This window comes from Balaenoptera musculus, chromosome 1 (assembly GCF_009873245.2).
Source record: "Balaenoptera musculus isolate JJ_BM4_2016_0621 chromosome 1, mBalMus1.pri.v3, whole genome shotgun sequence".
Lineage (NCBI taxonomy): Eukaryota > Metazoa > Chordata > Mammalia > Artiodactyla > Balaenopteridae > Balaenoptera > Balaenoptera musculus.
The window spans coordinates 175,041,472-175,113,560 of NC_045785.1; positions in this window are offsets into that span (position 1 = coordinate 175,041,472).

Consider the following 72,089-nt stretch of genomic DNA (forward strand, 5'->3'; position numbering starts at 1 on the left):
GGTAAGAAATAGTATCAACATTACAAAAATTCCTGCTGAGGAACTCCTCTAAGAGGAAACACTTTCCAACTCATTTTAGGAGAACCATATCAATATCAAAGATATCAAAGGCTAATAAAGACACTAGCAAGAAAATTAAATTATAATCCAATATAGCTCTTAAAATTAGAAATAAAAATCCTTCCATAGTAATAGCAAAACAAATCCAGCAACATATTAAAAGTACAATATGTATAACCAAGTGGACATAATCCCAGGAATACAGTTAGTGTAACAGCATCAATCAGTGTAATTTAGCAATTACTGTAATTGAATTAAGAGAAAAAAATGTATGATTATTTGAGTAGAGTCAAAAAGGTGACAAAATTCAGTAACTAACCACTTATGTTATAAATAAAAATAAAAGTATGATCAAGTTAGATGTAAAAGGGAATTCTGTTAATCTGATAAATGGCACCCGTGAAAACCTAGAGTTAACATCATACTTAAAGATGATATAATAAATGTTCACGCCTTCAGATGAGAAGGCAAGGAAATTCTCTCTCAGCATTTATATTCATCATCATACTGGAAATCTTAGCAAAGACAATAAGGCAGGAAAATAAAATCAAAAGAAAAATATTGGAAAGAAAGATGCAAAGCTGTCACTATTCATAGCAGACATTAATGTCTATAAAGAAAATCCTAATAAGTCCTAATAAGTGAATTTAGAAAAGGTTACAAGGTACAACTTCAGTACACTGTAAGGGTTCAGGCTGGTGGATTATTTTGAGCTAAAGGCAGCTGAGTCCCTGCAGGCTCAAGAGAAACTATTGCCCCTCTCTTAATTATCTAGAAGATTTTAAATTGGGGATTTTTCCCAAAGAGTTACTACCCAAGATAAATTTTATCTAAGAAGTGCAAATTTCTAATAACCCAACATCTGTTCTTCTTCTTACTATCCTATGAATTACCCTCCTGTCCCTAAGAGCCCCAGGTCCCAACCCATCCCTTAGCTCAGAATGGCATATACAGCTAATTTTACCTTTCTATCTTTGAACCTCTCATGTATGTGGGATTCTCATATGTACAAAATAAAATTTGATTTTCTCCTGTAAATCTGTCTCATGTCAATTTGATTACCAGACCAGCTAAAAGAACCTCTGAAAAAGGTAGAGGAAAATTCTTTATCTCCAACAACATAAATATCAGTTACATACTCTAGCACTTAAACAGTGGAAAATAAAACACCATTTACAACAGAATCAACAATAATACATAAGAATAAATTTAACCAAAGATGTTTAATACTTCTAAACTAATAACAACAATGATTTACTGAGAAAAGTATAAAATAAAGACATAAAGAAGTGGAAAGATATATTTAGTTCATGGGTGAGAAGACTGAATATTTTTAAGACCTGGATTCTACCTATGATTGAGCTATAAATTCCACTTAATTCTTTAAAATCCCATTTTTCAAAAAATTGACAAGCTGATTTTGAAGTTTATACAGACATCTTAAGCACAAAGAATAGCCAAAACAATCTTTAAAATGAAGCAAATTGAAGGACGTGTCCCTATTTCAAAACTTACTATAAAGCTACAATAATCAGAGTGATTTGAAACAAAAATGACCAAGATCTGTAGAACACATTGTAGGGTGGAGAAACAGACCCAACTGATTTTTGACAAAGCCACAAGACTACTTATTGGTGGATATAAAATGTTGCGCTTTTTTTCAATGAATAGTGGTAATGTAACAGGGCAAACACATGAGAAAAATATCCTTGACCTGAGAGCATACACAAATAATTAATTTCGGATAATTCATGGACCTAAACAGAAAAATGTAAAATATATATAAATTATATTTTTTACTTTGGGGTACGCACATTTTTCTTAGAGAAAATAGAAAAATAATAAATGGAAAAATTAGATAATTTTTACTTCATCAAAATTAAATACTTGTTTGTCACAACACCATAAAGAAAATGAAAACAAAATAAAACAGAGACATTGAGAAGATGTTTTCTATCATCTATTTATATACTATCTGACAATGACTTGTATCTAGAATACATGAATAATTTCTACATATCAATAACAACCTAATAAAAAATTAGGCAAGACTTAAAAACATTCTTACCAGCATCAACAATAAAGATATACAAATTGCCAATAAACTCATGAGAAGATGCTAACATCATTAGTAATCAGGGAAATGCAAATCAAATCAAAGTGTGGAAGCACTTAATGTTGTTATAATATATAAAGATAAAATGACTGTCAACATTAAATATTGGCAAGCATGTAGGAATGTAAAACAGTACAACTATTTTGGAAACTTTCAGTGGTTTCTTATATGGTTAATATGCAATATCCCCATGACTCATCAATTCCACTCCTAAGTATTTACTTAAGAAAAATAAAACATTTCTTCACAAAAGGAATTGTTCAAGAATATTTGTAGCAACATTATTTCTAATAGTCTCAAACTACAAACAACTCAAATTGTTGAAAGGAGAATGCATAACAAATTGTGGTATACCCATAGAGCAGAATACAACTCAGCCAAAAATATAAACAATGAACCAAGCATATGCAACAATATGAATGAATCTGAAAAACATTATTTTGAATGAAAGAAGCCAGATGTAAAATGTACATACTACATGATACCGTTATATAAAGTACAAAAATAGGAAAAACTCATCTATGGTTACAGAGATCAGAAAGTGGTTGCCTATGAAATATGTATATTGTCTGGAACATGTTTTTATATACTATTTGAGATGACAAAAATATGCTATATCTTTATTGAAGTGTTGATTAAATGGATGTATGATTTGTCAATACTTACTGAATTATATCTTGAGATCTGAATATTTTACTGAATGAAATTTTACCTCAATTTAAATAATATTTTCTATCAAGATTGATTACAATTGATTTAGTCTTGTTACTTACCTGTGAGTAGTAGAAATTTTGAATAAATAGTGTATTTCCCACACCCACAATGACATATTGCCAGAATTCATTTATGATATTACTCCAGTTATTTTACAACCTTTCAGGAAATGTAAAAAGTACCTTCTCTGAAAAAAAAAAATGTTGTTAAATAAGAGTGCGTGTGTGTGTGTTCTGGCTGGGATTCAAAGAGCTACCCAATTTTCTTTCCATATTCTTCAGAGTTATGTTATGGTATTCATTGCAGTGTCTGGAAATACTAGGCATTCAACAATAAACAGAAATAATCAATAGCATTTTTCACAGAACTAGAACAACAAAAAAAATTAAAATGTGTATGGAAACACAGAAGACCCCAAATAGCCAAAGAAATCTTGAGAAAGAAAAACAGAGCTGGAGTAATCAGGCTCCCTGACCTCAGACTATACTACAAAGCTACAGTAATCAAGACAGTATAGTACTGGCACAAAAACAGACATAGAGGTCAATGCAACAGGGTAAAAAGCCCAGAAATAAATCCATGTACCTATGGTCAATGAATCTATGACAAAGGAGGCAAGAATATACAATGGAGAGAAGACAGTCTTTTCAATAAGTGGTGCTGGGAAAACCAGACAGCTACATGTAAAAGAATGAAATCAGAACATTCTCTAATACCATACACAAAAATAAACTCAAAATGGATTAAAGACCTAAATATAAGACCAAATACTATAAAACTCTTAGAGGAAAACACAGGCAAAACACTCTGACATAAATCACAGCAGGACCTTTTTGGATCCATCTCCTAGACTAATCAAAATAAAAATAGACAAGTGGGACCTAATTAAACTTAAAACCTTTTGCACAGCAAAGGAAACCATTAAAATGAAAAGACAGCCTACTGAATGGGAGAAAACATTTGCAAACGATGTGACTAACAAGGGCCTAATTTCCAAAATATACAAACAGCTCATACAGCTCAATATCAAAGAATCAAATAACCTAGTCAAAAAATGGGTAGAAGATCTAAATAGACATTTCTCCAAAAAAAGACAGACAGATGACCAACAGGCACATGAAAAAATGCTCAACATCGCTAATTATTAGAGAAATGCAAAACAAAACTATGAGGTATCATCTTGCACCAGTAAGAATGGCCATCATCAGAAAGTCTACAAATAATAAATGCTGGAGAGGGTGTGGAGAAAAAGAAACCCTTCTCCAGTGTTGGTGGGAATGTAAATTGGTGCAGCCACTATGGAAAACAGTATGGAGGTTCCCCAAAACACTAAAAATAGAGTTGCCATAGATCCAGCAATCCCACTCCTGGGCATATATCCAGGGAAAACTATAATTCGAAAAGATACATGCACCCCAATATTCATAGCAGCATTATTTACAATAGCCAAGACATGGAAACAACTTAAATGTCCATCAATAGATAAATGGATAAAGAAGATGTGGTATATATACACAATGGAATACTACTCAGCCATTAAAAAAAGAATGAAATAATGCCACTTGCAACAAGTTCAGATTCCCATAGGGAAAAAATGTAACCACCATCTATACTCAAGAATGTGGATTCTGAGAGGCAGCATGTAGACCGGACAAACTCATGGAAAAGAAGAGTTTACTTTTCCTGGAAATGGTTATAAAACTTTGGCTCTGGATGATGCTGGGATTAAAAAGCACAATACACATGTTCAGAAAAATAAAACTACTTACATATCAGTAACACAAACTAAAAATTCAGTATTAATCTTATGAAATATTGGAGAAATCTCAGGCCATTTCTACAACCTGGGATTCAGCCACTTGCTCTGCTGTTTTTCTCAACCCCATCTCATCCATTTAGAAGGGACCACGTGCGGGAGCATGCACAGACATGGTGCCCTCACAGGACCCTCTACTTCTCCCTCCTCCCCCCTCCTCTCTCCTTTTTTCTCTCTCCCTCTCAATGTTGAATTGAATTACTCAGCCCCTTATTCTGAGGCTAAATGATAGGACTCTGGGGAAACTTTAAAATAACGTTTCTGTGCTGCAGTTCTTTTAAAAGATTACCTTTATCCCTGGAGGGGAAGAGGGACAGCAGTTTTGAATTTCCAGTTACATTCATTTACAGCTTGTCTCTGCCCTGCCACCAACACCCTCCCCAGGCTCAAATTCTGTTCTAATTATAAGCCCCCTGAAGGCAAGAACAATGTTTTATTTATCTAGAGCTAGATCTAGGTAATGAGCCAGTTCATATAATGGCTTAATAACAACACCAAGAATAATTTTTCAGATGAATATACAGCAACTGTGAGGAATTAAGTTTTGTTTTTTTTTTAATATCATACTGTCAACATGTTGTTAAGCTGGTATTTGAACCAAGGCGATGTGATTCCAGAGCTTGTTCATGCGTTCTTTGTGCATTTTGCCTCCAGTTAATGATTCTCCATCCCAATAAATATTGATACCTTCTCCTTTCCTCTCAACCCATCCAAATCTTCTCTCTTGAAGTCTTCATTTTAGAGCATTCTCTTCCAGCTCATGATTTCCTCCCTTGCTGATCTCCCATATTTACTGCCTTTATACACAATTCTGTCATTTTATTGCCATCTATATTATATTTGGCCTCTACTGATTTCTAAAGATAACGGTAAAACATGTTTATACAGTACTTAGGAAATTTTCTAATATCTATACACATAATTACACTGATATTCCAACTAAATTATAATATTAAAAATACATATATTGTTTTATATATCCTGTAGCATGTAGCAGGATTGAGATACATAGAAATGACTAAATATTTCTAAAGTAAAATGTGAAAAACTGTCAAAAATTACTTCAAATAATGATTTATTTGAACCAATTATGTAGAGTATAAAACATGTAAATCTTTTACTTCCAACTTTACATAAACAACCAATATTTAAAACTGGGCATATTGCCAACATTTACTACTTTAGAATTTACAGTTATAATAAATCTAAGAGGAAAACACTTTTTGGTTACAAGAGCAAGCCGACCAACTCATGATATTTTTCTTCATTCCATCTACGTGCTTTGCTGCATAAGCAAAAAATGGCCTATTTGGATGTCAGAGAGAGAACATGAATAGAAAGCCGTTAGCTATAGCTCTTCCAAATGTATAATAGGCTGGGATTATGAAACCAACAAAACATCTGTTTTTCCTGTAAGGTTCTGACAACTTAAACTCTAGTTGTGGTAGTCTGCTATTAGCTACCATTAAAGCCTGTACTGACTGCACACGCCATCTGTTCTCATGAAGCTGCATTAACTCATCATTTAATTCCATGCCCTTTCAAACCATGCCCTTTAATGTTAACTTCACAAAATTGTTCTAACACTTTTTAAAATACTGTGTGTCCTCTACATTTATCATGTAACAATGAGATGTATTCATTTGAGGGGGAAAAAAAAGTATTTTCTATATGTGGAATAAATGTAGCTTCTCTACTGACTCTCCCTTTCCCTCTTGTCTTCTCCACCTTCACCAAAAGATAGAAAAATATGGACTTGCTCTAAGAATCTAATCACAAAATAATTATTTACATGCTCATTCCTAAGAGAAGTGCATTTACCTCCCAATCTATGCAGTGTCTGTTTGATTACACCATGTGTGCATTAATTTCCTCCTTTCCTTCTTAAATTTCCACCTTTCCTTCTTATCATGACACATCCTATTGATTTATGCAGTTAAAACACAATTCCTTTTAGTGTAGATGTTTGTGAATTTCAAGTTTTGTTTCTACATGGAAACATATGCCACTTGAAGTCAGTGGCCATCTTTCCATGAGTCAAACATACCGCCTTGTTCTAAGTATATGATGAATATGGTGAAAGAGTGATTTACAGAAAAAAGCAATTAATCCTAGGTAACTATAATAGCATAGTTATAGAAACATATCTTATGGCAAATGATAAACGAATGTAAAGAAAGACTAACAGCATAGCAATTTACAAGAACACAGATTTTCTGAATAGCATTTCACAGTGGAATGCTCCCTCTGAATTACTTTTGTAAGTAAACTCTGTTCTAACAGTATTGTGAGATTCTAGATGAATATTTGTGATACTTGAAAGGGCTCTTAAAAAGGCAAGAATGCCAATGAATGACAGAATGGATGTCAGCTGATATTCTGCATCTTAAATTTACTGAAAACTTCACTGCTTTAGTGATGTACAGAATTAACACTAGATTTAAGTCACTGTAACTGGCTATGTTGTATACTAAAAATAGTGGGAGGTAAATTTATGTTGTTTTCATAGCATGCCAGATACAAATGTTTACAGCATTTTATTCATGAAATTATGTGACTGACACATAAAGATATTTGTTGAAGAAAATGTGTGAAATAGTTGGCAGTACTGAGAGCTAGTGATTTTACATGATTTAGCATATGTCACATCTTGAGCTAAATAATGGCATTCTACCTCCTCTAAGTAGAACTCTTTCCTGAAGTGGATAGTTTATATTTTTATAAACATACCACCTTCATCTTTATTGTTGAAAACACTATCAAGCTAATACAGTAAGTCCCTTACATACGAATGAGTTCCATTCCGAGAGTGCATTCGTAAGTCCAATTTGTTTGTAAGTCCAACAAAGTTAGCCTAGGTACCCAACTAACACAATCGGCTATATATATAGTACTGTACCACAATAGGTTTATAATACTTTTCACACAAATAATACATAAAAACAAACACACAAAAAATAAAGAAAACATTTTTAATCTTACAGTACAGTACTTTGAAAAGTACAGTAGTACAACAGCTGGCATACAGGGGCTGGCATTGAGTGAACAGGCAAGAGAGTTACTGACCGGAGGAGGGAGAGGAGGTGGGAGATGGTAGAGGTGAAGGATCCTCAGCAATGGGAGACGGAGGGCAAGCTGCAATTTCACTCACGCCTGACATTGATGGTACAGGTTCTGGTTCCTTGCTGGATTCAATTCTATCTACCATCTTGAAAAAACGATCCAGCGATGTCTGGGTAGTAGCTCTTTTTTCCTCGTCATAGATGACACGGTAGCACTGGATTGCATTCTGAACGGCTGCTGCAACCTTTGTGTACTGTTCTACGTTTGTGTCCTGTGCCTCAAAAACTAACAGTGCCTCCTCAAATAAAGAAAATCCCCTTGCCATTTCCTGTAACGTGAATCTCTTCAGTTTTTCAGTTACTTCTTCTTCCTCTTGTTTCTCTTCCTTTCTCTGGGCCTCCAATTCCATTGTCATCACTTGGCGCTTCTTAGCAGTACCAGTTACATCACCACTGCTTTTACGCTTGCTTCCAGACATCCTGGGCTTGAAATAAAGATACTGTACTACTGTACTCTATACAGTACTGTACAGTAAACTAAACAAAAGCACAACCACTTGAGAGGATGCACACAGGTGACAATGTACGCCAGACACGTGAACTTATGTGACTGGACATGTGAACACACGTGCGCATCTTTGAAAGTTCACAACTTGAAGGTTCATATGTAGGGGACTTACTATATTTTAAGTAATTATACATTTCAACTGTTAATTGTTTTCTATTAAAAGTTTTCTGCTTTCGACCTGCTAGAGAATGGACTTGAGGACACGGGGAGGGGGAAGGGTAAGCTGGGACAAAGTGAGAGAGTGGCATGGACTTGTATACACTACCAAATGTAAAATAGATAGCTAGAGGGAAGCAGTCGCATAGCACAGGGAGATCAGCTTGCTTCTTTGTGACCACCTAGGTGGGATAGGGAGGGTCGGAGGGAGGGAGACGCAGGAGGGAGGAGATATGGGGATATGTGTATATGTATAGCTGATTCACTTTGTTATAAAGCAGAAACTAACACACCGTTGTAAAGCAATTATACTCCAATAAAAATGTTAAAAAAAAAAGTTTTCTGCTTTCTATTATTTCCATTAAGTAACTATTGTTTTAACTGGTTAATCAAATCAATGAGGCATTGGACATCAATCCAAAATGTCAAAAATAATGCTTTGACAGAATTTAGATATTAAAATTAGCACATATATTCTCTTCCTATCAATAATATCCCTTGCTATTAAAATTAGTATATTATTAAGTTGTTTGAAAACATCTACATAAAGAAAGAGTTACAATGACCTTCAATCTATTATCACAATTGGTGAGCCTTAAACTGAAGAATTGATTTGATGATGTATTTCCCGGAGATTTAAAAAATTAATGGCATGTACTTAAAATGAACAATAATGTAATTTACAGTTATTGGCAATTTTCATGGTTTCTAAATTTAAATATTAATAAAAACAATGCTCAATTTATTTGGTTCTAAGACCCCTGGAAGTCTCTCTGGTTTTCAAAATTAAAATTGCATTAATATAAGACAATAGATAAAGAGAACATAGTCAAGTGATGTAGATAGTATCTCCAACTTAAAAATGACTTCTGAGAACTTAGATATGCGTTCTTCTTTTATATTTTACCAACTTCTTTACAACTCATCTTTCCTGTATGGGAGCTTGATTTATTCTTCACTTATTTCATCTTTATTAGTTAATAAATATTTAATTTCACTCTTATTTCCAGGCTAAGACATTTCTGTGTCTCCCTGACTTTCGGCTCTAAATAAAAATAAAGGCAAACAAACAAGCCCCTCCCTGCACGCCACATACACAAAGCCACATACAGCCCAACACCATGTATATACAAAACAAAATGTGAAGATGACATTGTATGACAACTTTCAGAATACTGTCTACCGCTATTTCAAATGTAAGACATACATAAGTTGAGAAAGATATTCTTTAAAAACACCTGCACTTTTACACAGAGGAACTTAATTCCACAATAAAGAAATTACTTACCACATTATTACTTATTACCTTGCCTCATCGTCATATAACTTGGGTAGATTTGGTTACTTGATTTATGAACATAAAATTAAACAAGACTGTTTAGTAATTGAGCAAAAAATAAAACCCACCTCTTAAAATGGATAGTGTTTTTCTAACCTAACTATGTACATCACTATGTTTTCAAGAGCAATTTCCAAAACTTGGTTTCTTCATTAAACATTGATTCACTTATTTTTCTTTTTGTTCTTTGAGAACCCACGTTTCTCATCATGAAAATATATATTTGCGTGTATGTACATATACACCCACAATATTTAATTTTATTGACATTTTCCCTTGTATTATTATATACACATAATTTGGGTTTTTTAAACTCCTTATATAATAAAGGAAAAATATTTATTCAAAACTGTAAAATTATTTTTTAAGTTTATTGCCAACTCTATATGTAATTACATGTAATCTTTCAGCATTTAGGAATTTTGAGTTCACAGTTAATAAATATATAATTATAATAATGTAATATATATAAAATTTCACAAAATCCTTGTAAATAGAAATTACTATCATCACAACAGCTTTTTTATATGGTAAAAGAATCTCAAAAACATATACACTAATTACTGCTTGCCTAATACCTTTATTGAACCAAATACATCAGACAGGGAATATTGGAAGAAATGGATAAAATCTCTTATGCTCTTTCAATAGACCAGAAAGGATATATAACTAAAATCATTTGCCACATGCCATTCAAAACAGTTTCAATGTATGTTACACTGATCCTAATAAATATATTTAGCCTTACAGATTTACAAAATGATTAAATTTCACCTTTCCAATTTAGAGAAAAAAATTACTTCAGAATTTATTATGCTATCTTCCTTATTTGCCATAATGAAACAAGTCAATACTGACCACTTTTTAAAATGTGTAAATAAAATAGTGTGTCAATGTAGGATACAGATTAGTTACCAGAGATCAGAACTGATGGGGGGAAGTCAGTCATTTCATATCTTCTTTCCTGTAAGTGATTTTAGATTATACCTACTTCCTGATACGGTTCCAAGATAGTATCACTGGGGAAAAGTGAATTTCTATAATTACAAATTAAGATAAAAATAATTTTATAATCAAACACTTTTATTTGAAGCTCACTGTTATATGACATTAAATTAAAACTGAGTTCAACTTCAGTTCAACACTCAAACTTTAGGGGGAAAATAATGGCTTAAATCTTACCTCATAAAGGAAATTTCATTTGTGAACCATCTAATGTCATACCTAAAATAAGGCTCCAATTGTCTGATAATTAATATTAAAAACTCATACCTCTGTAATTACTTTCAGCCTAGCAATTGCAAGGATATTCTCATAATACCAGAAGTACCAGAAGTAGAATTTACCCTACAGGCATTTGGGAAAATGCCAAGTGACTAGACTGGACTGTTACATAATTGTTCCTGAGATTGAAGATGGACAAGCTCTAAATATATGTCTTATCATTGTTTCTGTATTTCCCAATAACCTTCCTCATCAGCATGTTAAGAGAAAACTTCACTCACCATGTGGTTCAAAAGACAAATAAATTACATTCTTTGGGAACCTCTCTCCAGATTTGCTAACTTTCTGAGAGTGACAATAAATTTAAAAGATTCAAATTAAAAAAAAAAAAAACTTAAGCCAGCCTTGGTCAAAATAAAATGACACCTTTAAAATGACACTGTACCAAAAGTGCAAGCAACAACAAAAAAATAAACAGGACATCAGCACAATTAAAACTATTGTGTGTTAAAAAATACCATGAGGATAGTGAAAAGATAATGCATAGAATGGGAGAAAATTGTTGTAAATCATGTATCTGATAAGGGACTTGTATCTAGGACATATAAAGAGTCATTACAACTTAATAAAAAAATTAAAATTGTCAAGGGATCTAAATAGGCATTTATGCAAAGAAGATACACAAATGATAATAAGCACATGAAAAGTTCAGTAACTTTGGTAGAGTGTGGGAATTTCTCAAATGGTTGAACACAGAGTTAGCCATAGGACACAACAATTCTCCTCCTACGTTTATACCCAAGAGAAATGAAAACATATTCACACGAAAATCTGTATACCAATGTTCACAGCAACATTGTTCATAATAACCAAATTGTAGAAACAACCCAAATGCCTATCAACTTATGAATGGTTAAATAACATGTCATATCTATATAATGAATTATTACACAGCAGTAAAAAAAAGGAATCAAGTACTGATACATGTTACAATGTAAAAGAACCTTGAAACCATTATGCTAAGTAAAAGAAGCCATTAAGTTGTACCCTTTAAATGAGTGAATGGTATGATCTTTAAACTATCTCTCAATAAAGCTATTTAAAATATATGTATTCATATATACTTCATATTTGTGTTGCTGTTTTAAATGGCACTTCACTTTGAATTATGAGTATATTTGTGCTCGTTTATAAAATGCATGCGTACTTTGTATATTCATTATATCCAGATTGTATCATGATTTGAATTTTTATTGTAATGATATACTTAGTGAGTGCTTTAATATTGGAATAAGAGGTTTTACAATACGTAAATATTTCTTAGCTTGTATCCTTTGTTTCACAATTTTGATGCATCTGAGAAAAATTTTAAGTTCAAATTGCTTAGAGCAAAATTTCCACTTAACTATAGACCACTGTAAAGAGGAGGCCCTTGACATCCTTCCTTCCTATCTAATATTTCACCACCTTGCCATTATGTGCCTCAAGATTCCCAAAACACATCTCATAGTTGCCTATCATCCTATAAATGGTGGCCACTCCAAAAGACCACTAACTCTGTGCCCATCCTTCCCCTTCAGCAGTCCACCCCCATGGAGTTCAGGCTCCTAATTGTGTCTCTTTATCTCACTAGCTTCCAAGTCCAGAAAATCACTCATGGTTATCTATCAGCAAAATGTCTATCCTTACTCTACTCTGAACTTTCCATTTATGTTTAGTTTATCTCCAACTCGAATCTCCCTTGAATCTTTTCTGTTTTTTTCCCCATAGTAGTGTATCTGGAGATGAGGAAGCACTGTCCCTTTACATTACAATCATTTGCAGACCCACACATCACTCCTTTCAAGTTGCTTGAAAGTTTGACCTCCTGGGTCACTGCCACTCCAGCATTACTCATATTTTAATTTTTGGTCATTGAAATATTCTCTATATGATCCTTACAACACTCTGGCTTCTCAATCTTTTGAAACTCATTCCTCCAATAAACTTGCCTTTCTCTCTGCCTCAACTACTCAAGCTTCTGTTCATTCCCTGTCTTATCATCATAAATACAAACCTTCCTTTAACACAATTGCAAGCACCTCACGCTGAGCACCATCCCTCATCCTTCATGCTACCCCCATCTAGTACTCCACCTCCATCAACCCCTCTACCTTGACATAACTTCCCACCAATTTAACTGAATTGTCCCTCACCCTCCTCTGGTTTTTATTTCCCTATCCTCAGTTGTCCTTTTGTGTATATCTTAACTCCTTGCCCTTTCTTTATCTTACTTCCTTGACTAGGTTTCTTTAACTTAAAGATAACACCTAACAGAAACATTTTCTTCGTAAAGAAAGAATTTCCTGAGGCTAAGATATCCAGATATCAAACAACTCGAGACAAGCTTTAGAGATTTATATAATGTCTCCCCCATCTGACTGCAACACTCTTCAAAGATAAGGGGATACGTAAGTCACTCACTTCCCCAGATCGTGACCTTTGCCTGAGCAGTTCAGTTTTTGGCCCACTGAATTCCAAGTGAATCTCACAATGTCTAATTCTCCATTCATTCAAGTGATATGTATTGATGCCTTTCATTTAACCAAGCCCTCATTTAGGTGCTAGAAATACAACAATATAGAAAACCAGTATGTTTCGATGTCTTCTGAAGTTTAAGTCTTACCACAAGGAGAAAATTAAAATTAAATATATTAAATAGTAAGATAGTTTAAGATGGTGATAAATACTATGAAGAAAAAAAAATCAAGGCAATGTGAATGAGAGAACGGGTTGGTAATTGGAGCAGACAGAAGAGTCAGGAAAAACTTTTCTGAGCAGTTCAGATTTTAGTTGACACTCAAAAGACGTGAGGGAGCTAGACATACAGGTTTTGCCAGGAGTGCTCCTGGGTAGGGAACAGTATTACTGGGACTGGGGAAAAATCCACATGCTCAACGGCCAGAAAGAAGACCAGCCTGACTGCAGCAGGATAAAACCAGAGGAAAATGACAATGGTCATAAGCCTGTATGTTGCCATTATTACTATGTGAGGTAAAGCCAGAGAGAAAGATATTTCTCAAGATATACACATACATCTATGATTTTCTTTTCAAATGAGACTTGTCTTTCTATTCAAACCTGAGCTGTAATTGTTTCCACTGAGAAAACTAATAAAATATCTGACTCCCTTCACTTTAAGCAATTTACCAAGCTCTTTGCCTGGTTTTCAAGTTCCTGTATGAACTTTTATTATTCTCCTGAGATTATATAGGGGTTATTCCCAGATACTGACAATATTCTTTCAACTTATTTTCCTTTGATTAAAGTTTCTCTTTACACTTCTAATGGAGTTCTACCATTTCAAATACTGAATCTTTCTAACAAGCTTAATCTGTTATTACTTTTTCCTAGGAAATACCATATAATTCGTATTTTTTCATGGCACTTTATTTGGAAGTACTGGCTCAAATATGATAGAAAGTATCATTTCATCCGTCTTGTAAATCCAGGAATTTGTTTTCTCGATATGTTTTTGTTATTGAAAGTAATCTTTTCTCTTCATTGTACAAGTGAGCTATTATAATGTGAAAAGAAATTCAAGCAATACAGAGAAATATAACAAAGAAAGTAAACATCATCCTAAATCACATTACTATATAGTAGGAAGATTTTCACTGGGTATGTGTATTTACAAAATGAGAACATACTTCGCATGAGGTATTTTCATTCAACATATATAACAGGCATCTTTCCAAATCATTAAATATAGAGTTCCATAACCATTTTAACAGCTATAAACTGCAGCTGTGATAACTAAACTCCATGTATATGATATATTGTGTATATAATCATTCTAAGTTCCTAGAAGTTCTTTGGTTTCATCAAAACTGACTACTAATACTTAAGGTGCACATTCACCTGCAATGGCTACCAGAATATATGGATTAATTTGCACCCCAGCGACAGTACCTAGAATCTATCTGAACTTTCTTTTCGAAATTTGGCTATTTAAAGTCCTTAAGTACTTGTATTACTTGCCAATTTATAACATACAAACTGTGTGTTAATTTTGTTAGGCATGCGTTTGATTACTAACGAAGTTGAGTAACTTTCCATGAATTTATCATATATATTTTTATTTTTTAATATAAATGCTTAATATCTTTGCCTTTTTTCAGTTTTAATATTTTTTATTTTTATACATTCTTTTATGTTGGGAGTAGGATTTTTCTCATATCTGATGCAAGTATTTTGCTAGTTTTTAATGTGGCTTATCAATTTTTTATTAATTTTTTATGTTTTAACTTTTAATATTTGTGTTTAATCAAAACTAGTTTTGTCACATACATTGTTATAGAATTTTGAAATTTAAATATAATAAAAATGATAACTTTGTCAACATTTTGTCTAATAAATTGCTTTAGTTTTTGCATCCACTTGGTAGTAAAATGAACCAAGACTTATTTTGACAAAAATAAAAATAAAATAAAGATGTGTGGTACAACTAGAAGTGGGGGAGACTATGGATTAAGTTTCTCAGAAAATAGGAGTCTTCCCCTTACTTTAGTAATTAAAGTTTTGTTCTTTATTTCAAGTTGTTTTAGTTCAACTTGATTGTGAGGACAACAGAAGGATGCCTGTAAATGTACTTTTACAAAATCATCTGTCTTAACAGTCCTTATGTACAGGATGATATATCACACTCTTCACAATTTTTAATAAGCCATAATCAGTCAAAACAAATGCTGGCTGGCCTGGAGGAAGAGTCTTGGAGAACCACTGCTGGGAAAGGTCTCAATTCTTTAATGTTTGATGGTGGAAAGATCCTAGGGAGCTCACAGGAAAAACTGCATGACTAGGGTGGTCCAAAGTCGGGAAGAGGGAAGCCCTCATGGGGTCAGTGTGAGAGTATTTCAATATTTTACAAAGCACTAAAGATATCAGATATACTGAAACATACTTGCTGAATAACATATTTGTTTCTTCTCAATTTTCAAATTTCACAGAGATATAAAGCTAAAGTACTGCATTTTGTTTAAATTTGGAGTTCAGCCCTCCTTTTCATATCAAATACATGATTCATGTGTTCCTATTCTGTTGCTAAATAATGACTACCTGATTTGTCTACTTTATTTTTAAGGATATTAAGTAATCAGTTCAAAGTGCTAACTTACCATTTATGAAAATGAAGAGTTACTAACATCCTTTTATTTTTCCCACATGTAAATATTAGTAACTTCTTTTACAAAAGAAAATCAGACTACAAGCCCTAGTAAGCAAACCACTGAGCTTGGCAAAATAACAAATGATTTAATTTTTAAAAACGCTCAGTAGCTAAATAATATTCAGACATGTAAACCACAATAATCTAGTTTATTTCAAAGATTATGTGAATTAGTCAATAATAAATATACAACTTTGCTTAACATTTTGTGTGACTGATATGTTTAAATATAGCATAACTTAATTAAATTAATAGTCATTAAATATATCTAATATAGGTGCCTATTTTGTAACCAGGAACATAGAGTGTTTGTCTCAACAACAGAGCCAAGCATACAGAAATATTTTCTTTCAATCAAATTATTTCTAATTATTGGGAAGAAACAAAAATTCACCTTTTTTAAGCTCAAAATTTTGTCTAAGTCACTAAGAATAATTTTTTAAAATATTTGTGCTAATACCTAAAATAAAAAAATGAATTCTCTTTAAGTAATTACAGTTCTCTTTATATTTTTCCATCTAATATAAAATTTGATCTTCAAAACAATCCTCTTGGGTAAGTACCACAGTTTTATTATCATCAATTTTGAAATCAAAAGCATCTCCTAAGGTCAAACCTGGAAAATGACAGATAAAGAGCTGAATATATTCCATCTTCTTTCCCTGTGTTCTGTTAAATTCTCCTTTTATTTTAAGATATGCCTAATCTAAATAGTAAAAGTGGAAATCAGCTCAGTTTTTAAGAGAAATTCATTTCTTAATATCTAATTCTGACATTTTTCTTCATATTTTACATAATCTATAATTGAATCCAAATCAGCTACATATAGATTATGGGTTCAAGTAAAGCTCAATAATCTTTGTAAGTTTCATTCTATTGATTTATAAGACAGTGATCATTATTATTACCTTACATGTCACTAAATGGTTACTTGTGTAAGTTTACCTTATTAAACCTATGCAAAGTTTTAAAAATTGGACCTAGTACAAATTTCTTTATGTAACCTCAAAAAAATGCTTCCAGTAAGAATGGCTTTCAAAATAACAATTATGTAACTTTAAGAATCTGTTGATCACAGAGTTAAAATATTACATCTGGCAGGTACCTGTAACATTTGTCAGTTGTAACACCTGCTCAAATTGCTATTACATAGGTATCACTTTAAATTCAGAGTTTGAAACTGCCAGGTCAGTTTTTCAACCTTTAAATCCTAAACTTTGATGGCCACTTTTCTTAAGGAAAAAAAATTACATAAGTTCATTGAACGTAAGGCAGCCTGTAAATGAGTCAGGGTTATTCCATACAACTTTTCTTCGATTTGATTTCACTTGTCGACTTTTCCCTCTTATCCTCCTTCTGGCATTCCTCTTAATAGTACAGACCGGTGATTTCTACTCTTAAATCTTAGCTGTCAACTTTTGACATAGCAAGTAGTTTAATTAGGAAAATAAAAGGAATAAATATATCTGGAGCTTGCAACAAATATGGTTAATATCAAGAGGGTTTGGTCCGCTCCTTTTTTTCAAAAACAGAGCAATTTATTTCAATAGCCTTGAATGAAATTTATGTCCTAATGTCCCATCTATGATTAAAGTATGATAATTATCTACACTGCTTATGAATTTGTATTTAGCCTAGTATTAGCTAAAATAAATGAACTTTGCCTGCATTCATGAAATATTTCTATGATGATCTCACTCCGTTGGCAGACAACCCTCGGAGTAAGTGGATTTTGATCCCCGTGACCTCTACGATTGCCTGCAAGCCTGCCGAACCCAGTCTGGAGGTGAGGTAAGACATACTCGACAGATATCCATGCAACTACTAGAAACTGCAGCAAGGCACCTCCTCCAAAAACAGAAAGTCTTAAACAGAAAACAGGAAGGTGATAGCACAATAAAACAAAGCATCATTTGGCTGTCAGCTACTAGACACTGAGCAAAACCCATTAAGAAAGTAAGTAAATGGATCATTCCTCATTCAGCTGGCCCCGACTGGTAACAACTCCAGCTATTTGCCTATGTTCTCTCAGGACTCATTTCTGCTCCTCTGTGATCTGTTTTGTTTTAGGGAGGCTGGTATCCCAAAACCATATTTCCAAAGCTCTCTGGCCAGCGGCCTTTGGGCTGTGAATGGGAGGCACTGGTAGAAGCAAACGCAGAGAGAAATGGCTCTTCCGTTGCTTCTGTTGGTTGCTAATCTAACTGGATGCAGACTTCTACAGTGACAGAGTTTTCTGTCCATTTAACACATTAAAACTCTTTTCCCTTGTCTCTGGCCTCCTTCATTTCTGCTGAGAAGTCATCCACTGCTCTTATAACTGTGCTATGGTATGTCACATGACTATTTTTTCTGGTTACTTTTAATGGGTTTTTGTTTGTTTGTTTGTTTTCAGCTGTTTAAACATGATGTGTTCAGATTTTTTTTTTTTTTTTTTTGCATTTATCCTGCTTCAGGTTTCATTGAGTTTCTTGGATGAGTAAGTTGAAGTTTTCACCAGTTTTCAAAAATTCTCAGCCAGTATCACTTCAGATAATTTTTTCCTACCTCACTCACTGCCTCCTCTCCTTTTGGGACTCCAATTACTCTTACTAAGACTAGTTGATATTATCCTACAGGTGCCAAATGCTCTTCCATTTCATTTCATTTATTTTTCCTATCTGTGATTCAATTTGGATCATTTCTACTGACCTTTCATCACATTCATTGATTCTTTTGAGATTGCTTTTAGTGTATCCAGTGAATTCTTCATTTCTGATATTGTATTTTTCACTTTTAGCATTTCCTTCTGTTTTTTTTAATAATTTCCATCTCTCTCTAATGAAATTTCCTATGTGCTAACGGCTGCCCACTTTTTCAACTAGGTCAGAGTTTTTTTCAAGGTCTCTGTCTCAGAGGGGGAAAAAAAAGAAACAGCATCTGGACTTTCTGGAGCTTTTCTTGGTCTCCTGATACACTTTTATTTATCATTTCCCATCTTTATCAAGTGTCACATGTCGTGATTCCCAGCATATCCTATAATATTTTAAAATTTTATACCAGACATAATATTTTAACAGAGTATAGACCAGTGGCTGGGAAACTTTTTCTGTAAAGCATCAAATAGTAAATAGGCTTTACAGGTCATGTAGTTTCTATATTATTGTACTAATTAACTTTACTATTACAGCCCAAAAACAACCACAGATAGTATGCAAATGAATGAGTGGCTAGATCTGAATAACTCTTTCTAGACACAGATTTGAATTTTATTTTTCAGGTCTCATAAAACATTTTTTTAATATATAATTATGTAAAAACACTTCTTAGCCAACAGGCGATACTAAAATTTTGCACACAAGCCATAGTTTATTGATCCCTGGTACAGATTAATAAAAATAGTATTTACCCACTCAAGAAGACACGTTCTTTCTTCCCTCAGGCTGCTCATGTGGGAGCTGAATCAATCCAGTATTTGAAGTGGATCTTGACTTTGCTGCAACTTTTGTAAGACTACAAGGACACTAAAGGTTTCAAATACTTTGAAGATGGGATCAAGATTTTCCCTTAAGGAATCTGGAATTCTAATATAAGGAAGACTGCAGCAATTCCTTGTTTTTCAGCCTACCTGTAGCTTTCCAATCTGTGGGACATTTTCTTTTCTTTATAGTGTGACTGCAGGTCTTTGGGTTGTTGGGGATTTCTCCGTGCTCCCCATTTCCCTGTACCACAAACCTACTCGCAGACTATGGAGGGCCACTGCAGTGCACTTGCTGGAGGCCCAGAGCGCCATGAAGGGAGTTCTTTCATTTCTCCTGAACCAACTCCAGCTTCTGGATTTACTATCCCTCTCCACTCAGCAAAGGCCTGTGGGAAAGTGTTGATAGCAAGCACTGCAGATTGACTCTGAGGGTGGAGGTCTTTGGTGTTCTAATGCATCATACAAGGCCATGGGCATCTGTAAAAGCTTATTAAAATTACTGTTAGTTTCTGCTTAACTCCATCTAGGGTGTTTGCTCCTATTCTCCCATTCTGCCAGGATGAAAGCAGTTACAGATCTCTTCTCTTCTGAGAAGTCTTGTTAATTACTAGAATTTTGTTATTTTAAGTTTCTAAATCTAATATATTTTTTAAAACTATGATTTTCCCTCCCTCCCTTCCTTCCTTCATTCCTTCCTTCTTTTTACCCAGCTTCTTCTCTTGTATAGAGTGGGCGTGATAATCTTTTGCAACTTTCTACATCTCAACAATAAGCGAAAGTCCACATTTACTGGTTTTAATCAGAGTGTAAATCAGACATACATTTTTAGTCAGTACTGGTTGAAGTATGAGCAAATGCATAAGGAGGCACTGGATTTAACAGAGAACACTAAGATGTGATCCAAAGTTGCAGCAAGAAGGATGAAGAGAAGTATGTGGATCAAAGACATATTTATAATTCCTCAATTCCTGCTACACAATACATCATGTTCTTTTTTCAACAAAAAAATTACAAAGCATGTTAGAAGAAGAAAAAAAACCATCTTATGAGACAAAGGAAGCATAGGTACCAGATTCACAAATGACACAGATCTTGGAATTACCAGATAGGGAATTTTACATTACTATGGTTAAGATGTTAAAGAATCTAATGAAAAATAAGACGATACTCAAGAAGAGATAGTTAATATAAGTGAGAAGATGGAAACTCTAAGAGGGAATCAAAAGGAAATTAGAAATCAAAAACACTGTAACATACATGAAGAATGCCTTTGGGACTTCCCTGGTGGTCCACTGGTTAAGACTGTGCTTCCACTGCCGGGGGCGAGGGTTCCATTCCTGGTCAGGGAACTAAGATCCCAAGTGCCGCAGGGTGTGGCCAAAAGTTAAAAAAAAAAAAAAAAAAAAAAAGAATGCCTTTGATTGGGCTTATCAATAGACTGGACATGGCCAAGAGAAGAATCACAGCTTAGAGACAGGTGACTAGAAACTTCCAAATTTGAAATGCAAAGGGAAAAGGAATGAAAAACTGGAGCAGGATATCAAGAACCGTGAGACAATTACAGAAGATGTAACATACGCATAATGCACATATCAAAAGGAAAAAAAAAAGGAGAAGAAATATTTGAAGTAATAATAGCCAAGAATTTAAAATAATAATAATGGACACCTAGCAGGATAAACACCAAAAACTACAGGTAGGCATATTATATTTAAACTACAGAAAACTAAAGACAAAGAATTTTTTTTTCCTTTAGATTTTTTTTTAGCATCTTTATTGGAGTATAATTGCTTTACAATGGTGTGTTAGCTTCTGCTGTATAACAAAGTGAATCAGCTATACATATACTTATATCCCCATATCTCCTCCCTCTTGCATCTCCCCCTCCCACCCTCCCTATCCCACCCCTCTAGGTGGTCACAAAGCACCAAGCTGATCTCCCTGTGCTATGCAGCTGCTTCCCACTAGCTATCTATTTTACATTTGGTAGTGTAGATATGTCAATGCTACTCTCTCACTTCATCCCAGCTTACCCTTCCCCCTCCCCATGTCCTCAGGTCCATTCTCTACATCTGCGTCTTTATTCCTGCCCTGCCCTTACGTTCTTCAGAACCTTTTTTTTTTTTAGATTCCATATATACGTGTTAGCATACGGTATTTATTTCTCTTGCTGACTTACTTCACTGTATGACAAGCTCTAGGTCCATCCACCTCACTACAAATAGCTCAATTTCATTTCTTTTTAGGGCTGAGTAATATTCCATTGTATATATGTGCCACAGCTTCTTTATCCATTCATCTGTCGATGGACACCTAGGTTGCTTCCATGTCCTGGCTATTGTAAATAGTGCTGCAATGAATGTCGTGGTACATGACTCTTTTTTTTTTTTTTTTTTTAAATTTTTATTTATTTCTTTATTTTTGGCTGTGTTGGGTCTTCGTTTCTGTGCGAGGGCTTTCTCTACTTGTGGCAAGCGGGGGCCACTCTTCATCGCGGTGCGCGGGCCTCTCACTATCGCGGCCTCTCTTGTTGCGGAGCACAGGCTCCAGACGCACAGGCTCAGCAGTTGTGGCTCACGGGCCTAGTTGCTCCGCGGCATGTGGGATCTTCCCAGACCAGGGCTCGAACCCGTGTCCGCTGCATTGGCAGGCAGACTCTCAACCACTGCGCCACCAGGGAAGCCCGACATGACTCTTTTTGAATTATGGTTTTCTCAGGGTATATGCCCAGTAGTGGGATTGCTCGGTCATATGGTAGTTCTATTTTTAGTTTTTTAAGGAATCTCCATACTGTTCTCCATAGTGGCTGTATCAATTTACACTTCCACCAACAGTGCAAGAGGGTTCCCTTTTCTCTACACCCTCTCCAGCATTTAAAATTGTTTGTAGATTTTTTGATGATGGCTATTCTGACCAGTGTGAGGTGATACCTCATTGTAGTTTTGATTTGCATTTCTGTAATGATTAGTGATGTTGAGCATCCTTTCATGTGTTTGTTGGCAATCTGCGTATCTTCTTTGGAGAAATGTCTATTTAGAAGACAAAGAATCTTGAAAGAAGCCAGAGGGAAGCCACTAATGGCTTGAAAGAAGCCATTAGTGAGGGGGGCATGGCAGGGGGGAAAACACTTACAGGGAAACAAAACTAAGAATTACATCAGACTTCTCATCAGAAACCATGCAAGCAGGAATAAAGTGGAGTGAAATATTTAATGTGTTGAATGAAAAAAATCTCACCAACCTAGAATTCTGTATCTAGTAAAAATAACCTTCAAAAATGAAGAAATAAAGAATTTATCAGACAAACAAAAGCTCTACAGATTTGTCACCAGTAGCCCTGCCTTACAAGGAATATTAAAAGAAGTTCTTCAACGAGAAGGAAAATGATACAGTTCAGAAACTCAGATAATTCATTCATATGAAATTCCAGAAAAGGCAATATTTTAGGGATAGAGAACAAATCAGTGGCTTCTAGTAGCTGAATGCCAAGAAGGTAAGAATGGGATTGATGACAAAGGGGCCTTAGAGAACTTTTGGGGAAGATTACTCTGTGCACTGACTGCTGTCATGGTTACATGACTGCAGGCATTTATCAGAATGTGTATAATGTGTAAAAAGGTTGAATATTGCATGTCTGTAAATATTATCTCAATAAACCTTATTTTAACACGGGTTTTTTACTCTGATACTAAACTTGTAAGTGTTCTAATATTTTGAAATAACTAATTATCTAAATATTAGGTAGTATAATAGAATAACTCCAAAATAAAAACTTAAATTATGTCCAAATGTATCCAAATCTATGGTTAAAACTTGTTTGTGGATAATACTTGTACTCCTCAAGAATCAAATACAGGGAGTTAAAATTTCTTTTCCAGAAACCTAGATATTTTAACATTTAAGAGTGAGATTGATTTTAAACAAGTTTTAAACTTATTTGTGAAATTGTCTTTTAAAACCCACTTTAAAGCTTGTTTGGAAATATTTACAATCAAGTAGTAATGTGTCATACCACATTTTCCCCTAAAAGACATTAAATTGTAATGCTCTATGTCTTAATGCTTCACAAACATTATTGATTTTTTTCTGAATCTTTAGGTTTAGCTTGAGTCAGGCCTTAAAAGACCAATATCCTTATTTTTAAGCATATTTATTAAACTGAAATGATTCTTGCAATGGGAGAGGGGGAATTTACATTTCTTACTTCAAAATATTAAATATTTGGTCTAATATCTTAAGTCATTAATTCCAAATAGCTCAATAAATTGATGACACTAAACACTAAAAAGAAAAAATATTAGTTATATTTTTTTCCTAAATACCAAGTGTTTATGTTATGGATTATTAAAGATTTTAGTTAATTTAGCTTCTAAACACCTTCCACTTGATAGTCAACATTATAATTTAAAATTGTTTTATAAAGTTTTCTTAGCAGTTATTCAGAAAAACCCCAAGGCAAGTCAGACTTATTACTCCATTTTATGGATTAGGAAATTTACCACAAGCAGAAAAATGCCTTAATAGTGATTCAATGGTAGAATAAATTACTAAACTCAAGCCCTCAGGCATTGCTTATTTCATTATGCAGCAAAATCTCTATTTGCTTACATTTTGCATGGAATAAATTTAGATAATGTATCCTGCTAGGTATAAATTAGTTTAAGGAAACATTCATTATCAGAATAAACACTAATCACTGTTTAAAAAAATGAATAAATAAATCTCTATACTAAAATAGTTTATCAAGAGATAGATAGCTACAGGATTTGAGAAATTTTAGAGTTTCTCCCTTAATTTTAAGAGGGGGGGAAGCTACGTTACTCCAAATTAAAAGACAAAAACACTAGTAAACAGCAATGCCCAGATTGAAATCCCAAGAGAATCTCTAATACAGCAGTTAACATAATCTGCTTTAAGAATTACTATTTGGATTTTGTGGTAGATAAAAGTAATTTAACGTTTAGAATTATAGGGAAAGGTAGGTAATTAACATACCTATAACCTTGTCATAGACACTGCGAAAAAAATTTAAATCCATTTTTAAGTAAATATTTTTAAATGAGTAGAAAATAAGTAAAGTTATACAAAAGAAACCCAGATGCCAGTTCTTAAAGCTTATCTTTATCCACATACTGTTATATGTCTATAAAGTTAAAGAAAGACACAACTTATGTGCACTGGGGCCAAAATCAAGTCTCTGTTTGTAACTTTTGCAGGCTCTCAACATTCTTGAGCAATCTGGCTACTTTTCTTTAGTATCTCCCTTGTTGATTCTCCAGTCTTTTTAAAACTGTATTTCCATCATTCCTCAAGCCAAACCCTATCTCTCACCTCCTCTCACAGAAGATGAGAACGTCCACCTGATCTTCCTCATTGCCCAGACCAGAAAATCGAAGTATTAGCCATCAGAGCCTACAGTTATCTCCTGTTCTCCAGTCCAAAATGTCAATGCTACAAATCCACTGAAGGCTTAATTCTTCTACCAGTGCTTTCCACAGACCACTGCATCACCACAGGGAGTACAACTCTTCAGTATCCTCTGTTCTATGAGAACATGATTTCCAGTCGTAACTAAAAATAAAAATAAAATGTCCCACCACTCTACTTTCAGTATGTTATCATCATCTCTCTTTCCCTTAAACTTCCTGTAAGATTTGCTTCAGAAAATCAGAGTTTTTGATTGTAAGCAACAGAGATAAATTCTGGCTGTTTTATGCAAAATTAAGAAGTCCTGGAAAGAAATAGGGAAGCTTTCAGAATTGAGAAAAGGCGGAGGCCCTGTAAAGTAAGTAGCGGAAGTAATTTGTCCAGCACATCAGCTCTCCTCCTTGTGGCCACGCTGACTAGACCCCTCTCTTGGCCATGGGTGAAGGCTTCATTCCTCTTGGTAAAATGCATTTTTAAACACTCTTTCTTTGGTGTCATGTGCATCAGTTCCCTGAACAGGAACTTGTTCCTGTTATCTCTCTGTTTAAGATAATTTTATTTATTATCTCTGTTTAAGATAACGGTTTCCTTCTTTCTGGCTCTACTGTGAATGCACAAATAAATGTCCCCATAACTTCGAGCCCACAGTCCCATAATGGCTTTGTCACTAATCCCTTTCACTCCAGTCGTTTTTTTTAAAACCATATTCCATGTAGCTGCCAGTGCTCTTTTAAAACTGCACATCAGATGGAGTAAAACTTGTTTAAAACTTCTGAGAGGCTCCCTATTTACCTGCTGGGTGAAACAGCTATTTTCTAACTACAAGGACGCTCATCATCCGGATAGCATCTATTCCATGAAGCATCACTTCATGACACTCTTTCTTTTATAGTTAACCCTATGGTAAAATTAAGTTGAGACTAGATTTGTGCAAATACCCTGACACTCTCCTCTTATCTCCTAGACTTTATCAACTCCATCCCTACTCATCCCTTTAAGAGTTCTACCAGGATGCCTCCCCTGACCATGCCTGCCCCAGTCAGAGTTCCTCAATCGTCTCAAAGTGTCTGTGCGTATACCTATCATCCTGATTTATACTTTGTATTATAGATAATAACATTTACCTATTTGGGATCTCCCATAATCAGACTATCAAATCAGTCTTATTTATTTTTGTATTCTCACATACAAATTGATGACTCTCATACAGCCAATGAACAGTGTGTTTAACAATTAACCTGAATTAACAATACACTTTTTTAGGGTGTCCTGATGCTAAATCTACATGTTGCCCTTCATTTACCCTTTCAAGTTCCAAATCCTTATTTTCGGTTGCCTTAAAGGAATATTTATCAGTAATTCTCACCTCAAGGTCTGTGTTCTTACCATCACTAACCTCATAGAGTATTTTTCCCCAGGTACCCACAAAACTCCCTCACTTCCTTCCAAACTCTGCTCAACATTTTCTTCAGCACAGCGGCCTTCTTTGAGTCTCTACATAAAATACCATTCTTCACCTCTTTCTATCCCTTTTAAGTGCCCATTTTTTCTTCATAATAATCACCAACACTAATTATTTTTTGTTTATTTGTTTATTATCTCTCTCTTCTCAGAGTGTAAGCTCCATGTAAATAAGAATTTGTTTCTTTTGAGGGGGAATGTCATATATTCAGTTTTACTAACCGTGTTTGTGAAAACATACTCTTAAATATTAAAAGAAAGGAGGAGAAAGTGACAAGCCTTCCCTAATTGTCTTTTATGCTATACTCTATATAACACTTTCCATCAGGATTTTGAAATGAGATGTTGCATACTTGCCCAACATCTAACCCCCAGTACTGCTGAATGCATCCATCAGTGTGCCAAAGAGATCTCAAACATATGCAGGTCTGAAGTTTAACTACATTTGCTCCTCTCCTCACTTTCAAATGAACCTACCCCCCTCTTGCCACCCTTCTGTCTCTCTAGTGTCAACATTATTCTTCATGGCACCCAGATGGAAACCCTGGAGGATGTCCATGCTGGTTGTTTCTCATCACCATAGATGGACATTGTCTCTCAACAAAGCAATGCCACCCTCTAGTGATATGTGGCTGAAAGATGTTCTTCATGATCCTTTTGCCAAACAGCACTATTCTTTTACAAGTGTGAGAAGAGAAAGTACCTATCCCCCTGCAAATAAATACAGTTTTTAATTCTCTTGTAATCCACTGGCCTTAATAGTTAAACTTCCGGTCAACCAATACATTGATCCCCTTCAGAGGAAGAGGCTGGCAGGTAACCCAAGTAGTCACTGGTTGCCCACCTTATAAGATGACCTTTATAACTGTCATTGTCCCTTTATTTTTTCTTCTGGGAGGGGTGAGGATTGCTATTGTGCTTTAGCTTTCGTAAGTCTCTGAAATAGAACAGGATATTAACTTTAAGGCCACGCTGCAACCTAGACCGAAAAAGAAAATGTCTTCTGTCTCTGCCAGATTATCTAATGACACTCATCAAAATGCCTACAATGAGTTCAAACTAAACAGAAAGGATGACCCAGATTTAAACACAAACACTTTCCCATTATATCCCCCAATGGAATTAATACTTAAAAATCCAAATATTTGCTCCTTTAAGTTCTTATTCAATTAACTCATAGCTAAATTATTCCCAGTCAGATGCCTGGCAAAAGGGGAAACTTTTTTCAGCAAATAAAGCATTTAGAACAGTAGCCAGCACATGGTAGATATTCAGTCATTATTAGGTCATATTAAGCACCTTATTAATAGTAGAAATTTTCCTTTTTCAAAGTTCTAAAAGTCACTAGGGAGCATAATAGAGTGCCATGATTGTATCAGTCAGAACGGGCCAGGTTAGACTGCAGTGATGAACACCCCCAGCATCTCAGTGACTGATACAAAGTATTATGTCTTACTCATTACATGTCCAAGCCCTGCAGCTCTTCCATGTTGTCTTAATATACTTTGCATGCAAAGAGTGAACTATTGTAAATAACACAATCTCTCATAGCTCTAACCATGAAAATTAGAAAATTCAAAAATTCACATATTTATGTTAAAAAGACAAAAATGGGGGAAAGGAACATCTCGTCATGGACCAGGATCAATGCTAGGTTTTCTATATTTTCATTTTTAATTTTCACACTGTGGAGTAGCTAATATTTATTTCCATCTTACAGATGAGAAAACTGAAGTCCAGTCATGCATTACAGACAGTTTTACAACCTTACATAGTATAAGATACTTAAACTGAATCTGAGTCGGCAAAGTGGTACCAACTAACTAAATACAGGTACCGTTCCAAACACGCCTATAAAAATCATAAATATCTGCAGATTCATATTTAGATCTACCAATATCCCAAGGTACAGTAAACACAATATTTAAGAATTTCAATGAGACATTTTACATGCTTAAAAAATCTGGTTATATCCTACTTCTCTTTTTCTCCTGTACCACTGCCTCCTCCTTTGGTTTCTCCTCAAAACACGCTGAACTAAATCGGAAGATTAGCAGAAACGCAGAATTTCTCCTTGTTAGCTGATGCACAGCACAGAAGACAGCCCGAGAAAGCATTAGGCAGGGGAGTGGTTTTCTAGGGTTTTAGGACACAGAGTTACTCTAAGAACAGGGAGCAAAGATTTCAGGAATGGAAACCACAAAGTTTCAGCCATTCTGACACACAGGTTTCAGCAAAACAGAATACTCATTGGTATCAGCCATGAGAGAAAGGCCCTCCCAGCAATCTCCTAGGAAAAATTCAAGTAGTTATTTTTCTGTATGTTAGCTTCGAATTTGGACTCAGGTGGGTTTTCCAGCAAAGGTAGACAACGTCTGCAAAACCCTGCAATAAGAACAGGAGGACTCTGCCCTGGATTCTCTCACATCTGACTTTCTGGTCTTCAAATATTTTCCTTAGAATTGTGAAAATTAAAAAAACTATTTGTTCAAAATACTTATTTTTGAAAAATGTGTATTTCAAACAAAGTATTAATTGGTTTTATTAGTTTTTTATGTATTCTATGTACACTGCCAAAGACTGTTAATCCAATTTGTGTAAATAAGGAAACTATCAAAGTCACAGTAATAGTGATGGAAAAATGAAGGTCAAGGTCACTGCTTAGAATTTAAGTTTATCTGACGCCCAATTCAGTTCCCTTTCCGATATATCCATTGAATCTTTTGATTTGGTTAAAAATCAAAACAACCTAAATAGCTGATTATTGGGCTTCCCTGGTGGCACAGTGGTTAAGAATCCACCTGCCAATGCAGGGGACACGGGTTCGAGCCCTGGTCCGGGAAGATCCCACATGCCGCAGAGCAACTAAGCCCGTGCGCCACAACTACTGAGCCTGCGCTCTAGAGCCTGAGAGCCACAACTATTGAAGCCCACGCGGTCTACAGCCTGTGCTCCACAACAAGAGAAGCCACCGCAATGAGAAGCCTGCGCACCGCAAGGAAGAGTAGCCCCCACTCGCGGCAACTATAGAAAGCCCACGCACAGCAACGAAGACACAACGCAGCCAAAAATAATTAAATAAATAGCTGATTATTATCTAAAGTTAAAGTTAGATATATGCTTACATGTTTTACAAAGCTTCTAAAAGATGAATAGCAATTGACTATTTTAATAAATGTCAACGAATTTCAAAGCTATAGATTTAGTCTGACATTTCTGAAAATATGCATACAGTTGTATAGTAAAATTTTTCATGATATTGTATATTATATTTTGCCCTCTACAATATCAGTGGGCTGACACAATCATGCTTTTGATAGAATTTCAATATCAGAGGACCAAAATCTGTTTACTGGTTGCTTGGTTTTACACAAGTGTGTTTCTTCTTTCCATATTCCATTAAGGATTTGTTTTTATTTTCTTAAAAGAGCAACTTTTCTGTCTGTGTTTGTTCTTGCTCTTTCTGTTGTTGCTTTTATGCCAGAGGTTGTCTTTTTTACCAGATTCCATAAAAGAATTACTTTCATTTTTATAAAGAGTTAGTTTTATTCTATAAACATGGCAGGGATGTTTTTGTTGTCGTCAATTCCATGGACTTTGAGTAGTACATCTGCTTTCATGCCATAAATCCTAAGACTAAATCGCAGTTTCCTCCCAAGTGAGATGAAATGGGTTTGAATTGGACCCTGGAAAAGAAAACTGCTGTGCTATTTGTTACAGCTGGCCAACTTTGCTCAATTGAAGCGACAGGGATGTGTTGAAAACCAGGCTGTTTCCATAAGGCCATTATAAAGCTCACTTGTGGAACTGCCAGCGGAAAATTTCAAAGAATCTGCCCATGGAGCGTGGATGTTTCAGTACAACTAAAGTAGCAATCATCTAGCCACAGCTAAGCGTAGCAAAATTTGTAATCTGAAAGAAATTTTCAGGATTTTGACATAAGTTATGTTGGTTATAAATTTTGAATAGTCTTCTTTTAATTCTATTGCTTACTGCCAGAGTAACACAGAGAGAACTTTATTTTTTTAAAACTTTACATTATAAGGAGGCAAATGTGTCTGCAAATAGGTTTATTTTTTGACAATCATTGGGAGGGAATAAGGGAAGCGGGAAACATGAGTCACTATAAAAAAAGAAACAATTAATTATTCAGAAATTCTTCTTGGAAAGCTTTCATTCTGTGGCACCAAAAAAATTAACATTTTCTCCATACTCATTGATATTTACTTTGTCCCAAACACTAAAATAATCAAAATGTAAGTTCACAATAAAAACAGTTTGGGAATTTATAGTAAAATAATAGGCTATTAATTTGGATGTGTCAATTCATAACCATTGTGTTTCACTGGAGGGACTTGAAAGTCTCCTTAACGGTAACATTCATTTAAATGCCTTTATTATTGACCGTTGTAGCTATATTCACAGTTAAGATACCATGAAGACCTAATCCTTGATCAAAAGGTCACATTTTTTTTTTTAATTAATTAATTTTATTTTATTTATTTTTGGCTGTGTTGGGTCTTCGTTTCTGTGCGAGGGCTTTCTCCAGTTGCGGCGAGCGGGGGCCACTCTTCATCGCGGTGCGCGGGCCTCTCACTATCGCGGCCTCTCTAGTTGCGGAGCACAGGCTCCAGACGCGTAGGCTCAGTAGTTGTGGCTCACGGGCCTTGTTGCTCCGCGGCATGTGGGATCTTCCCGGACCAGGGCTCGAACCCGTGTCCCCTGCATTGGCAGGCAGATTCTCAACCACTGCGCCACCAGGGAAGCCCAAAAGGTCACATTTTTGAGAAATAAAGTCAACAGGTGAATGTTTAAGAAATTACTGTCTATCATTAAATGAGCACTCTTTCACAAAGCTCTAACTACAAAATTACAAAGTTTTCTATGTTGCATCTACTTTACTGCTTTTTTATAAATCCCTCCCAGCACATTGTTCTTTGCCTTTTAGTTCACTGTTTATAGTAACTAAGCAAGCAGGAAAAAAAGGCAGCTAGTGCTGTGAGCAGACGGCTAGCACTGTCCCCTCCATGTGACTCCTGCTAACACTGAAGTCTGCTCACGACTACATGGTAAACAGTGTTTATGAGATGTGGGATCGTTAGCCCTTTAGCCCCTTCATTAGCTCTTTGACTCCCACGGTTCAGCATTAATAAAACCATAACTTCCCATTCCTGAGGCCTCGGTACTACTCCAGCGGTTCCCTAGTAATGGTGTGTGTGTTTCCTGCAGCTCCAGTACAGAGCTTTGTACTGCATGCCCCTAGCATCAACCTCACACAGTCTTCGACACACACTGCTAAAGTTCTGCAATGAGCTGTGCTTATTAGAGCCCACCAGGATGGCGAGCTTCTTAGAATAATTAGCTCCCCTGAGAACAATGGCAGTCTTCACAGCTGGAAAGCTAGAAGAAATTTATTCTGAAGTATGGGAGGCACTGAAAAGGCACATGTAATTAAATTTCTCTTTTACTTTCTTTCTTTCATTTGTGTCTATATTTTATTTTAGTTTTTTGTTTGTTTGTTTTTGTTTTACTTTTCATCTCCATCTTGATTAGCAAAGCGTAACTAAAAATTTGGTAATTACAAATACTACCTGGCTGAAGGTCCTGTCTTTAAGTGCTATATGACTTTAACCTTGCTTTTCTCTTTTAGGGCAAGCTCAGTAGATAAATATTATACACACACATACACAAGACTTGTGAAAAAGCAGAGTTGTTTAGAATCTTCACTACATAGACAAAATGCTTGAATGGACTCTGATTTTTACATAGGGCAACGCTCTGCCATTTCCACTGAAGCATGGTCTTGACTTTAGTATGAGGCCATTCTCCTGTTACCTCTCATTTCCCTGATATTTTCTTATTCTTCTCCTGTTTTTTTTCCCTCTATTATCCCACTCCAGCCCTCCTGTTGATAGCTGCCCGTCTGTTGACTGTTGTTATGAATATACCAATTATCATTTTAATGGTTTCCAACTTCTCTCAAGTGGTGTGCGAAACTGTGTAAGCAACACATTGCAGGTGGCAGCAACAGCATATTACTGCAGATGTGGATAACCACGACTCAGTTGACTTGATGGCCTCAGATTACATTTCACATTCATGTGGGAGAATGAGGTAGGGTCTTACACCATCCACTCTAATGTGCAAATATTTATCTAGTCAATGGCCATCTCTTGAGTCACAACACTGGTTTATATACGGAGCTGTGACTGTAACAAAGATCAAAGCAGTCCTTAATTCTTACGTCCAGACTTGGGAAAAGCATGTTTTGAAGGTCGCTGGGGAACAGAAACGCTAATAACTATGGTAATTAAAATTATCTTGCAGTTTCCAGAGTTCTTTATAAACATCTTAATGAGTCAACTATGAAAACAATACAAGACAGTCTGTTCAAATAGCTGACACTACAGCCTCAGAATCTCTGAATCTGGGATTTTAAAAAAGTCTACAATAAAGTCAAGATTTTTTACTCTCTAATTTTCCTGCTCTGAGGCTATATTTGCACAACACAATCAACCCTGCTGTTTCAATCAAGTCAGTGAGAAAAAAAAGTCAGGAGAACCAGATGTTTGGCATTTTGTATATGAAACAGCTGGTTGATTGAATTTTTCATTTTCAAACTAATCTTGCTGTCATGATATAGAAACATCCTGAAAACTGATTTCCTTTCTTGTGAAATGCAAATAGCTTCCTTTAGAGGCATGTTATCAGTTTAGCTACCTTAGAATTAATAGGAAATGGTTTAGATTGGGTGAAGTTGCAAGTATAGATAGTGGGGAAGAGAACACAATTGGCGTTCAAGGAAAATTAAATTGTTAAAATTTACAGCAGTGCTATTGAAGCTTATCTTAAATTCTATTCAGCTGCAGTATCATTACTGCAACAGATAAAGAATCAACTACTAATTGTTTTGATTTTCAAAAGGAGATTTTAAAAGATCTTTCCAGTTATGGAATTAACCATTATTTGAACGTGTGATTTTGCCACATTAAAATTTGAGTTTAATTTTATAAGTATCTATCCCTTTACTACTACAATTTTGTATTAACACAGAATTTTATATTTCTCAAGGAAAATAATTTTTTTAAAGCATTGTTCATTTAGCCTCTTAAATAAAGAAATTCCACCACAGAGGAAGTCTTACATTGGCAAATTTCAACACTATAAACACAAATATGTGCATGACAAAGACACAATAAGGTTAAGTAAATGTTATCACCAGTTTTTCTAACAGACTTTTTGTCGGTCTATAAACACACAATGCATTCTAATTTTTGAGTCTTTAATTATTAGGTTTATGTTCACCCATCCAGTATGTACCTGTAGCAAGTGATATAGTGAAATGAAACAATTATCTGGATATTTCAATGCAGTATTTTGCCTTCATCATCCAATGATTCATCAATAAAATTAAAAATTGTTATACAAAAGATATTGTGCCAAGCACTTTTAGAATGCAAAAGTGTATGTATAAAAATACCTGTTCAAGTAATACCACTATAAGGCATTAAATATTTAAAATTAGCCATGCAAATAACAACACGTAATTTTTAGGGAATGATTATTTTACGTAGAGGCAAGTAGGAAAATGTATACTGAATAAGCTAGGTATTAACATTGAGTATAATTCTAAAAAGTGGTGATGAGGAGATGACATTCCAGGTAGACTGAATAATAGGAACTGGAGAGAGAGCACTGTCAGAGGTGAGTGTTAGATCTATCCGTACATAGCACCAGCAGCAGCAGTGACACGGTTAGAGAGAGAATACAGGCTATTAATGATTAATTCTTGTACTATAGAGTGCATTTAGTAAGCAGATGGAATTCAGTACAAAATATATTTGGTACGATACAGGCAAAGTAATACAGTTAATCCTTGAAAAACTGAGGGCTGGGGGTGCCAATGCCCACAGCGTAAAGAATCCCACAGGTGGGCCTCCACATCCGTGGGTCTTCCCTCAGATCTTGTAGTACTGTAGTGTGTATTTATTGAGAAAAATTTGCACGTAAGTGTGCCCGTGCAGTTCAAACCGTGTTGTTCAGGGGTTAACTGTACACATAAAGTTATAATGTTTTCTCCTCACACGCCAACAGATCACCTTTAAAATGGATCATTTAAAAATCTCATCTCCAAAGAAGACATACAGATGGCCAACAGGCACATGAAAAGATGCTCAACATCACTAATCATCAGAGAAATGCAAATTAAAACCGCAGTGAGGTATCACCTCACACCTGTCAATGGCCATCATCAAAAAGAACACAAATAACAAATGTTGGTGAGGCTGTGGAGAAAAGGGAACCCTCTTGCACTGTTGGTGGGAATGTAAATTGGTGCAGTCACTGTGGAAAACAGTATGGAGGTTTCTCCAAAAACTAAAAATAGAACTCGATACAACCCAGCAATTCCACTCCTGGCTATATATCTGAAAAAAATGAAAACACTAATTTGAAAAGATATATGCACTCCCATGTTCATAGCAGCATTATTTACAATAGCCAAGATATGGAAGCAACCTAAGTGTCCATCAACAGATGAATGGATAAAGAAGAAGTGGTGTATACACACACACACACACACACACACACAATGGAATACTAGTCAGCTATAAAAAAGAATGACGTTTGCCATTTGCAGCAACGTGGACGGACTTGGAGGGTATTACTCTAGGTGAAATAAGTCAGAAAGAGAAAGACAAATACTGTTTGATATCACTTACATGTGAAATCTAAAAAAATAAAACAAACTAGTGACTCTAACAAAAAAGTACACTCACAGATATAGAGAACAAACTAATGGTTACCAGTAGGGAGAGGGAAGGGGGACAGGCAAGATAGTGGTAGGGGATTAAGAGGTACAAACCACCATGTATAAAATAAGCTACAAGGATATATTGTACAACACAAGGAAAATAGCCAATATTTTATAATAACTGTAAATGGAGAATAACCTTTAAAAATTGTGAATCACATTGTACACCTGAAACTTATATAATAATTGTACATCAACTATACCTCAATTTAAAAAATCATATCTCTAGACCAGGTGTTGACAAAATTTTCAAGCCAAGGGCCAACAGACAATATTTTAAACTTTGCAGTCCACATACTATTTCTGTTGTATGTTCTTTTTAAAAATTTTTGGACGAGCCATTAAAAATGTAAAAAACACTGTTAGGTCTTGGGTTGCATGAAAACAGGCTGGGAGCCAAATTAGGGCTCTGGTTTATAGTAGTTTGGCAACCCCTGCCCTAGATGATGCCTACCTTGAGCTTGGGGAGATTATTTCTTATTTCTCATATGGAACACCCATAGCACCTAGCACAGCGAACGGGTACATTTTAAGCCTTAAAGAAATTACTGTATAACTAACACTGACTGATTTAAATAAAGAGATACACTTAGAACAGGCAACATTTCATCCACTAAATCAAGGTGTTGACTTTAAACACTGGCAGGCATCTCTCACTTCAGACATCCAACTACAATAGGAATACCTAATGAAAGATCATCTAATGTGGCAAATATTGCTTCATCTGTTTCATATTTAATTTAATTCTGCTAACCTTATTGGACAAAGAATTACTGTCGTGGTGTGAAGATCTGGTCATGTCTTTGCAATGAGACCTTCATTATTTTTGCAGAAAATAGCTCTTTATTTAAACTTTTGTTCACAGATCATTCTATCAGTTTCCTACTTTAGATTAATGACTATTTATGTTAAAATACATTAAGTAGTGTGTTGCCAGCAGGATAATCTTAATTTAAATTAATTTTTGCAACAAGAGTAGCTTTCTTGTCTAAGAATGTGCTCTGTCTACTTTTCTACATTAGTCGTGTCCTGCCCACTACCTTCCATTATTCCACCAGCAATTAGATGCCCATTTTACAATTAAGTTAGTTTTTTGAAGAGTAGATAATCTAGACAGGGTGAATTATATATAACTTAATTATTGCATGGAAATATGGGTACTATGGCACTTTTTTTCTGTGAAGAAACTAAATGTTATTTCTTTATTACATAGGGAATAGAAGACATGCGCTATGTGAATAAGGAAGCACTGCTTTTGCTTTCAAGGATATGAGAGTCTAATGATGGACAACCAGCTGCTTTTTCCTCTTACTGTATCTCCAAATCTCCCCACCAGATACTTCTGTTGTTGTTAATTTCTATGTGATTTATATGCGCATGTGTGCTCCATATTCATGTGCTTTATATTCTTATTTGCTGTCTCAACATCCTAGGATTTCAGATTAGAAAGGGCAGTAGTTTTTGGCAAAGCAGTATTTTAAATAATTACCAAAAAAATAGGTGTGTGAGTATTTATAATAAAAATCCCTATGAGCTAGAGTTATGAATAGAACTGTTAGATATAAAGGTTGGACATCCATTTACTCAGGTGCTACACCTCCCACTTAAAATTTGGTCCAAATCAAGTTTTCTATCTATATGAAAAAATATTTAGAGGGCACGGTTACATGAGTATATACATCTATTTAATCTTCGTAATAGTTTTTTTTTAACTCTTTAACTCTCTTTATGTGTTCCCTATGTGTGATCCTCTAGTACAGCGGTTCCCAGACAATGATTCCTGGACCAACAGCATCAGCACCCCTTGAAGACAGGCTACAAATGCAAATTCTGGGGCACAACCTCAGATCTGCTGAACCAGAAATCTGGGGATGGAACAAACAATGTTTGCATTAGTAAAGCTTTCTTGTGATTCTGAGGCATGCTCAACTTTGAGAACAACTGCTCTAGCAGAGGTCTAAAAGACATGACCTCCCTTAATTGCAGCTGCTATTGATTTCCTTTTCTGTTAACTCTAGGATTAAAATAGAAGCATTGTCTACAATCATGTGATAAATAACTTCTGTTTTTGAGGATCCCTCTGCACTACACTGGAGATCCTGTAAGAGACTGTTAGGGTACACTGTTCCCTTGCTATCATTTTCAGCAGCTTAAAATTCTAGGATTAAAAAAGGTTCTGGGATGCAAGATACATTTTTAAGCCACTGAATTATATGCCACATTGCTTGTTTGCTTAATGAGAAACAGGTGGCTCATTTTCAATTGCTACCATTTATTCCTTTGACATAGCTTGTTTTCCTTACTTTTTCATGGCTGTTTAATTTGCTTGTTATAATATTACCCTCTCTGAAGGTAAAACTAGGAATTTCAAGAATGGTTGGTGTGCTTTGCCTTGTTGTACATCTGTAATCAAGTGCTCTCAATGCCACAGAGAGTTTCATAAGGAGAAATGGAAACGAGCAGGTAAAGTGGGACAATGAATTTCTAAGATAGATACCAAGGTAAAACTTGAGCTGAGGACACTAATTTCACATATTTATTTTCATCTGAAAAGTAGAAAAATAATGTAATTCAGAATTTAATCTTGGTTCAATTTATCACAAACAAATTGATATGAATGGCATTATGCTAAAATTTTTATAGGCACATCTAGGAAATTAAAATATAGAATGTCCATATAAAGATAAACTCAACTTTAAAAATATTTACCTAACATAATCAATCACTCAATTTCAGGGTAGAATTTATTTTAACAAATGGAATATGCCCATAAATAAATCAATCATGAAGCCTTTCAAAAGAATAAGCAAAATAAGGCATGTTAACTACAGAAGTTGTTTTCCTGATCATGATAATATGACATGCAAATTCAGACAAGGCCAGGAGTCACGTGACAGGCAAACTAATTGCTTACACTGAAACAAAAGATTTATTTTAATCAATAAACTTTTATGTTATATATTTCTGCACTGTAAATGCCTTTCATTCATCCAGGCAAAATTTTTAGCAAAACCCTCCTAGGTGCTGCGTGTACAGACATAAAAACAAACTGGTGCCTGCCAACAAAGGCCTCACATTGTTCACACAAGAAATTCACAATTTTAAAAAAATACTTGTTGCTAACTATGATGGCCTTAAGTTCTTTGAAAATGCATTATTAACAGATTTTAGACTAAATTTTACCTACTGAGAAGTTGATACTTATTACAGATTTTCCATAATTGCTTCAAAAATAGTTTTTAGCAATGAAAAGAACATCAGCTTTGGAGCAAGTTTTACTTTGTTTTTTAATTCTAGCTTGTTCCTTTAATCTATGTTATTCTGAACTAGCTATACAATTTTGGGTCTCAGTTTTGTCTTCTGAAAATGAGGGCAATAATAACTATCTGAGGGTCGTGGTTAAGGATCTAGATAAAATCCAGGAGAATTGCATCTTACTAGAAGTTAGGATCTATCATTAGTCTTAAGAAATTAAAAACAGAGTCTTTAATAAAACCTACCTTTGGGGAAAAAACCCTTAAATTTCCCATAAAGGAAAATATATAAGGTGTTGGGTATATAATCATTATACAGGAACACAATACCGTCTATAACCTTTTAGAGCAAAATGTGTTTCAGAATTGAGTAGTTTGTATTTTAGAAAGCTACTTAAGTGCATATAGCTTTTTAAGTAATACTGTAGGTTGGTCTCTCCCAATACCTTGCAATCAGGCACATTAATATTTCTGCAATGTAACCATGTACAGGAGGCATGAAGACCCATCAAGGCAGAGGGACTGCCAAGTATAAAGACACTGAGTTGGGAACATTTTAGTGTTCAAGGAAAAAACACAGAGGCAAGGTGTGCCTGTGTCAGCATAACCAGGTAGGAGGGTGAGAGGGGAGGTGGCGATGGGCCTGATGGCCATGTCGGCCACGGAATGAACGTGGCTGTGACTCAGTGTGACAGGGAATCATTGAGAGCTTTGGGCATCGACGTGACATCTTTGATTTACATTCTAAGAGTAAACTTTGGCTTCTGTACTGAGAATAGACTGGCATAAGGGTAGCAATAATAATAGAAGCAGGAGGGAATTCCATGGCAGTCCAGTGGTTAGGACTCGGTGCTTTCACTGCCAGGCCTGGGTTCAATCCCTGGTGGGAGAATTAAGATCTCACATGCAGCACGGCCAAAAAAAATTTTTTTTAATAAATAAAAATAGAAGCAGGGAGAACATTTATAGGACTTCTACTAAAATCCAAGTGAGAAATTATGGTTGTTTGGATTAGGTTAGTGGCCATGGAGTTCTGTGGGGAGAAAATTAAGGTCAAACTGGTAGAATTTGCTGATAGATTGGATGTGGGCTGTGAAAAAAAAAGTTTCATTAAGGATTTTTAGCCTGAACAACTCAAAGGATAAGATTGGCATTTACTGAGATGGGAAATACTGTGAGATCAGTTGATTTTTATATAAAAAAAAAACTGTCAGGACTTTGGTTTTGTCTATGTTTAGTTCTTATGTCTACCACGCATGTAAGTGGAGATATCATATAGGCTTCTCAGTCTAGAGATCAAGACAGTTCTAGGCTGGGGAGATATATTTGGGAGTCTTAAGTGAGATGACGGTATATAAAATCATGAGATTGAATGATGTTATAGAGAGAAGATTATTACTTCATAAAGTCATTATCTTTTATAAAGAAATGACTTTATAGAGGGAACAGAGAAGATTGCTAGGTTTGACCACTCATTCTGGGTCTAAACTTTGGATATTCAAGACTACCAGGATCCAGCAAAGAGAACTGAGAAACAATAAGATATAAAGTAAGATAGAGGAGTGTCCTAAGACCAAGTGAAGAAAGTATTTCAAAGAAGAGGGAGTGAATATAACTGTGTGAGAAATCAAGTAAGATGATGACTGAGAAGTGATCACTGGCTAAAGCAACATGGAAGTCACTGATGACCATCATGAGTTATTTCATTGGTAAATGGTAGATGTCAAAACCTAATTGAGTGAGTTCAAAAAATATGAGAATGTAAAAATTGGAGAATACAAATATAGACAAAGCTTTAAAGACCATTTGTTGTTAGATGGGCACAGTAACGAGACGGTAGTTGGAGGAAAACATAGGTTCAAAGGAGAATTGGGTTTTTTCCCCATTTTAGAAGCTAAAGCAGTCTATCAACAAGTGTGATGGTGATGGAAATGATTCAGCAGACAGGGCAGCTTATCATACAGGACACAGATGCGAGACTTGAAGGATCAGTTTCCCAGAGGTAGGTGGGAAGGTATAGGATCTAGTGCACAAGTAGAGGGACCAACCTTGCTGGAAAAATAGACAGTTCATGTATGGTAACAAAGGGGGAGGCGAAGTGTATGATGACAGATGCAGGTAGGTAAAGAGATATTAAGATGGCAATTTATGGAATATGATTGAAACAATTTTCTCAGTGAATTAAGAAGGAAGGTGGTTAGTTCAGAGGATTGGGGAGGGATTTTGAAGACTGGTGGAGAGAGAAGAAGGTAGGAGTCACCTGGCAGAGCGCGAAGGTGCATGACCTTGGAGTGTGTAATAGAGCTGAGACTAGCTGTCATTAATTAAAGTGAGAATTGTGGGCATCTTAATGTATTTCTCCAGTAAGTTCAAGTGTCCAAGGTTACACATAAAGTAGATTGAGTTTAATTTAGCTTAATTTAGCATTTAATTTTAACAGGGAGAATTAGAAAGAGAGAGACAAAGAGTTGATTGTGTATAAAAGGGTGTGACTATATGTTGGACCTTTGAATCAAACATGTATAAAGAACATTTTAAAAGAGGGCGAAAGAGCCATGTAAAAGTGATATCTTAATGGATTGTAAATATTCAAGCGGACAGAAAATTATGGAGTCGTTGTACTAACAGGAAGGGTCCTGAAAGACAGGTCCTTTTTTCTTATTGTTAGGAAAAAAGATGAAATAGACAAAAAGATATTTTGAGGGGAGGAAGTTGCATCTAACACCTCTTTCTCCATGTAACAACCATGAAACCAGAGTAATAACGAACAGGCAAAAAAAAATACAATTGCTTACATTTTTCTTTCATTGAACTTTCATGTACAGTCACTGACTCTTTGAACACTGGTTCTCCCACAGAGAACACACACAATTCCCAAGAATTGCATACCATTAAGAATTTTCTCTTGAAATGTATACATGTAGGCAAGTCTTAATGTGTTGGGGGCCAACAATGTAGAGCTGGGAGTTCCCTTAATTAGCTCCCACATGGATTAAAATGTTTATTAAAGGTAATGAATAAAATTGTGCTAACTTGAAACTAAATATAGATTAATTTTAGAACTCATACAACTACCACTGATTAGCATGCCCATTAAAAGATTTGTGACGTAGTAGTATGCTACCACTGACACTGTTCAGACATGCTGCTGTTTAGAAATGTTTCCACATGATATTAACATGCAGACCACACTTTCTAAGCTTTATTATTTTAAAATCCTCCACAGATAATTCACCCCTTATTACCCGTACCTGAGATAGAATGCTCTCATTACTCTACTCAATATAACCAAAAAAGCCTTATCCTGAACAGTTAAGTCATTCAGAAAGAGATTATTCTTGAGGAAAAGAACAGTGAACCGGGTTTGAGATCCAGGATAGAGGGGGAATTACTCACATGTCCACAGGATACTTGTGGCAAAGATAAGTGAGTGGCATAACTACATGCCAAGAGCTTCTATGCTGTACATCTTAAGGGAGAAGGAGTTGCCATGTCTGGACACGGCAATGAAAAGCTAGATAGACTCCGGCTCCACGCTCAGCCCAGTGGATCGGGACTGATGAGTGATACAGGAGAGAAGGTTATTGCCCTTTGAGAGGGCTGCAGAGATGGCAGTAGCAGCACAACAGAGCCAGCATCTGGCTTTCCAGATGTACAGGATGGTGCTCACCTCGATCTATCCAGGTTGTACAGAAAAGGCATAATACAGCTGAAAATAGGAGGTAAGTCTCTGACCTAACACTGTCATCTATATCTCATCCCATATGCAATTTTTAAACACCCCCAACCCAAATAAGATGTGAGTGTGTGTGTCTGTGTGTGTGTGGTGTGTGTGTGTATGTGTGTGTATGTGTATGTGTGTGTATGTGTATGTATGTGGGGTGGGGAGAGCTGATTTCTAAGCTCTGTATAGGCGCCGTTTAGGTAGGAGCCAAATAAGGAAAGTAACGGTTACTGTCCTTTACCCAACAAGTGATACAGATCTATCCCCATGTTATTCAAAAAACAAAATGCAGTTCAAATCTTATGTTTTTACTTAAGAATCACACTGCACTAGTGCCCCTCTTAGATGAAGAATATAACATCCAAAATCCTGAGAAAGCATTGCTTTCTCGACTGGCAGTCTTGCTTTAATCACTTCCCAGGGCAGGCAAAGTTTTATGCTTCCTTCTTGTCAGATATACCTATAGATATACAAGAACAGGTGACAAATAAGATCCTCCTTTTGGAATATCAGAATTAAATTTTACTGGATAATGTCTCCATATTTTGACAGTTTATTATATTCAGGGTTCTATGCTAAGTGCTTCAAATTGATGATCTGCTGTCTACCTTACAACAATTCATTGAGGAAGGTATAATTATTAAGCTCAATTTGCAGACAAGGAAAATAAACCTTGGAAATGTCAAGTAAATGGCCCAAGTTCACAGAGCCGGCCAAGTAACAGGGCTGGTATTCAAACTTGTGTTATTTTACCTTAGCCAGCAAAATGAAAGTAAGATTACACACTAGTTTTCATTACTACTAAACATTAGATATTAAGTTCTATACCAGCAACATTCTGAGTATCTGCAAATCACTCCATTCTACACAAGAAAGCCTTCAGATAAAGGGGAGAGCAGAGTTACTCCAAAATGCTACAAACCAACACAAACAATAACCAAACGATCAGTAAAGACATAATCCAGATTCTTATTTAGACCTCACCTTATCAAAATATTAAAGAATTTTTTTCTTATTAAGTATTTTGTATCTCCAAGACATATCACTTAGAATACTGTGGAGAAAAAATACCATTTGCTCATTCCGTATTTAAAACACTGGCTCTCAGACTGAGGTCTCAGGAAGTATGGGCTCCGATGAAACTGTCCCTACTCTTTTTTGGCCAGAAATCGGTAATAACAAATGAGCTGTATTTAGATAAAATTTAACTTTATTAAAAAAAATAAAGCCAGTGCTGAATTAAAAATTTTCAAATCATATCACTGCAATAAAATGATTCAAGAGGCTGAAACTAAGCTTTCCTTTTGTCCAAATTATTAAAAGAACTTACTGTATGTCTCCTTACTTTATTAAATTTACTGCAATACACAGTTAATTGATTTCTGTGTGTGATGGGTGTGTATGCATTTGTCTCCCATAGCATACTATTAATGTTTAGGGTACAGGCTATTTGAAGTCCTACATTTTATTCATATTTAAATAAAGACCTAGTATAGTGCTTCAAGAGTAATCGCTGTTTAATATATAGTTGCTTAATGACGTTCTAAAACTTTTGCCAAATGCTGATTTGCTATGTTGTAATTCAACTGTGAACTCCATTTTACATGTGGTAGTATATGAGAAAAAAAAGATAATAAATATATGCACACATACACAGAATGTATTTAAAAGGGTGTAATATACTCAGATGAAAACTTGTATATAAATATTCATAGCGACATTATTCATAACAGCCAAAAAGTGAAAACAATCCAAACATCCAAACAGTGGATTCATAAAATGTAGTCTATCCATACAATGGAATACCATTTGCCCATAAAACGTGAAGGAGTACTCAAACATGCTGCAACACGGATGAATCTTTAAAACATCACGTTATGTCAAAGAAACCGGTCACAAAAGACCGCATATTACATGATCCGATTTATATGAAATGGCCAGAACAGGCAAACATATAGAGAAAGAAAGTAGATTAGTGGTTGCCTAAAATCGGGAGTGGGGAGTGAAGAGAATGGGGAAACGCACTTGTAATGGGTACAAAGTTTTTGGTGAAGGTGATTAAAATATTCTAAAACTGTTTGGGGTGATGGTTGCACAATTCTATGAATGCACTAAAGTCACTGAATTGTACAATTTAAATGAGTGAATTGTAAAGTATATGAATTACATATCAAAACTGTTAGATGAAATTGTTTTTAAATAAAAAGGGTTTAACATACAATCCCTTATATTCCAGATTCACTTTTTCAATGGCTCATAGCAAGACACTGTTCTAGGATCCAGAGTTTCAGCTGTCATTAAAACAGACAATGGACCTCTGTCATTGACTTTACATTCTATGGAGATTAAGTGCCAGGACAAAGCATAACTAAGGAAAAAGGATAGAGGGTGGCAGAAGGTTAGAAAAGGATGAGCTGCCATTTTGACTTGTTGTCATGGGAGATTCCACTGATGTGGGGTAGAGGCCTCCAATCGGAGGCAAATGAAAGTACAGTTTATGTACAGCAATCAGAGCCACCTGGGATGAACAGACGCTCAGTAGGGCCTGAAATTTTGATATTTTTTTAAAAAGTGAAGCGTCAAAATAAAATTAGCTACAAAAATGAGTATTTTTTGAAATGACAATATAAATCACAACAAATTAGAAATTTTTAAATAGCTGATAAATAACACAAATACTAAAAAGTCCAGGAACCTAATATATTTTATTAACTGTCTGACACACTTATGTGTTAATTTTTCTACATTTTTTGGTTCCATTCTGTTGAAAACCTCTCATATGTTAATGACTTCCTAAAAAGAGAATGAAAGGATAATTCATTCTTTTCTCTAGGTAGTTGATCAAAATTTGTTTTTCTTTACTGCTGGATTAGAAAATTATCTTTCTTTTTTAAAGCAGGTACTATCAATATCATGTGAATGTTTAGGATAATGACAAACTTTTGAGAACTTTATAGAAGTTCTTTTCATATGTAAACTATAAAATCTCAGGGCATTTTAATTTTTCTTGTAATTGTAAAAGTTCTTTGAACTGACAGCAATAACTAATCAGGGGGCTTCCCTGGTGGCTCAGTGGTTAAGAATCCACCTGCCAATGCAGGAGACATGGGTTCGAACCCTGGTCCGGGAAGATCCCACGTGCCGTGGAGCAACTAAGCCCACGACCCACAACTACTGAGCCCACATGCCACAGCTACTGAAGCCTGCATGCCTAGAGCCCGTGCTCCGCAACAAGAGGAGCCACCGCAATGAGAAGCCTACGCCCTGCAACGAAGAGTAGCCCCCGCTCGCCGCAACTAGAGAAAGCCCGTGCGCAGCAATGAAGACCCAATGCAGCCAAAAATAAATATATTTTTTTAAAAAATAATTAATCAGTTTGTTATAGATGTAGACTCACTATAGTGCTATCTTATCAGTTTTACGTTATCTTTGTTACTATCATTATTTCATGTTAAATCAGCAGGAAATTGAATAGAATGTGGAACAAAATTTAACTATTCTCTCCTTTTCATTAATTGAATTATTAAACTTAAGATTCTATTCATTACTTCTTTTCAAAATGTATCTCTTTCAATGCATTACTGCTTTAGTGGGATATGATTTTTTTCCTTTTCATTTCGCTTCGTTATCAAAGTAATTTCAATTGATTTCATTACTCATTCCTATTACTTTCCTTTCAGAGACTGTGTATTTTTATCTTAACTCTTCTCAGTTCTTTTATGATGAATTTTTTAACATGAGAGTACTGTATATATACATCAAAAGTCTAATTTCTGTGTTTTAATGAAATGTTTCTAAACATCATTCAATTACATTTAAAAATTATCAAGTTAAAATTCTTTTTTTCAATTTATTTGTGTTTGCATTTGTAAAATATCATTGTTCCCATATTGCAAAGATTGATTGACATGACTGTCACATTTGTGGAATCTGGCTGTAGGGAGATTTAGAAAAAATATATATCCTTTTTTCACAGTTACTTCCATGTATAGTCAAGTTATTGCTTACTGTTTTGGTGCAGGAATGGATTACCAGGAACCTTCCTATTGGAGACTACATTGACATTGCTGACATCTTTAATGATGGTAAAAAAAAAAAAATGTTTTATATGAATATGTTCTGAGGCCTCACTATTGTCACCTGGCAGAAGCAATAGGTGAAAGGGTAAGACGGTGTGAAAAAAAGGCAACAACCCTAACCAACTGTGGTTAAAGTATCTTCCTTTTAATTAAATGGGCTTACTGTAAGGACCCTACCTAGAGCCTTACTAAAGGTTTGTGCAAGTGAGGAGCTCTGAAACTTAAGTTTCATTAGCTGTGCAGTGAATCCAACACTAGAGGTCAGCGAAACTGGAGCAAAGACATGGAGATGGATCTGGTGGGAGAGCCAGAAGAGGTAAGACCCTGTAGAACCTGCTAAAGATTTTGGATTTGATAATAAGGTAGCAACTGGAGGGCTCATAGAAAAAAAGTAACCTTATCTGATTACTTATTAACAGTTGCTTTGGCTGCTTACTGGAGAACAATCTTTTGGGGGTAAGGGAAGACTTGTGGGGCCCAGTTATGAAGCTGCTTTTAGTAGTTCAGGTGTGAGATGATGATGGCTTCAACTAAGGTATTACCAGTAACAGTTATAGAGGTGAAACGTGCTTAGACTGAGGCAATATTTTGAGGTAGTATACAAAGTATTGATGAGTGGTGTCGAAGAAAGAAATAAGTCAGACGGTTATCAACATCTTTGTTTTGGAAGAATACATGTGCCATTTCCACGATTGCTAAGAATGAGGAAAGGTTTCGGCCATGCACATTTTGGGATGCCTGTTGAACATAGAAGCAATACTCATTTTTCTAATCCATGGGCACAGTACATCTTTCCATTAGTTTGTGTTGCTTTCAATTTCTTTCATCAGCATCTTATAGATCTCAGAGTACAGATCTTTTACCTCCTTAGGTTTATTCCTAGGTATTTTATTCCTTTTGATGCAATTGCAAATGCAATTGTTTTCTTGACTTCTATTTCTGCTAGTTTGTTAGTGTATAGTAATGCAACAGATATCTGTGTATTAATTTTGTTTTCTGCAACTTACCGAATTTATTATAATAGTTTTTTGGTGGCTTCTTTAGGATTTTCTATATATATTATTGTGTCATCTGCAAAAATGAGAGTTTTGCTTCCTTTCCAATTCAAATTCCTTTCATTTCCTTTTCTTGACTAATTGCTGTGGCTAGAACTTTCAATACTATGTTGAATAAAAGTGGCAAGAGTATGCATCCTTGTCTTGTTCCTCATTTTAGAAGAAATGTTTTCAACTTTTCACTTTTGAGTATAATGTTAGGTTTGTCATATAGAGCCTTTATTATGTTGATGCATGTTCCCGCTATACCTCCCTTTGTTGACATTTTTTATCATTAAATAGATGTTGAATATTGTCAAAAGCTTTTTCTGCATCTAGTGACATAATGATTTTTATCCCTCAGTTTGTTCATGTGTTGTATCACATTGACTGACTTGCAGATATTGAACCATCTTTGGGATAAATCCCACTTGATCATGGTGTATGATTCTTTGAACATATTGTTGAATTCAATTTGCTACTACTTTGTTAATTTTTGCATCTATGCTCATCAGGGTTATTGACACATAATTTCTGTGTGTCTCTGTGTGCTGTCTTTGCCTGGTTTTGGTATCAGAGTGATGCTGGCCTCATAGAATGAGTTCAGAAGATTTCTCCCTTTCAATTTTTTGGAATAATTTCAAAGATAGATATTCTTTAAATGTTTGATAAAATTCACCTGTGAAACTATCTGGTCCAGGACTTCTGTTTGTTGAGAACTTTTTGATTACTGATTCAATTTCATTACTGGTAATTAGTCTGTTCATATTTTCTGTTTTTTCCTGGTTCAGTCTTGGGGGATTGTATATTTCTGGGAATTTATCCATTTCTTCTAGATTGTCCCTTCTTAGGTTGTTCATAGTAATCTCTTATGATACTTTGTGTGGTATCAATTGTAACTTTTTCATTTCTGATTCTACTTGAGTCTTTTTTTCTTGATGAGGCTGGCTATAGGTTTTTTCATTCAATTTTGTTCATCCTTTCAAAGACGGAACTGTTTCATTGATTTTTTCTACTGTTTATTTAGTCTCTATTTCTTTTATTTATGCTCTGATCTTTATTATTTATTTCCTTCTACTAATGTTGTGGGGATTTTTCTAGTTCCTTTAGGTGTAAGGTTAGGTTGAGATTTTTCTTTTTCCTGAGGTAGACTTGCACCACTATAAGTTTCCCTCTTCAAATTGCTTTTGGTGAATCCCATAGATTTTGGATTGTTGTGTTTCTATTTTCATTTGTTTCCAAGTACTTGTTAATTCTCCCTTAATTTCTTCAATGACCTATTGGTTGTTTAACAGCATATTGTTTAGCCTCGATATGTTTTCATTTTTTGCAGTTTTTTTCTTTTTTTTAAAATTTATTTATTTATTTATTTATTTTTGGCTGTGTTGGGTCTTCGTTTCTGTGCGAGAGCTTTCTCTAGTTGCGGAGAGCAGGGGACACTCCTCATCGCGGTGCGCGGGCCTCTCGCTATCGCGGCCTCTCTTGTTGCGGAGCACAGGCTCCAGACGCGCAGGCTCAGTAGTTGTGGCTTACGGGCCCAGTTGCTCCGCGGCATGTGGGATCCTCCCAGACCAGAGCTCGAACCCGTGTCCCCTGCACTGGCAGGCAGATTCTCAACCACTGCGCCACCAGGGAAGCCCTGCAGTTCTTTTCTTATAGTTCATTTCTATCTCATAGCCTTGGGGTTGGAAAAGTTGATTTGCTGTGACTTCAATCTTCTAAACTTTATTAAGACTTGTTTTGAGGTCTAGCATGTATCTATCCTGGAGAATGTTTCACGTGTACTTGAAATCAATGTTTATTCCTCTGTTTTTGGATGGAATGTTCTACAGATATTTATTAAGTTCATCTGACCTGATGTGTTGTTTAAGGCCAGTGTTTCCATATTGATTTTCTGTCTGGATGACCTTTCCATTGATGTGAGTTCAGTGTTAAAGTCTCCTAGTATTGGGCTTCCCTGGTGGCGCAGTGGTTGAGAGTCTGCCTGCGAATGCAGGGGACACGGGTTCGAGCCCTGGTCCGGGAAGATCCCACATGCCGCGGAGCAACTGGGCCCGTGAGCCACAACTACTGAGCCTGCGCATCTGGAGCCTGTGCTCCGCAACAAGAGAGGCCACGATAGTGAGAGGTCCGCACACCGCGATGAAGAGTGGCCCCCGCTTGCCGCAACTAGAGAAAGCCCTCGCACAGAAACGAAGACCCAACACAGCCAAAAATTAATTAATTAATTAATTAATTAATTTAAAAAAAAGTCTCCTAGTATTATGTTACTATCAATTTCTCCCTTTATGCTTAATATTTGCTTTATGTTTTTAGGTGCTCCTATATTTGGTGCATACATACTTACAATGTCATATCTTCTTTTGGACTGATCTCTTCATCATTATGTAATTTCCTTGTCTTTTGTACAGTGTTTGTTTTAAAGTCTATTTTGTCTGATAAAAATATTGCTACCCCAGCTTTCTTCATTTGCATTTTCAAGAAATACTTTTTTCCATCTCCTCACTTTCAGTCTGTGTGTATCTCCAGATCTGAAGTGAGTTTCTTGTAGCCAGCGTATATATATATACATGGGTCTTATTTTTGTATGCTTTCACCCACTCTGAGTCTTTTGACTGGAACGTCTACTCCATTTACATTTAAAGTAATTATTGATAGGTATGTACTTATATACCATTTTGTTAATTGTTTGGCAGTTGTTTTTGTAGTTTTTTTCTTTTGTTCTCTTCCCTTGTGATTTGATAACACCTTAAGTGTTATGTTTGGATTCCTTTTTTGTGTGTGTCTGTGTATGTTGTTTTTGGTTTGTGGTTACCATGAGGTTTAAATATAACAACCTATATATATTTATGATTATTTTAAGTTGATAATCTCTTAAATTCAAACACATTCTAACAAACCTGAATTTTTACTTGCCCACCCACATTTAGTATTTCTTACATATTTCACATCATTTTGTTTTGTGTATCCCTTAACTACATATTGAAGATACAGATAATTTTACTAGTTCTGTGTTTTAACTTTCCTAGTAGCTTTATACACGGTTGATTTACTACCTTTTCTATATGTTTGCCTCAACCTATGAGCTTTTTTCCTTCATAATTCTAATTTTTCTAGTTGTAGCATTTTTTTTCTTAGAGAAGTCCCTTTAACATTTCTTGATTTGGAACGTATTCCTTTGTCACCACATTACTTAATTTTGGAAACTTATTCCTTAATTTGGAACATATTCCTTTGTCACCAGATTTTATTTATTTGTATGTATGCAATAGGTCAGTTATGTTTCCTGATTTTGGAGAAGCAGCTTTATTTAAGAGATGTCCTATGGTGCTGAGAAGCACACTCCCCTATGGTCACCAGAACTATATGATCTATGGTGCCCCCTATGTGGGCTGAGTGGGCCCTTCTGTTGTGGTGGGGTTGCCCAATGTGGGTGTGCTGGTAGGCGAACTCATCCCCAGCCCTGTTTGCTGCCAGGCCCTACCTGGTACAGAGCTGCTGGCCATTGGTGGGCAAGTCTGGGTCCTGGAACAGCTGGTTGCATAGCCCAAGGAGTCCTGGGGCTGGTGCTGGCCCACTGGTAGGGAGAGCTAGGTCCCAGGGCAGCTGGATGTTGAATATGCAGGGGTCCTGTGTATAGTCCTGGGCTCTCTGGTGGATAGTTCCAGGTCCAGGTCACTCCCCCAGGTGACTTACTGGGTGACCTGGGGGAGCCCAGGACTGGTGCTGGCCTGCTGGTGGGTAGGGTCAGGAACCCATGTAACTGGCTGCTCAGCCTGAGGGGTCCCAGACTGGTACCAACCAGTTTTCGGTGGGGCCTGGTCCCCACACTAGTAGTTTAGAGGGAGGACTCAAAAATGTTACTTTCCAGCCACAGTGTCCTCACAGTAGAACAGTTTCCCAAAAATGGCAGCTGCCAGCATCTATTTCCCCAGGGGGAGTCCCAGTGGGTGGCCTCCTGTCTCTCTGGAAGGCTCTCCAAGATCAGCAAGTGGATCTGACCCAGGACTCTTTCAAGTTACTGCTTCTGTACTGGGTCTCAGAGTGTGAGATTTTGTGCGTACCCTATAAGACAGTGTTTCTTTCCTACAGCTCTCTGAGCGCTCCTGTACCCAAGCCCTGCTGGCCTTCAAAGCCTGATATTCTGGGGGCTCATTTTCCTGGTGCAGGAACCGCAGGCTGGGGAGCCTAATGTGAGGATTGGATCCCTCGCTCCTCAGGGAGAACCTCTGCAATGTTAATTATCCTCCTTCTTGTGGGTCATCCCCACCTAGCGGTGTGTACTATGTCTTTGCCCCTCCTATCCATCTAGCTGTGGTTCATTCTTTACATCTCTAGCTGTGGAAAATCTTTTTTGCTAGTCTTCAGGTCATTCTCATCAATAGTTGCTCTGTAAATAGTTGTGATTTGGGTGTACCTGTGACAAGAGGTGAGCTCAGTGTCTTCTTACTCCCCCATCTTGGCCACTCCCCAGTACTGGATATTTGAAGTCTCCCAATAGAGTAGATCTTAACTGTTCTCACCACACAAGAAAGATTATATAGCTATGTGAAGTGATAGGATACGTTAATTAACTTGATTGTGGTAATCATTTCACAGTGTATATTACATCATGTTGCACACCTTATAAAACCTAACATTGTACAACATAAACATACAATTTTCATGTGTCAATCATACCTCAATAAAGTTGGAGAAAAGAAAAAGTGATGACATGAGAAAAATGAAAAGATAGGACAACGCATAATTCACTTTGCCTTCAGTCCTTCCTTATGATTAAATCAAAGGTATAGAACATTGACAGAATGAATATTAAGAAGTGAAACAGAACACTTTATTTATATTTTACAGTGATTCTGCTGTTCTAGTAATAAAAATATACATATGCATGCATAAACAACAAAATACAAACTGTATAAATTAAATGATCCACATATGAAGTAAATTTCTTATATTTGTTTTTAAAACTGTAAAAATTAATAAAAAGAAACCTCAACTAATACAGAGTCAGAAGGCCCAAAGGAAAAGCTCTCATGTTCTATGATGATAGCAGAGCCCAAAAGGAAGAAGATAGACTTCCACTTCCTCCTAGTGAGAACTCAGCCAATGAAAGACTATCACAAGTCAGCAAATGAAAAGCCACTATACCTCAAACTCAGTTCCTCCAATGGATGTTTGTTTACTATAGGCCTCAGAACTTCCTTTTCCCTTCTATAAAGAGTTCTCCTCTCCATTTTTGTGGGAGAATTGCACTTGGGCCGCCACAGTTGCAGACCTCAAATATCAATTCTTTGATGTTGATCCCAAGTAAACTGATTTTTACTGGAGAAATATTTGGCAGTCTGTTTATTTAAGGTCAACAAAACTGTATTTGAACAACATGAAGATAAGTGGTAAAATTCATTCAAGAATTTAAATTTAAATTTTTTTATTTGGAAAAGGGATTAAATAGAAAACAAACACTATGACAAGAAACTACATGAAAAGATAAAATTTCATATTTTAGTACCTTTAAAAGCAATTTATACCTGCTTTTTACACAAGCCCCACATTTGCACTTTTCACAGGCATCTACAAACTTATATAGCCAGCCCTAAAACTATGTCAAATGTTGTTGAAAGGTCCTTGTGAGATGAGAAGGGAGAATTGAAAGATGTGTCTTTATCTCTATGTATAACAAAGAAAACTACAGATACTTTGATATGGAGGTATTTGTTCACCTCTGTATTTCGAGTGCCTGTAACAGTTCCAGCAAGAGAAGGTACACGATAAATTCTGGAGAAAATAAACCAGTGAATGAATAAGTAAATAAAGTTCTGTTTAAACAAAACATAGGCTGTGAGTGTCATAAGAATAGTAAGAAGCTCTATTAACAACTGTACAACTCTCTGCATTAGGTAGATATTAGAGTACTGCCTTAGTTTTTAATTCTGGGAAAAGTTTCTTTTAAAATTTAAACTAGTCATAATTAATATTTATTTTGACTAACAAAATGTCTAAATGAATAAAAATTCATGGGAATTTTTAAATCTGCTATCAGTTATAATAGAGCAGGATGGGCTGAGAAATAGCAAACATCTTTTACTATTTTTGTATTTTCAAGTTTATTATGTGCAGACTTCCTCTTTTAGCTTGAACAAGTAATGAGCTTAGAAGTCATCTCTCCCTTCCTTATAAGAAGCTGCTGAGCATACTGAAAATTAATGACTTTTCAGACCCATCAAAGAACTCAGTTCCAGGACAAACTGCCACCCTCATATTTGGAGACAGGTGAATCCAGAGTCACAGCTGACATAAGCTTACTTGGAGCACAGCTGCGGGAGCCATAAACTAGTTGGAACTTATTCTGTGCAGGTCTCAGCCTACTGATAGTAATGCTGTTGTGTTAGAAATGCCTGGGGGCTCTCACCTGGGCCCAGGTGTGCTTCCCTGGACAGCTACTCTTTCGAAACCAATGTTAAGACCAATCCTTGTGGTTCGTATTATGATTGCAAGATGCTCTTCAGCAATAACCATTAGGAAGATTTGAAGAAAAGGAGTTTATTACTTGCAAGCCCTGGAGTGTACAAGGCACACCAGGGGGCACACAGCAAGGTCCTGGGTGGAGAGAGAAAGCGTGAGTACGGGCCTGGGGTCCTGCTTTTATTGGGGTCAACGGTGGAGGTTGAGTTTCATGGGCTCGATATTGGCAAGTAAGAGGGAATTTTAAGCATGAGAATAGAGAAAAAAAGAAAAATAAAATAAGCAGCCCAAATGGCCAGTAATCGAAATCAATCAGGATCTCTAAAACAAAGGAGCCTCATGGCCTGTAGTGAGAGAAGGATGTCCTGGGTCTTTATCTACTCCTGTGGCTGGCAATGTGTTTATTAGAGATAGCCTTCCTTGAAGTAGATGCCTCGCAATTGAAGCTTAAGTCAGGACTTGCATTGCAAAAAGAAAAGCCAACTGCCAGGGCTCAAAATACAGAATACTTAAATGGTAGTTTTGACAAAATGCTGAAGGCTGAGTGTGGACTAGCATGAGAGTACAAAACTCATGGGGTCCATAGTCATAGAAAGGCTACCTTTCTATTGGCTTTACTTCCAGGAATCGCACACATTTCTCACTGTGAAGATCAAATAAAGATCCTCTCATGTTTCTAGCAGGGGAAGGGGAATAAATCATTGTTAAATACACCAGCATGCGCTATAACAAAACCTACTCTTGTCCCAGGGGGACAAAGAATTTTCTAGTGTATTATCTTAGTGAGGGAGAGAGCATTTCTCTAGTATTCCTGTCTAAGATTAAAAAGCCCTATCTTATGGAAAAATACTTGCGAAGAGTCGTAGGTCCACTAAAAGACAGAGATCTAACCTAGGATTAGTGAGTATTCCCTCCATCTGCCACACCTTAATACCACACCAACAGGACTCCAATATAGTAAAAGTAGTTTACAGCAGAAACAACTACTACATGCAGACTGTCTCTGAGGATGAATATTTACAATCAAACAATAATTGGTATTGAGGTTACAAGGAACAAAGAGCTTTACCGGGGTCCTAAGAATTGCAATCTGGGTAAAACCAAAAAAGTGTTTCAGGAAAGAAAAAGTTGGGGGCTTATAAAGACAAAAAAACACAGGATTATTAAAGTCGCACGGTGAGAATTGGGATCAACTCTGACACAAGTCAGGAAATATTTGTCCTATAGGAATCATGAGTTATTTTAGGGTAAAGATTCAGTAAGTATCTTGAGTTTCTGGCAGATCTTCTGGATGCCTTCACTAGCACAGTAAGTGGTCAAAAGGTCAGATTCCATCCAGGCTGAGAGGTACACAAGTCATACTTCCTCAATGGTCTCCCAGCTCTGTTTTAGAGAGCTCTCTTAGCAATACTAACTCCATTTTGATTTTCCTCCCACAATAACCAGGTAAAAGTAAAGTACAAAGTCAAGAAAGGAGACAAAACAAGGAAACTAGAGGAATTTGAAGCTTCCAACACCTAGAGCTATAGCAAACATTCAACACAGCCCAAGTCCTAGTGAAATTAACATTAAAACCTAACACTGATGGTGTATTTACCTCAGCCTCTATCACTGGATACAACATGCCTGGCTTTCATTAAAAAAATTACAGTGCAAGAAAAAAAAGGTGTTCTAAATAGACAAAGCAAGTATCAGAACCAGATTCACAAGTAACAGATTTTGAAACTATCAGACACATAATTTAAAATAACTATGATTAATATTTTAAGGGCTCTAATAGAGAAAAGCAGACAACATGCAAGAACAGAAGGGTAATGTAAGCAGAGAGATGGAAACTCTAAGAAGGAATTAACAGGAAATGCTGGAAATCAGAAACAGGGTATCAGAAATGAATGCTGTTAGCTAATGCAGACTAGCACAGCTAAGACCACTGAGCTTGAAGACAGATTTATTGAAACTTCCTAAATTTCCTAACCTGAATGCAAAAAGAAAAACAAAGATTAAAAAAAAGAGAGAGAACATCCAAGAACTATGTGACAATTTCAAAAGATGTAATGTAAGTTTAATTGCTACACCAGAAGAAGAATAAAGTGAATTAAGCAGAAGTACTTGAAGTTATTTGAAATGGCTGAGTCTTTTTCAAAATTAATGACATAACAAACCACAGATCCTGGAATCTCAGGGAACACCAAAAAGGATAAATACCACCCTTCTTCCCCCCAAAATCTACACTTAAACTTATCATATTCAAAGTACAGAAAGGCAAAGAGAAAATGCTGGACAAAGCCAGGGAGTAGTGGAGAAATACCTGACCCACAGATGAACAAGGATGAGGATAACACTGGACTTTTTTGTTAAAAACTAGGGAAACAAAAGTGCAGTAAAATATTTAGAGTGTTGGGAAAAAAACAAACAAACCTAGAATTCTGTATCCAGTGAAATTACCAAAAGAGAAGAAAATATACATTCTCAGGCCAAAAAAAGAAAAAAACACACAAAAACAGACAAACAATATAGAATTCATCTTTAGGAGACCTATCCTCCAAGATAGGTCAAAAATTTTCTTCACTCGCCCTGCTCCGCCTTCTTCTTCCGGAGAAGATGGCGGAAGAGTAAGACGCGGAGATCACCTTCCTTCCCCAAGATACAGTAGAAATACATCTACACGTGGAACTGCTCCTACAGAACACCCACTGAACGCTGGCAGAAGACGTCAGACCTCCCAAAAGGCAAGAAACTCCCCCGGTACTTGGGTAGGGCAAAAGAAAAAAGAAATAACAGAGACAAAAGAATAGGGACGGCACCTGCACCAGTGGGAGGGAGCTGTGAAGGAGGAAAGATTTCCACGCACTAGGAGCCCCTTCGCGGGCAGAGACTGCGGGTGGCAGAGGGGGGAAGCTTCGGAGCCACGGAGGAGAGCGCAGCCACAGGGGTGCGGAGGGCAAAGCGGAGAGATTCCCACACGGAGGATCAGTGCCGAGCAGCACTCACCAGCCCGAGAGGCTTGTCTGCTCAGCCGCCGGGGCGGGCGGGGCTGGGAGCTGAGGCTCGGGCTTCCTTTGCAGGGAGAGGACTGGGGTTGGTGGCGTGAACACAGCCTGAAGGGGTTAGTGCACCACAGCTAGCCGGGAGGGAGTCTGGGGAAAAAGTCTGCAGCTGCCGAAGAGGCAAGAGACTTTTTCTTCCCTGTTTCCTGGTGCGCGAGGAGAGGGGATTCAGAGCGCCGCCTAAACGAACTTCAGAGACGGGCGCGAGCCGCGGCTAACAGCGCGGATCCCATAGCAACAGGGGCGCAGAGGGAAAAACGGAGAGACTCCCGCACAGAGGCTCGGCGCCGAGCAGCGCTCACCAACCCGAGAGGCTTGTCTGCTCCCCCGCCGGGGCGGGCGGGGCTGGGAGCGGAGGCTCGGGCTTCGGTTGGATCGCAGGGAGAGGACTGGGGTTGGCGGCGTGAACACAGCCTGAAGGGGTTGGCGCACCACAGCTGGCTGGGAGGGAGACCGGGAAAAAGACTGCAGCTGCCGAAGAGGCAAGAGACTTTTTCTTGCCTCTTTGTTTCGCGGCGGGCAGGGAGAGGGGATTCAGAGCACCGCCGAAACAAACTCCAGAGACTGGCGCGAGCCGCGGCGGTCAGCGCGGACCCCAGAGACGGGCGTGAGATGCTGGGGCTGCTGCTGCCGCCGCCAGAAAGCCTGTGTGCGAGCACAGGTCACTCTCCGCGCTGCCCCTCCCGGGAGCCCGTGCAGCCCGCCACTGCCAGCGTCCCGTGATCCCGGGACAACATCCCCGGGAGAACGCACGGCGCGCCTCATGCTGCTGCAACGTCACGCCGGCCTCTGACGCCGCAAGCTCGACCCGCCTCCTCTGTACCCCTCCCTCCCCGCGGCCTGGGTGAGCCAGAGTCCCCGAAGCAGCTGCTCCTTTAACCCCGTTCTGTCTGGGCGGGGAACAGACGCCCTCAGGCGACCTACACGACCTACACGCAGAGGCGGGTCCAAATCCAAAGCTGATCCCCAGGAGCTGTGCGAACAGAGAAGAGGAGGGGAAATCTCTCCCAGCAGCCTCAGAAGAAGCGGATTAAAACTCCACAAACAACTTGATGTGCCTGCATCTGTTGAATACCTGAATAGACAACGAATCATCCCAAATTCAGGAGGTGGACTTTGGGAGCAGGATATATTAATTTTTCCCCTTTTCCTTTTTTTTTTTGTGAGTGTATATGCATATGCTTCTGGGGGAGATTTTGTCTGTATAGCTTTGCTTTATAATAGCTTTATTTTACTTCACTATATTATAGCTTCTTTCTTTCTTTCTTTCTTTCTTTCTTCCTTCCTTCCTTCCTTCCTTCCTTTCCTTCCTTCCTTCCTTCCTTCCTTCCTTCCTTTCTTTCTTTCTATTTTTTCTCCCTTTTACTCTGAGCCGTGTGGACGAAAGGCTCTTGGTGCTTCAGCCAGGCATCAGGGCCGTACCTCGGAGGTGGAAGAGCCAACTTCAGGACACTGGTCCACAAGAGACCTCCCAGCTCCACGTAATACCAAACGGCAAAAATCTCTCAGAGATCTCCATCTCAACATCAAGACCCAGCATCACTCAATGACCAGCAAGCTACAGTGCTGAACACCCTATGCCAAACAACTAGCAAGACAGGAACACAGCCCCATCCATTAGCAGAGAGGCTGCCTAAAATCATAATAAGGCCACAGACACCCCAAAATACACCACCAGACGTGGACGTGCCCACCAGAAAGACAAGATCCAGCCTCATCCACCAGAGCTCAGGCACTAGTTCCCTCCACCAGGAAGCCTACACAACCCACTGAACCAACCTTAGCCACTGGGGACAGATACCAAAAACAATGGGAACTACAAACCTGCAACCTGTGATAAGGAGACCCCAAACACAGTAAGATAAGCAAAATGAGACGACAGAAAAACACACAGCAGATGAAGGAGCAGGGTCAAAACACACTAGACTTAACAAATGAAGAGGAAATAGGTAGTCTACCTGAAAAAGAATTCAGAATAATGATAGTAAGGATGATCCAAAATCTTGGAAATAGACAAAATGCAAGAAACATTTAACAAGGACGTAGAAGAACTAAAGAGGAATCAAGCAATGATGAAAAACACAATAAATGAAATTAAAAATACTCTAGATGGGATCAATAGCAGAATAACTGAGGCAGAAGAACGGATAAGTGACCTGGAAGATAAAATGGTGGAAATAACTACTGCAGAGCAGGATAAAGAAAAAAGAATGAAAAGAACTGAGGACAGTCTCAGAGACCTCTGGGACAACATTAAACGCACCAACATTCGAATTATAGGGGTCCCAGAAGAAGAAGAGAAAAAGAAAGGGACTGAGAAAATATTTGAAGAGATTATAGTTGAAAACTTCCCTAATATGGGAAAGGAAATAGTTAATCAAGTCCTGGAAGCACAGAGAGTCCCATACAGGATAAACCCAAGGAGAAACACGCCAAGACACATATTAATCAAACAGTCAAAAATTAAATATAAGGAAAACATATTAAAGGCAGCAAGGGAAAAAAAACAAATAACACACAAGGGAATCCCCATAAGGTTAACATCTGATCTTTCAGCAGAAACTCTGCAAGCCAGAAGGGAGTGGCAGGATATACTTAAAGTGATGAAGGAGAAGAACCTACAACCAAGATTACTCTACCCAGCAAGGATCTCATTCAAATGTGATGGATAAATTAAAACCTTTACAGACAAGCAAAAGCTGAGAGAGTTCAGCACCACCAAACCAGCTTTACAACAAATGCTAAAGGAACTTCTCTAGGCAAGAAACACAAGAGAAGGAAAACACCTACAATAACAAACCCAAAACATTTAAGAAAATGGGAATAGGAACATACATATCGATAATTACCTTGAATGTAAATGGATTAAATGCTCCCACCAAAAGACACAGGCTGGCTGAATGGATACAAAAACAAGACCCATATATATGCTGTCTACAAGACACCCACTTCAGACCTAGAGACACATACAGACTGAAAGTGAGGGGATGGAAAAAGATATTCCATGCAAATGGAAATCAAAAGAAAGCTGGAGTAGCAATTCTCATATCAGACAAAATAGACTTTAAAATAAAGACTATTACAAGAGACAAAGAAGGACACTATATAATGATCAAGGGATCGATCCAAGAGGAAGGTATAACAATTGTAAATATTTATGCACCCAACATAGGAGCACCTCAATACATAAGGCAAGTACTAACAGCCATAAAAGGGGAAATCGACAGCAACACAATCATAGTAGGGGACTTTAACACCCCACTTTCACCAATGGACAGATCATCCAAAATGAAAATAAAAAAGGAAACACAAGCTTTAAATGATACATTAAACAAAATGGACTTAATTGATATTTATAGGACATTCCACCCAAAAACAACAGAATACACATTTTTCTCAAGCGCTCATGGAACATTCTCCAAGATAGATCATATCTTGGGTCACAAATCAAGCCTTGGTAAATTTAAGAAAATTGAAATCGTATCAAGTATCTTTTCCGACCACAATGCTATGAGACTAGATATCAATTACAGGAAAGATCTGTAAAAAATACAAACACATGGAGGCTACACAATACATTACTTAATAATGAAGTGATTACTGAAGAAATCAAAGGGGAAATCAAAAAATACCTAGAAATAAATGACAATGGAGATACGACGACCCAAAACCTATGGGACGCAGCAAAAGCAGTGTTAAGAGGGAAGTTTATAGCAATACAAGCCTACCTCAAGAAACAGGAAACATCTCGAATAAACAACCTAACCTTGCACCTAAAGCAATTAGAGAAAGAAGAACAAAAAAACCCCAAAGCCAGCAGAAGGAAAGAAATTATAAAGATCAGGTCAGAAATAAATGAAAAAGAAATGAAGGAAACAATAGCAAAAATCAATGAAACTAAAAGCTGGTTCTTTGAGAAGATAAACAAAATTGATAAAACATTAGCCAGACTCATCAAGAGAAAAAGGGAGAAGACTCAAATCAATAGAATTAGAAATGAAAAAGGAGAAATAACCACTGACACTGCAGAAATACAAAAGATCATGAGATTACTACAAGCAACTCTATGCCAATAAAATGGACAACCTGGAAGAAATGGACAGATTCTTAGAAATGCACAAACTGCCGAGACTGAACCAGGAAGAAATAGAAAATATGAACAGACCAATCACAAGCACTGAAATTGAAACTGTGATTAAAAACCTTCCAACAAACAAAAGCCCAGGACCAGATGGCTTCACAGGTGAATTCTATCAAACATTTAGAGAAGAGCTAACACCTATCCTTCTCAAACTCTTCCAAAATATTGCAGAGGGAGGAACACTCCCAAACTCATTCTACGAGGCCACCATCACCCTGATACCAAAACCAGACAAAGATGTCACAAAGAAAGAAAACTACAGGCCAATATCACTGATGAACATAGATGCAAAAATCCTCAACAAAATACTCGCAAACAGAATCCAACAGCACATTAAAAGGATCATACACCATGATCAAGTGGGGTTTATCCCAGGAATGCAAGGATTCTTCAATATACGCAAATCAATCAATGTGATACACCATATTAACAAATTGAAGGAGAAAAACCATATGATCATCTCAATAGATGCAGAGAAAGCTTTCGACAAAATTCAACACCCATTTATGATAAAAGCCCTGCAGAAAGTAGGCATAGAGGGAACTTTGCTCAACATAATAAAGGCCATATATGACAAACCCACAGCCAACATTGTCCTCAATGGTGAAAAACTGAAACCATGTCCACTAAGATCAGGAACAAGACAAGGTTGCCCACTCTCACCACTATTATTCAACATAGTTTTGGAAGTGTTAGCCACAGTAATCAGAGAAGACAAAGAAATAAAAGGAATCCAAATCGGAAAAGAAGAAGTAAAGCTGTCACTATTTGCAGATGACATGATACTATACATAGAGAATCCTAAAGATGCTACCAGAAAACTCCTAGAGCTAATCAATGAATTTGGTAAAGTAGCAGGATACAAAATTAATGCACAGAAATCGCTTGCATTTCTATACACTAATGACGAAAAATCTGAAAGTGAAATTAAGAAAACACTCCCGTTTACCATTGCAACAAAAAGAATAAGATATCTAGGAATAAACCTACCTAAGGAGACAAAAGACCTGTATGCAGAAAATTATAAGACACTGATGAAAGAAATTAAAGATGATACAAATAGATGGAGGGATATACCATGTTCCTGGATTGGAAGAATCAACATTGTGAAAATGACTCTACTACCCAAAGCAATCTACAGATTCAATGCAATCCCTATCAAACTTCCACTGGCATTTTTCACAGAACTAGAACGAAAAATTTCACAATTTGTATGGAAACACAAAAGACCCCGAATAGCCAAAGCAATCTTGAGAACGAAAAATGGAGCTGGGGGAATCAGGCTCCCTGACTTCAGACTATATTACAAAGCTTCAGTAATCAAGACAGTTTGGTACTGGCACAAAAACAGAAATATAGATCAATGGAACAGGATAGAAAGCCCAGAGATAAACCCACACACATATGGTCACCTTATCTTTGATAAAGGAGGCAAGCATATACAGTGGAGAAAAGACAGCCTCTTCAATAAGTGGTGCTGGGAAAACTGGACAGGTACATGTAAAAGTATGAAATTAGAACACTCCCTGACACCATGCACAAAAATAAACTCCAAATGGATTAAAGACCTAAGTGTAAGGCCAGACACTATCAAACTCTTAGAGGAAAACATAGGCAGAACACTCTATGACATACCTCACAGCAAGATTCTTTTTGACCCAGCTCCCAGAGAAATGGAAATAAGAACACAAATAAACAAATGGGACCTAATGAAACTTAAAAGCTTTTGCACAGCAAAGGAAACCATAAACAAGACCAAAAGACAACCATCAGAATGGGAGAAAATATTTGCAAATGAAGCAACTGACAAAGGATTAATCTCCAAGATTTACAAGCAGCTCATGCAGCTCAATAACAAAAAAACGAACAACCCAATCCAAAAATGGGCAGAAGACCTAAATAGACATTTCTCCAAAGAAGATATACAGATGGCCTACAGACACATGAAAGAATGCTCAACATCATTAATCATTAGAGAAATGCAAATCAAAACTACAATGAGATATCATCTCACACCGGTCAGAATGGCCATCATCAAAAAATCTAGAAACAATAAATGCTGGAGAGGGTGTGGAGGAAAGGGAACACTCTTGCACTGTTGGTGGGAATGTAAATTGATACAGCCACTATGGAGAACAGTATGGAGGTTCCTTAAAAAACTACAAATAGAACTACCATACGACCCAGCAATCCCACTACTGGGCATATACCCTGAGAAAACCATAGGTCAAAAAGTGTCATGTACCACAATGCTCACTGCAGCTCTATTTACAATAGCCAGGACCTGGAAGCAACCTAAATGTCCATCGACAGATGAATGGATAAAGAAGATGTGGCACATATATACAATGGAATATTACTCAGCCATAAAAAGAAATGAAATGGAGGTATTTGTAATGAGGTGGATGGAGTTAGAGTCTGTCATACAGAGTGAAGTAAGTCAGAAAGAGAAAAACAAATACAGTATGCTAACACATATATACGGAATCTAAGGAAAAAAAAAAAAAGGCAATGAAGAACCTAGTGGCAAGACGGGAATAAAGACACAGACCTACTAGAGAATGGACTTGAGGATATGGGGAGGGGGTGGGGTGAGATGTGACAGGGTAAGAGTGTCATGGACATATATACACTACCAAATGTAAAATAGATAGCTAGTGGGAAGCAGCCGCATAGCACAGGGAGATCAGCTCGGTGCTTTGTGACCACCTAGAGGGGTGGGATGGGGAGGGTGGGAGGGAGGGAGATGCAAGAGGGAAGAGAAATGGGAACATATTGTATATGTATAACTGATTCACTTTGTTATAAAGCAGAAGCTAACACACTATTGTAAGGCAATTATACTTCAATAAAGATGTTTAAAAAAAAAAAAAAAAATTTTCTTCAGAGAGAATGCAATTACATAGATCAGAAACTTGCTCTACATAAAGAAGAACATCAGAGAAGGAATAAAGGTGAATGACATCAATAACATAAAAGAAGAAAGGGAAGAACTGGGATTACAGGCATCCCTTAGAGATACTGTGGGTTTGGTTCCAGATCACCACGAAGTAAGTATCACAATAAAGCAAGTCACACAACACTTTGGTTTCCAGTACATATAAAAGTCCTGGTCACACTATACTGTAGTCTATTAAATGTGCAAAAGCATTATGTCTAAAAAAAAAGTGTACATACCTTAATTTTAAAACACTTTATTGCTAAAAGATGCCAACCATATGAATCAGTGAGTCACAATCTTTTCCAAGAGTAACATTGTAAGCAGCTCTTTACAGGAAACCACCCTCAGCAGGAAGCCTATTTTCCTGTCACTTTAGCAAAACTATTGTAACTAATTTTTTTTTTTTATTGTAACTAATTTTTAAACCAGGCAACCCCATGCTCTACTCATCTCCAGCCCAAGCACACCTTTCAAATCTTTTGATGACACAATACCTTGCCTAACTTGTCGGTTCTTTCCCTAGATCAAATAAGTAGAAATGAAGAATAAGTAATTAACAAATGACCATCTCTCCTCCCCTTCAGTAACCTCCTGAACAAACTGTGTGAATAAGATAACACCCAGAGGAAGACCAGGAGGAGTTGAAAAGCCTGCACACAAGCCTGCACATTGTGGGGAATGGCAAAGACTATGACCCCCTATCTCAATGATTAACTGAGATTACTTCTGTTTCTCTTTAAAAAGTTTCATAGCTGAAAAGAATCTTGGGGAGTGGTTTTTGGGGAGCGCTGAGTCCACCATCTCCACCATCTGATTAAAGGCACCTTTTGCCTCTACCATTTATGAGTATGTAATTGATTTTCTAAGCGGCAAGGAGCAGGACCCGATTTATTCAGTAACAACAAAGATCACCATAATATAATAAAAATTTTTCAAATATTGTGAGAGTTACCGAAATGTGGCACAGAGACACAAAGTGAGCAAATGCTTTTGGAAAAATGATGTCCATAGACTTGCTCAATGCAGGGTGGCCACGAACCTTCAATTTGTAAAAAACACTGAAGTTCAATAAAGTGAAGCATAATAAAACAAGGCACGCCTGTACTGTTATAAGATACCTACGCTAGACATGAAGCCATATAGTGTTAATTCAAATTGGACTTTAAAAATGTATATTGAAAACTCTAGGGTAATTACTAAAAGACTTTTTAAAATGAAATACAAGTTATAAGCTAAGAAAGGAGATAAAATGGAATTTTATAATGTTCAGTTTTAAAACAGAAGGCAGAAAAAAGGGGAAATAAAAACAAATGCAATAGAACATAGTTACAAATACCATAGATATTAATCCAGTTACAAATATTGTAGATATTAATCCAATTATACCAATAATCACATTAAACATGAATTACTCTACGTTATGAATTAAAGATAGATTGTCAGAGTGAAATAAAAAAGGGACCCAACTGTATACGGTCAACAAGAAACCCACTTTAAAGATTCTGATATGATAGGGTAAAAATAAAGGGATGGAAAGATATGCCATCCTAACCCTAGTTGAAAAAAAAAGTTGGAGTAACTATATTAATTTCATACAACACAGACTTCAGAACAGGGGATTATCAGGAATAAAGAGGGGCACTACATAATAATAGGAGTAAATTCTCCATGAAGACATAGCATTAAAAATATTTTAAATTAAATTAAAAATGAAACAATATCTTTAGGATGCAATGCAACCAGTGCTTAGAGGGAAACTTACAGCATTAAATGTCTATGTTAGAACAAAAGAAAGATCTAGAATCAGTCTAAGCTTGCACTTTAGGCAATGAGAGAAGGAATGCAGTGTAAGACTAAAGCAAGTAGAAAAAATTAATAGAAAATCAAAATGAAAAAAAGAGAAAATTAATGGCATCAAAAGCTGGTTCTTCAAAAATTTCAATAAAATTATAAACCTCTACCAGACAAACCAATAAAAGAGATAAGATACATATTACCACTATCAGAAATTAAAGAGGCAGCATCACTACTGAATCCATGGATACAGGAAGTATAAGGGTATACTATGAAAACTCTATGCTCACAAATTTGCTAATTTAGATGAAATGAAACAATTCCTTGAAAGCCACAAACTACCAAATTTCACACAAGGAGATGGCAATAACCTGCACAGTCCCATAATTATTAAAGAAATTAAATCAATAATTAATAATGTTCCAAAAAAGAAAGCACCAGGCCCAAATATTTTACTGGTGAATTCTAACAAACATTTAAGAAAGAAAAATACTAATTTTTCACAATCTTTCCAGAAATTAAAACAGAGGGCAAACTTCCCTGATGCCAGTCATTACTCTAAGAACAAAATCAGATAAAGACATCAGAAAGGGAAAACCATAGACCAATATTTCTCATGAACGTAGATACAAAAGTTCTCAACAAAATATTAGCAAAGCGTATCCAACAATGTATAAGAAGTTACACAAAAAAACTAAATGATATGTATTCTAGATATGCCAGGCTGGTCCACATTTTTAAATCAATACACATAATCCACTAAATCAAGGAGCTAAAGAAGAAAAGTCATAGTCATACCAATAGATGCAGAAAAGCATTTAACAAAATCCAACACCATTCTACGGTAAAAAAAAAAAAAAAAAAAAATCTCTGAGCAAACTAGAAACAGCAGGTAACCACCGCAATATGACAAAAAAAAATATGAAAAATCTACAGCTAGTATCATATTTAATGATGAGAAACAATGCTTTTACATGTAATGTGGTAACATTCATGGGATCCTGGAACAGAAAAAAGAACATTACATAACAATTAAGGAAATCTGAATAACGTATACATTTGGTTAATATGGTAATATTAATTACATTATTAATTTTGACAAGTGCATTGTAATAATGTAAAATAATAGGGAAAACTAGGTGTGGGGCATATGTGAACTCTACTATCTTCGCAATTTTTCTGTAAACCTAAAACTGTTCAAAAATAAAAAGCTTATTTTAAAAATACAATGTCTTCTTAACCAACTTACTATTTAAGACAAATCTTTTTTTTTCTAATTAAAAAATACTTTCTGAAGTTCTTGAAACTATTTTTAAACACAAAAATCTATCTGTTCAGTGTTATTGCTTGGTATTTATTAAGCTACACAATGAAAGAGATTCACGTATTTAGGAGAACAACTAAATTTATTTAATGAGCAAAGTAGACAAATTAGTACCTAGAAAAAGATGTTTAGAAACAGTCTGTTGTACAAGATCACTTGTAAGTTGAAACACAATTTTTTTTCACATAAACACTGTTAATGTTCAAATAAAAAATGAGTTGACAGAAATGTTTAAATCCATCATATGGTTGAAATATTATACATGTGTAACAAAAACATTTGTAACAATACTGTTCAGTATTCATTCCAAGACTTCTGGAGTTTTTAAGAAGTATTATTATGAATGCAGCTACTCTAGAATTTTTTTAAAAGCTTTGAGAGAAGAAAACAATAGATAAAAGTCCTTGTGGAAATTCTGAAGGAGTTTCTTGTAAGTTTAAGGTTTCTAGCAACTGAAATTTCTACAGAACTGTCATTTCATCCTACCTAAATGGAAATTCAACACATATGTCTTTTAAAAGTATGTTAGCCCAAGTAGAAATACCCTTACACAAAAGAAGTCATTTATTTCACAAAGGAGATGAAAAGAGTTTTCCAAACTATGTGTGTGTGTGTGTGTGTATTAACACATACACATATATAAACTTATTGTAACCACTGCATATGGGAGATCAGCCTGGGAATACTGAGAGCAATAAAAGTAGTTTGTGAAGAAAAGACATTTAAACTAATACATTGTACTAACTACCACAAAAATTTTCTTAGGGTATCTTGTTAAGGCAATTGTTAAGGCAATGCACACACACATACACACAGAGTATGTATGTGTCAGACAAACACAGATTGAAGTTTGGGGGAAAACTGAGTAATAGCTGCAAAATCTGTGCAGCTTTGATATGTCAGTAAGGATTCTTAGTTGCAAACAACAGAATCCACGCTGAACTGTATAGGCAGAAATTTTACTTGAGAACAAAAGGCAGCTCTCAAAATCTTCAGGGAAATGAGGAAAACTAGCTAGAAGCTATGTACCTAGAAACAATATGCAAATGCATTTTGAGATTGAGATACCAAGAGAAAACATCACCAGCCTGAGACTGAACTCCAGGGCCTCCACTACTGCTGCTCTTTAAGAACCTCCAACACATATGTTCCCAAAGGTAGATTTCATGCTCATCATCTTCGCCACATAGCCCCTTCTAAACAAAGTCTCATAATGGTTTATCTGCTTAGAGAAGCAAAGGATACAGTCCATCCCTAATGGCAGGAGAGGATGAACTAATGAAGTCTGACTTCTGCCTTGGGCAGCAAATCTCATAAAGTGAAGATTTATTCAAAATCTGGAAGAATGTTCAAAAGATGATAGGCAATCATAAATGCAGCCAATGTCTACTACACTTGTTTAGTTGCCTCCTTTTAGGTATACTGATTTCACTTGATAATGCTGTTTTATAAAATAACATCAGCTTAACATCTTAGCTAGAATATATTGAATACTCAAAATGTGGACATTATCATTGGTCTGTAAAACTTTTCTATTTGTAGAAGCTTTAAACATTTATTGTATAAAGTACTATAAGCCAATTCCTGCTACCTCAGCCAATAAAATGATCATTGCTGGATACTCAGCCTGATGCTAATAAAAATTCAAATTATATAACTGGTATATCTTATTTCAATTATAATTGAACATCCCATGAGGCTTAGTAATAAGAATAAAAATCACAGGTCAAAGGATACAACCATCTTGTTCAAATAATAGAATGCCAGTAATAAATTTTAATGTTATGAAGGTAAGCTTTTGCAACAATTTCTGTGAGACTGGATTTGGGAATCCTACCTGGAGAAATTGAGCCCATTTATCAACATACTAACAATCCAGCTTTCATTCAAGAAAAATCTGACCGCTAGATCTCAACTTGTGGTCAATTGATAAACTCTCACTTTGATATCTACTGGGAAGGTGGTTTTCCTTAGGCAGATCCTTTTGCCGTAACTCATGGCATTTCTCATTAACTCATGGCATCTCATTTCCTCAGACTTCTACATGTAATTTACAATGGAACTTTTAAAATTTGAAACTGGAAAGTAATGGAAAACAGTTTTATCCCCCAATTATTATTCAAATGTATTGTTTGCTTTTCATCTCTAATGTACATTTCATAGGCTTAAAAGAAAATCTTTGAAACTGTCAGTGACTATTTAAAGTAAGTAGCTTCCTAAATAAATGCCTTGTCAGTTTGTATTAGAAATGCTTGCCTGATTAAAAAAGGAGACAGTAATTAAGTGTTTGCCTGTTAATCTGTTATTCAGAAGTCATTAATGAAAATGGTTAATGGGTTCAAGAGGCATTTTATATTTAAATTAATTCTGTTGCTAAAAGCTAGACTAAATTTACACAATATTCAACACTCTGGGAAGTAAACTATTAAATTAGCCGAGGCATTGAATGAAGAGGGTACCTTTCAAAGTCAGTTTATATTTGTTTGCTGTCTTTTAATGTAATGCTACTAAACATTATTGGTAGTTTATTTTTGTTTTGTTTTTTAAGAAATAAAATGAGAGATTATATTACTGTGAAAAGTAAAGGAGAAATAAAATGTCCCCAAGTTTGCCTTTGTATTCTCTAACTGCAATAAATTGCCCTTATGCTTTGGCTAAAGAGAATTTTAAAATACTGCAGTGGAAGTAGTAGTTGAATGCACCAACTGTTGAAACAAGAGAGTCTGGATACAAACAGTGTCAAAATTGCCCCTCTTAATCTTTAATAATTAGAAGGTGTTTGGAAAACATAAGAATATTCCATGAACTTAAAATCTAAGCAAGTATGAGATGAAGGTAAGGATTCAAGGAGTCATTACCTCAAATGCAACTTAGAATAGTTTCTGCTGACCTTAATCAATATTAATCTTATTCACATTATCTACTAACTAGCTTCATTTTCCTTGTATATTATATGCAACTCATCATTATGTGTTTTTATGTTTAAAAACGTATTTAATGTTCATCTTCCCATCCAGGCTAAACACTACATGAGGCTCTGGAATACATCATGTTTTTCCATAGTTCTAAATTTTGTCTTTAGTACAGTATTTAGCTCTAGTCAATAAATTTTTTGGTTGGCTGTATAGATGTGATGTTTCAACTGAAGGAAAATCGTAGTAAAAATTAGAGGGGAAAAGGATCAAGATCAATATTAAATTTATTGGAGTGGAGGACCTAGTCGGTTGTCAATGACTAGTATGTTTTTCTCAAGGAAAAGAGAGGAAGGGAGGAGACAGAGGAGAATAACCTTAAAAAAGGATCATACTGGGCTATTAATCTATAAAGTAGATTTAATAACATCTATATCAATGGGACTTTATGAAGTCTAAATTCAGTCATTAATAAATGTGTATGGCATAAGCCTAGTATTCATTAAGCAAACAATAAACATTTTTACCTTGAAAATAGTGAAATTTTCATTGATCATGTAATACAATGAGGTCACTGAACTCTAATTCAACAAAACTAACAATATCAACTTTTTCAGCAAAGGACTGCCATTCTGGTTGATAAATCTTTTCATATGGTATGGCAAATTTCTTGCATTATCTCAAATATACTACAGATTGAGGAAAGAGTTGGTTCTCTCTCAGACACAAAATAGTACAGGGTAAGACTGCATTCATTTCTCAATTTACTTTTACAGAAAAAAAAAAGTAAGCTGAAGTAAGTTGGTCACAGATTGTAGAAGCAGATGCATCCTATCTCATCACAGCCTCCTTTGGTCTTATGAAGTCTCAGGAAGAACTTTATTCACAAACAGTATTTCCACTTAAGGCAATATTACAGTCATTGGGACCTCCTAATTCCTGAACCAAAACCAGTATCAGAATGGCACATGTCTCCCTAGGGAAAAAGCCAAATCATGCATTTCTAATATCTTTATCTGCTTGGAGAGAAATGATATCCATTATTTTGTTAAAATTGAAACCTGTTGTGAAGGTGAGGAAGTAAGGACTGACATCATATATGATGCCCTATTTCTACCCCTAGTCAATCCATTTAATATAATGAGAAATAGCATCAAAAGATCTTGCTTCTATGTAGAATTATCTCTTTTAGCAACTGGCCTGTTATGTAAACTCTTTGGGGATGGTTTTAACAGACATTTAACTAGTGTATTCTTGTATAAGGAACTGTGTTAGAATGATACATATTCATGGGCAATGCATAGTCTCCAAGTCCAAGAAGCTTACAGTCTGGGAGGCATAAAAACAAGAAGCTAACAATGATAAAACATCGTAGCAGGTGCTTATAGAGAGAGTAGTTTACAGGTGAGTTCTTAATAAGAGATCCATGGAAGACACATCAAATCTTCTATCGAGAAGCAAAGGCTCACCAGAAATGGTAATGTCTATATGAGAATGTGGAAGATAAATAGATCACATAAATAGGAGCGGAGCTTTTAGACAAAACTTTAGGACTGCAAAGTTTACACTGAAAAACTACATGGATAGAAGAGAACATGATAGTTCATAGAACTAAAAATAGGGCTCTAGAACTATATAGAAAGAACTGACAAACCAATTACCTTATTTCTGTGCTTTACATTATTTACTCATTTAATACATTTCCTTATTGAGTAGGTGCAATGATTATTACCACCACCTCCCCTGCATTTTACTTTTACTTTTAAAAGATTAAGCAGTTTGTCCATATCACAAAACTAAGAAGTGGATAAATCTCCATTTAGAACCTAGGAAAGCTGAATCAGAAATTTGTGCTCTCAGCCATTATTCTATAAGGCTTATTTAGTGTAAGATGAACAATCCTAATGAGGGCTAGGGAGAAGGAAGAAATAGGATATAGATATTTAAAATTTCATGA